This window comes from Podarcis pityusensis, assembly GCF_964106645.2.
Source record: "Podarcis pityusensis genome assembly, chromosome: 8".
Classification (NCBI taxonomy): domain Eukaryota; kingdom Metazoa; phylum Chordata; class Lepidosauria; order Squamata; family Lacertidae; genus Podarcis; species Podarcis pityusensis.
The window spans coordinates 33,319,943-33,391,408 of record NC_138033.1 but is presented as its reverse complement, the minus strand read 5'-3'; the positions used below and the strand labels follow the sequence as shown (position 1 = coordinate 33,391,408).

The window sequence follows — 71,466 nt, the reverse complement described above, 5'->3', positions numbered from 1 at the left end:
TTTGTTCTGCCTGAACAAATACATGGGGAGAGGATAAAAGAGCCTTGCAAATTATAGGGGCAAAGGGGTTGTCTCCAGAACCACAGGTAGGGCAAGCCCACTGAAAGGCACCCTAGTGGCCGCTGCCACAGGGATGTGGTGGGACAAGAGAACATCTCTATCATTATGCTTAATTAGAGCAGAGGTATAATTAGGGGTGATGCATGTATTACAGGGAAAGACTCTCACAATGGACAATTAGCACTTTGGTGAGCCCCTGGGAGAAAGAACTGAGGGGGAATTGTTGTTTTTCCTTCTTTGTTTCAGAGGAGAGGTCAAAAGGTGTCATTTTGTGTGCTGGGAGGGCGGAGGAAAGTGGGTGGCCTTTCCCAACAGCCTTCCCCAACCTGGTGCCCTCCAGGTGTTTTTGATTCTCATCAGCCTCAGCCCAGCCATTTGATGCAGGGGCTGATTGGAATCATAACATCTATAGAGCAGCAAGTTGGGGAATGCTAGTCTCTATAGCCCATAATGTATGGCAGAGAGGATGTTGATGATGTGGGTTTTTATAGGAGAATGATGGTCCAGTTAACTGGTTGCTCAGTTAAATAGGAGCCAAAACTAACTCAGACTCCCAAACCTAATTGCAGCACCAGGACGAAGTTTCAGAGTAGTTAAAGTAACAAGGAATATTTACCCCAGGGCATATGCTGAGTGTGATTCCATCTCCACTAAGCAATCCACAGCCTGCCTGTCCCTTTCTGGGTGACCTGGTAAAAGGTTTATGCCTCTTTTTGAAATCCACCACAAGTTTTGCCAACAGCTCTCCCCCCCTCCACACACTCTCACACACGCAAAAATACATCCAGGAAGTGTCTTCCCAGACTGACTTCCTCCTCCAAATTAATCTGCTGCCAGCCAGATCGTCTTGACTTCTCCACCCATATTTGAAGAGGCATGGAGTAATTAGACAGGCTGCACTAGTCTAAGTGGCAGAGGACATCTAGGACTGGGCACACCCTCCTGCCACAGGCTCGTGAATCCTCGCCCAGCTCTGCCTGTGACTCCCTTAATGAGCAGCCTTGTCTGCTCCCGACAAATTTGGAAGGCTCTGTGAAAAGGCCTGGCTGCTCCTTCATCTCTGGACCGTGTGCGCAGCAGCAAAATGACTGCAGAATATTTTCTAATGGCTTCCCACTCGTAATGCCTTGTCTTTGGAGGGGTGCTGAGGGACTCTGGCACTAAGCTTCTGAGGCCGTGACCTTCCGAAATCCAGCTTACAGCTGAATTAACCAGCTTTGCTCAGATGGATGCCTGCAGAATTTCAGTGGGGTGCCTGCCCACAGCTGTGCAACAGGTGCAAAAACCCTGATGGAAATGAGGTGGCTGCTTTAGCTTGTGGAATCAGGTGAGGTGGGGGGGAGAGAAGCAATGCTATATTTTTTCCATCATGCCAATTGATCACCAAGGAGCCCAACATGATAGCAGATTGCCCAGAAATCAAAATAGTGTTGTGTTTACCTGGGGTAGGTTTGTATTCGTCTGGGGCAGGGAATAGGAGAGATGTCCCTGTCAAGTGGGGTTTGGTCCTTCGGACCTTTTCTACCTTGCACAAACCAGTTTAGAAATAACAACTGAGAGGATTTAAATGTTCTGTTCTGGACCGAGTCCCTCTTGCTTCATCTTTCCAGATGTTCCATCAATAATTCTGGAGGCATCTCCGTAAAAGGCGCACAAGTGTCTCTTGACTCCCAAAACTGCTAAAGAGAAAGGTGAGGGAAGTGGTCATGTACAAGATGCACATGCTATATCTATGTGGCATGTGGAGTTACTTTTAAAGCAGAAACAAATCAAATCAAATCAAATCCGTTTATTGTGAGGACCATGCCTGTACACAAACATCAACACAACAATAGTTAAAAAATATTAAAATTCATTACATACTACGCCAACAAAACCTTCATCCCACAAAATAGAAAGAGAGGGAAAACAAGCAACGAGTTAAACAGACGATGAAGGGGTCTTTACATTGTCATCCATAAATCTTTCCCTGGCTTTCATGGCCTTCATCACAAAAACCGCTACCACATGGGTAATACGTGGGTTTGCATCAACTAACAAAAATTTTACTCTATCTTCAGGATTGGTTATAGAGTTGGGTATAATTTGCAGCAATGCGTCTCTAAAGCCCGAGTAGATGGGGCAATAGAGGAGGTAATGTGTAAGATCCTCTTTAATTTTCATAAGGCAAGGGCATAAACGATGTTCTACTGGGGTTTTTGTGAATCTACCGGTCAGATATGCAGTTGGCAGTGTTTGAAACCGTGCCATAGTGAAAGCTCTCCGAAGGGTGGGATCAGTGATCTCCACCAAGTAGTTGGCACAGATTTTGACTGCTTTTACTCGGGGAAACCAGTAGGAAAACCCAGAGTTTTAAAGCAGAAACAAATTTTCACCAAAACCGAACAAAATGGTCGAAACTTGTATTTGAATGTCCAAATTTTGATTTCAACCAATATTTCCAAATTAATAATCAAAGTTAAATCAATAATGCTAAGTTCACTTCTTGATTTTAAAAGGGAAATAACCCAAGTGGTTATGTGGTACCAAATATCCATGATTATAAATGTTGCAAATAAAATAATATGAATTCACCATTTCAAATAAAAAATCAGGTTCGGGAGACCTACTTTTTCCAGACATACCTTCAGGTCAAATTTCACCTTAAATTGTCATAGGGATGAACCCTCTAGTCTTCAGATGTGTGAACAGGCAATAACATCAGACATTCCACACACCCCACTACCCACTGAGCTGCCGTCAGGCCCCCACAATTTTGCTGCCTTAAAAGGAAGGAAGGAAGGAAAGGAAGCTGAGTTCCCTTTTAGGAGGGGAAAGGGAGATGGGCATCTGTTCTAATGTCCTCCCCTCCCCAATTTCCTTCTCCCAACACTCTCTGTGAGATAGTCCAGGTCAGGCTGTAACTCTCAGCTGCAATCACAAGCACAAAGGCACAAGCTATTACTGTCTAATCACAGTGATAAACCACCAGCCAGAATGAGTGCAATAGGGGAGAGAATCGAAAAAGCTACTTTCTCCACTTTGTACCTGAGAAAGCAATCTTTCTGCCAATCAAAAACCCACGAGGCTCTCTGGCTGCCCACAGTACGGTTGTTGCATCTTCTTCCTCTTCTCCTACCTGGGTGGCAGCCATTTTCCATTTTCTTCAGGGCTTAAGACTCAGGGTCCTTCTCAGATCATCTGTTTGTTTGCAAATGTACACATTGAGCAGGTATTGTGTGGGACCAATGACAGGAAGTCAGAGCTAGTCCCAGTTCTGCAGCAATATCTGCCATAACAAGATTGTGGCTTGAGGCTCAGGTGGTCTCACTGGCTCAGAGAGCCTTCCATCAGCTTCAGCTGGTGGCCCAGCTGCACCCCTATCTGGGATAGCCTAACTTCTGCCATCTAGGCTCTGGTAATCTCTACGTTAAATTATTGTGATGCACTCAATATAGGGCTGCCTCTGAAGACAGTTCAGAAACTTCAGCTGGTGCAGAATTCGGCAGCCAGGTTGCTTGCTCACTGGGACAAGACAGTTTGAGCATATTACACCAATCCTGGTCCAACTGCACTGGCTGCCACTTAGTTTCCAGGCCCAAGTCAAAGTGCTGGTTTTGACCTATAAAGCCTTAAATGTCTTAGGACCACAATACCTCAAGGGCCATTTCTCTGTGATCTTCATCTGAGGCCCTTCCTCGTGGGAGGTAAAGAGAGCGGAAACACAAGAATGGGCTTTTTCTGAGGTGGTTCCCCATTTGTGGAATGCTCTCCTCAGGAAAGCTCACCTAGTAACTTCATTACATATCTTTAGGCACCAGGTGAAAACTTTTCTTTATAAGCAGGCCTTTGGCTGATTAACATTCCATGGCCTTTTAAATGTGTTAGTGGGAGCGGGGTTATTGGTTTGTTTTTCTTCTTATTCTGTTTTATTGTGTATTTTGTGCTCTCTTTTCGTATTTTGTGTTGTGAACCGCCCTGTGATCTTCAGATGAAGGACGGTATACAATTTTTAAAAGAATAATAATAATAATAGATTCTCTTTTTCTTTCTTTTTTTAAAATATTTTTTATTTGATTTTACAAGTGTAGAGTTATAACAATTACATATCCATATGTAATTACATATCCATATTTAGAGATTTCTCTGAATCTCTAGACTTCCCACCTTCCCACCTCCATGGGGCCTATTATAAACCTTTTCAACTGCATATTATTTCATCATCCAAATTTTATGTCTCTCCATTTTGTCCATAATATCTTCTACATTACAAGTGTTATTGCAATCCTGCTAATGTTTTCATCTGCTTATAGTGGTCTCTTAAGTAAATTATAAATTTTTCCCATTCTTTATTGAAGTTTTGATCTTCTTTTTTCCTGCGCTCTCTGGTCAGTTTTGCCATTTTGGCATAATCCAACAGCTTAGTTGCCATTCTTCTCTGGTAGGGACTTTGTCTTCTTTCCATCTCTGGGCTAGTAACATCCGCGCGGCTAATAATCATAATAGATTCTCTCCTTGGCTCAGTGAACAAGGAGCAGAAAGCCAAGGCCATGAGTGAGCCCAAGCCATGCGGAAGCAAAGGGGCATCTTATCAAGGTGGGTTGAATGGAGCTGTCCAGCATCTGCCATTTGCTGAACACACACTGCCTTTTCAGCTCAGTGCAAATGGATGTTCACCTCTGCTTATAGGGGTCATTGTTTCCAGCAATGAAGACACTTGCTTCTGTTGCTTCTCATTTCCCATGGCTGAGCCCTTGCATCATGAGCAGTTTCTGCGGCTCACTGCCCAGTGGCCCCCTGTCTCATAATAAGCTACACTGGTGCTTTCCAGGCTAGTGAGCCTCTTCATGCCCCTGCCTTTTCCCACAAAATCTTCAAAACGGCAGAACATGCTTGTGCCTTTCCCTCCATGCCTGGTGGCTTGGGCCTTATCTAAGTTCCCAGAAAGAACCAGCTTTCCCCCGCCCCTGCCTTACACACCACTTTGCCCACCTGCCTCTCATCGCACAGCCCAGCTTTGAGTCTTTAGTCCTGTGGCCAACATCCTCTTTGTGCTGCACCCATGTGCCGCCTGCATTGAAGTTCCTGCCAAGAGGCTGTGCAAGGATGGAGATGCTTTTCAGCACACAACCACAGGCGCCTGCTGTGTGTAGCCACAGCCAAGTTCCCTTCAAGATGCCAACACACCAAAGGGATGGTCCACGCAGGGAGTTTTCTGGCTCTCAGGTGCCTTGCAGGCAGCTTCATTCAGCCAGAGACAATGGGAGCCCTTGCAAACAGTGCAGCCTGGATGGTGTGTGGGCAGTTGTTGACTTTTTTCGGTGCTTAGAAATACCACAATGTGACACTGGTCTTTTTATCGCTTTTTAGGATTTACTTGACTTTCAAAGGGCTTCCCATTTTATCTGCCACTTTAACTACATTTTTAAAAAGCTTTTCAGATAAATGTTATTTATTCATGACATTTTTATCTTACCTTCCCTCCAAGGAGCTAAGGATGCCATATATGGCTTCACATACCTGCATGTGAGGAAAGTTAAGCAGAGAAGAAATTACTGGCCCAAGATCGCCCAGTGAGCTTCATGGCTGAGCGAGGATTTGAATCTGGTTCTTCCCAGTCCTAATCTGACACTCTCCTAACCACCACACTCTGCTGGCCCTCAAATGCATCCTTTATGAACTTCTCCTGGCCTAGTCACAGGGAATTCAACAATATATTGAGGCCTGGTCAGTCTGCCTGTGGAGCAGCTCTGGGCTTTGTTGGAGCATGAGTCCCAGGACCATGGACAGATCTAACAACAGTCAACCTTGCCAAACTGAGCTCTTTCTTGGGCAATCACGCCAGGACAAATTGAGCTCCTTGCTTGCACTCCAGCCACACTTGGCAGGCCTTTGGGCATTTCTGAGTGGGTGGCCTCTGGAGCACATCCCCAGGGGTCTGTGGTTAACAGATTGGGCCAGGTAGGACATCCCCTCTCTCTCCCTTCCTTCCCCTTCTGTTCCTCCTGGACCTTGGTTCCTCTGGGCTATGAGGGTCTCCCATCTCTTCCTCAGGGGAGTTGGGGTCTGCTCTGGGAGCCCCGTTTTCAAGGCTGTTACCCAAAAATACAACTGGGTCGATCAGTCTGCAAATGGCTGCCTCTCCCTCCCACCCACTGCAGGAGGGAAACTTGCATTCTGAATACATCTGCAACTGCCGCTGGAGGAAATAGACGGGGAAGTGTAATTCATTAGAATCAATTTCATTGCAGAATTTGCCGCTATCTGGGTGTGATCCATCTTCTGCTGTTAATATCCAGAGCATAATCTGAACATACTTGAGCACTGGGAGTATTATAGGATGCCTGTGTGTGCCTGATTGGCCACCCACTTTCTGCACCTCCTGTTATTCAGATAGGCATGTTCCAGACTAAAATGGACTGGCCATTTCCCCATCCTGCTTAAAAAAAACCCCTTCTCAACAGCACACATATTCAGCTGCTAGAAGAGATCCATCAGGCATCCTCACTCTGTCAGCTCAAATTGCTTCCCAAGAGCTTTCTGCACCAGCTCTGAGCTCAGCTGAATTGTTTGCTCACTGAGGTTCGCCGGCACTTTACTGGCTATACTCTTAAGGTCACCCAGTGCTTCACATTCATTTTCCCCCAAGTTGGATCCGAACTTCAGAGTTTTAAGTAGCTGCCAAAGTCTCTCAGGGCTGTTCAGAGCTGCTGGGAACTTGGCAGAGGATGGAGGAGACCTGGGCTTTGCAAAGCAGAAGGCGCAGGCAGAAAGTCATGATCCAAGCACTCCAGCTGTCATTGAAGGGTATTCATGTCATGCACAGAAGAACAGTTTCCCTGCTGGGGTCAGGTATGAAATGAGGAGAGAATGACTTTCACGGTCCTGGAGGAAACTTTTCAAAGGAGAAACAGAGAAATCAGAGCACCCGCAGAACAAAACCAAAAAAAAAGTGGGGAAGGACCCCCACCCTGCAAAATACAGGCAATTGGGGAGCCATGTGAAGATCCAAATGGAACCTTTTTGCCGCAGGGAGGTCTGCAAAGGAGGACTCATTCCGACAGTGCAAAGAGGAGTGTCTCTACTGCTAAAAGAAAAAGGGCAAAGAGCACTTTTATTTTAAAAAAGGCAGAGAGTCTGCCTGAAATGGTGGGGAGAGCAGAGGCATTCAAATCATTGCTAGGCACCTCAGTACAGAGTGTTATGCAAGTGGAGCAGGAAGCTGGCCTGGGTGGGAGTGCACAGAGTGTCCTCCTCTTTGAAGGCACATCTGAACACAGCCTAAGGGCAAGCGATGGGACAGGAATTCAGTTCAGCTCACGTTTTAATGCCAACCTAATTAGCACCTTCTATAACGATACATGAACCAAAGCACAGCTGTCCAAGTTTTGGGATGAAGTTCACCAGCCAAAAAATGTGGTACAAAAGGGGGGGCTGTGCATAGAAATGCACTTAGCAGCGAGAATAACATAAAATGCATTATATTAGGAAGAGTTGCTTGCAGGTATGTGTATATTAGGAAAATTGTGTACCCAATTGAATATACTAGGAAAAATGAGCGCTAAAGTGCTGCTGTATTATATATTGGTGTGGAAATATGGCAACCCAAACTTGTCATTTGAATCTATTGTTTCAGTTCCTCCCCTCTGGAGCAACAATAAGCAAGCTTGCTCCATCTTCCGTGTGACAGCCCTTCAGATATTTGAAGAAACTGTAATATCACCTCTCAGTCTTTTCTTCTGCAGATAAACATACCCATCTCCCTCAACCATTCCTCATACGGCTTGGATTCTAGACCCTTGATCATCTTGGTTGCCCTCCTCTGTCCATCTTCCTGTTTCAACTGTGGTGCCCAGAGTTGGGCACAGGATTCCAGGTGGAATAGAGTGGCACTAGTACTTCCCTTGATCTGGACACTAGATTTCTGTGGATGCAGCCTAGAATAGCATCAGCTTTTTTCCTGTTTCTATAATATGCCCTTTTTATCCTGAGGCTGGCCTTGATGCTTTCCCAGTAACCAAATCCCAGAGTCCCCAGTTATGGCCTGCGGATTCCCACTGGTCAGCAATGGGTTCTCATGCCTCCCAACTCTCCAGTAGCATTCTGCCTGCCTCACTGATTCCTACCTCCTGGTATGGGCAAGGATTCTGTCTAATGAAGTAACACTTGTAGTGTTTCAGTCCCGACTCAGCTGAGAATCAGAAAGCAGCAAGTGCCTCTACATCACACTCTGGAAGTTTTCGGTGCCAGGGGAAATCCCCACTGGTACTTTCCCCTGCTTCCCCCCACCCTCCACAGCTATGAACTATATATTCAGTTTTCTGCAGATTATGTTTCCCTCTCAGGCAATGTTTCCCTGCTTTTCAACCCACACAAACGGGAAGATAATAGGGCCCAATTGAAATAGATACACATTAATCTTAACAGACTGAAGTGTTTTCCACAAGGTGTTCTCTTTGGTTGCAGCGAGCTGTTCCAGCTGGCCTTTATCTGTATCATTTCTTTGCTCTCCTTTAACAGGATTAAGCACATTCTCCACATGCCCCCCTCGTCCCTATAATAGCATCACACCGAATACACGATCTTCCCTTCAGATATAACAGCAGGCCAAATCTGGGAATCCTCTTTTCCATTTCTTTCCCTCCCCACGCACAAGCTAAATCCTGTACAGTTGCTGAAGCAGCAACATTGACGGTGGCAACAGCAGGAGGTCAGACATCTTGGGTTGTGAAAACGGACCCCAAAGTAATGGGCTATGAAGCATAATTCTTGAAGAAGTAAAACAAGCAGAGAGGAATTTATCTTCCCCATTTGTGGCACTGAGTTTCAGCTTTCCTCGTTCTCTATTTTGTCAGACAAGCTTTCAACGCCAGGTGGTGACCTATCAGGGGTGTTGCATCAGCAGGGGGTTGGACTAGATGTCCTCTGAGGTGCCCTTTCAAGTCTCTTCCAACTTTACAATTCTATATCTTCCCAGAGAAATAGGGGTCCTCAGGGCCCCCCCACTTACAATTCAACCAAAGGAGTGCTGAATTTTAGAAATGAGAGTTGATGTATCTTCAAAGCAGCTTTCATTAACTCACTAGAAAACCTCCTTCCTAATCCCAGAAGTGTGAAGGACACGCTTTCTGTTTCCAGTCATTCTTGGTGGCACAAATCTTTGGCCACCAGCGCTGGTCTGGGCCGTGGCATCATTTGCACATGCAGCTTTGAGCTGCAGCTGATCTGCCGGGGCTGCTGAGGACCCGTTTTCCTGCTTGCCAGCAACAGCCTCTTCTTTTGCCCCTGTTTCGGGGCCAAAGATGCCCCTTGAAAGCCCTGGCTGAGGCTGAGCACCATGTGCAGGCCCAGCCACTCTCCTTTGAACAGCTGAGAGGCTATAAATCAGCTGCCGAGACACCTAATCCATTTTGCCGACAGAACCGTGGCAGGCCCTACACCGCTGGTAACTGGATGCTAAGCACACTTATCACTGCTTCTATTGTTGCCCGACGAGGATGGTTTGTTGTCAGCAAATTCCAATTAATTTCACCAGAGTCTGCTGACAAGACAAATTAAGGAGTCTTCCCTTCATCCCAGCCTCTGCCAGGAGCTCACTGTGGAAGGCGCTGGCATTTTGGCCAGGCAGAGACAGGCACCCGCCTCTCTTTCTCATCGCTAGCATTATCCCTAGGACTGGTGATATATCTGCACAGGTCAATGGCTCATCCCAAAATGGTCTGTGAAGGTGGGGTTGTGGCAGATACCCTTTGTGGCATGCATTTTTCTGACAGGTGTCTGGGAAACACCATTCCTTCTATACCAGAATGAGGCTCAGATCTTTGGTATGCGTGACGGTATTATATAGTGGCTAGTCCTGGGAGACCAGGGTGTGAATCCCCCCTCAGCCACTGTGCGAGCTCTGGGCCAGTCACTGCCTCTCAGCCTAACCAACCTCCTCACAGGTTTGTTTTGGGGATTAAATGAGGAGGGTGGAGAACCACCTTGAGCTCCTTGAAGGGGGGAAACGAGATATAAATGCAGTTAATAACTAAATAACTTTTATGTCATAATAAATGCGTTCATTTAAATGTTCAGGATTAGACAGCGGAGAAACAGGTTTTTGAAGGCTCACAGTTTTTTGTGCATGTGATTCAGAGGTATTGAAGTACCACAGCTAACTGTGACAATAATCTACTTAAATCCCCTCCCCCCCAAAAATTATAATTTATAGGCAGCTTCAATTTGCCTTTCAAAAGCATATTTAGAACAGCTGCCATGCCCCACAAACGTCGCGGGGAAAGTGAGGCACAGCAGCCATTTTGGGTGCTGTGTTCTCACACAATTTCATGCTGAGATCTCACCCTTAAAAAGCACTTTCTTTGGGGTGGTGATCTCAAAGGGTGCCCCGAAATGCAGGTTTTTGGGTGCCATGTTCTTTGGGGGCTGGATCAACTCCCCCTCTCAGCTGTCCCTAGCCTGCCATATGAGGCTCATTGAGACTCATTGAGGCTAATGGATCAGCTGTCCCCAATCAGGGCCCAAGCCACCATAAATGGGCCTCCTACCCAATGGAAGCAAGAGACTCTGGCACACAAAACACGCATACCCAATGCAAGCTTAGAGGAAACCCCGTGGATCCTGCCTGTTTTTAGTTCCAGCAAGGGTTGGGAGTTATCACAGGGTGGTAGTCCACTGAGCATTACTCAGAGTAGACCTACTGAAGTTTATGAACATGACCAAGTTAGGTCCATTCCTTTCAGGGGGGTCTGCTTTGAGTAGAATTTAGCTGAATACCACCCAAGGAAACAAAAGGTGGTGGGTGTTATGTATTCAGTGGTCTGTGTCTGCCTGAGCTTGAGTCTGGACTAAGGATTCTGAGCCCCTGTGTTCTGATTCGATACATGATATCCAGTCACAGAACATTTCAGGATTTGGGCCACTGCCATTGGCCCTTAAACTCTGAGTTATGATTTGCAGCTTGGAAGTTTAGACAGCCAATCACATTGGGAGTGGGAGTGGCCCAAACCTTCAGAAATGTATATACAGTGGTACCTCGGGTTATGAACTTAATTAGTTCCGGAGGTCTGTTCTTAACCTGAAACCGTTCTTAACCTGAGGCACGCTTTCACTAATGGGGCCTCCGGCTGCCGCCGAGCCACTGGTGTGCAATTTCCGTTCTCATCCTGGGGCAAAGTTCTCAACCCAAGGTACTACTCCTGGGTTAGCGGAGTTTGTAACCCAAAGCGTTTGTAACCCAAAGTGTCTGTAACCCGAGGTAGCACTGTAAGCAGTTGCTTTGTCTCTGTTGTCCAGTTCTGTTAGGTCAATAAAGGTTCTTGCTGTTATCACTGTATCTTGCCTTGTGGGAACCCACCTACACTTCGGTGGTATTCCACACTAGCCCTACTCAAGACCCATTGAAGTTAATGGGTTTACTCTGAATAGGACTCAGCTGAACACAACCCAAACTTTCCTATCTTGGTCAGGGCTTTCTTTCAGACCTCGTCCTGACACACACATGAACGGCAGTCACCGGCCACTAGAGGGGGCAACACAGCTCCTCGGTTCTCACTAGATTGGGTCCTCTACGAGATGGGCTGGTGACAATCTGGATTTCCAATGTAGCCAAGACACAAAAATCTGGACAACCTTTTCATGTATATGATGAAGAAAGAACTGGCAAGCTTTGAAATATCATTCCTTACATCAAGGCTAACACTACATTCAGCAACTTGCCAGGCTGATATTTGGGTGGGTGGTGTTAAAAAAGGATGCTCTGGGCTTTCCCCCCTTTTGAAATTAAATCATTGCTTTCCTTCTGTCTCCCCTGCCCCCCTTTGCTGGGTTCAGTGGCCCAGGCCCCTGTGGAAGAGCTCTGGAGAAGCATCGCAAGCTTTGTTTCCACCAGCTGAGAGGCCTCGCTCTCACCAGGCAGACTATCAGCAATGCCACATGCGATCTGCGCTATTCATATGACATCTGCGTGCGTCCCCAAGATGGACAGCCGCCCCAGGAAGCCACTTTCCATAATCAAGTATCATAATAGCCAAGCCTCGCTCCCCTCGCCGTCTCCATCTCCCCTTCCTCGGGGGGCCAAATGGCTTTAATTTGACAGCAGGATGCTCATTAAGGTCAATTATGGGCCATTTTGTTATTATCTGAATTACCTTAGGGTGACATGTCTGAAGAAGGCAATTCATACTTCTTGTTTAGCAGCTTGGGAAGGGGAGGTGAGAAATTTCTACAGCCACTTTGTTTGGGCAGAGTCACTTTCCTGAAACATTGATAACAGAAAAGACACAAGGCGGGCAGCTGGCATTACACTTACCTATGGGCAAAGCAGGCTGTATTTCATAAGAAACAGAAGCAAATATTTTCAATTGTTTTAGAAATCACTTTTTTAAGTGTTCAAGATGCTTTGGTTTTCAGGTATGAATTCTTTCAAAAATGGATTTCCAGTACTTCTCGCTAAAAGTACTGCTGTGGGTTTGAAGGGTCAGTCTAGATGATGCCTTGAGATAAACAACTACCTGACATTTAGAAAACATCTTAAGGGGGTTTTTAATGTGTGACATTTTGATGTATTTTTAATCTTTTTTGGAAGCCGCCCAGAGTGACTGAGGAAACCCAGCCAGATGGGCAGGGTACAAATAATAAATTATTAATAATAAATTATTATTATTATTATTATTATTATTATTATTATTATTATTGAGTCCCATCCAGTTCTTGGGATCCTGTATTATTGGGGTAGAATGTATGAGAGCCAAACCAGTCCCTTTGTCTAGGTCAGGATTTGTCAAACTTGGGTCTCCAGCCGTTTTTGGACTACAACTCCCATCATCCCTAGCTAGCATAACCAGTGGTAAGAGATGATGGGGTTTGTAGTCCAAAAACAGCTAGAGACCCAAGTTTGGGAAACCCTGGTCTCGGTAATGGTACAGTCATACCTCGGGTTGAATGCGCTTCGGGTTGAGCGCTTACGAGTTGCGCTCCGCGGCAACCCGGAAGTAACGGAGCGCGTTACTTCCGGGTTTCGCCACTTGCGCATGCACAGACGCTCAAAATGATGTCACGTGCATGCGCAGAAGCGGCTGGAAGCGATGCACGCATCCGCAGACGTGCCATCGCTACTTACGTTTGCTTCTGGGTGCGAACGGGGCTCCGGAACGGATCCCATTCGTATCCAGAGGTACCACTGTATTGGCTACTATTTAAGCACCACAATTAACATAACCAAAGAAGTTATTCTGTTCCATAGAACAAATGAGTGGACCTTTGCTCCACCAAGGGCAGACCTTGGTAATCTGGCACCTTGTGTGAGGTGAAAATTTGACAGACACCCCCAGCCCTTGTGCTGCCTTCCCAGAGCCAGGTAAGAGAGGTGCTGGGCTTTAGGAAGGAGGTACAAGGACTCTAGCAGGGAGGCGGAAGGACTCTAGGACCTTGTCATAGCAGCTCACGCCTCCTTCCTGAAGCTGGGTCAAGCGCTTACTGGGCTTTGAGAAGGCACCCCCTCCACTCAGCACCCAGTGCAGGGAAACCAGTCAGGCTGCCCTAAATCTGCTTCTGCCTCCACCCTCACCTAGCTGCTAGGGAGGAGAACAATAGCCAGAGCAGTGTGAGAGAGCTGAGCTGGAAGCTGGATACACAGAGACTTGCTTGCTCTGTGCCAGATCAGAAGCTGTGACTAATGGAAAAGCAAGATCTGTTAATGCTGTGAGCCTCTCTCTCCTATGCTTGGGTTGTATACATGTGTAAATAGTACCATCTATCCTAAAGACGCTATCTCCGCTGGCCTTCATCCCAAGGGAACCAAACGCTGAGTAAGTGCAGGAAGCCTTGGGGTCTCTTACCACTCACAGATTGGACTGGCAAGTAGCAGTACTAAAAACATACTATATGTTTTGTCATTTCCAGAAGGTTCTCCCACTCCCAAGGTTTCCACAAGGTTTCCGTGAGAAAACGGCTTACAAAAGTTCTGCAATGCCAAGTAAGCGGGGAGGTTATGCCTCAGATTGCAGCTCCCAGCCCTGCAGGCATCTGCCAAACCCACAAATGTGGAAAGTGTGCATTGGCTAACTGACCTGCCTTCCCTCAGCTGGTTGCCACAGAGTCCCCCACAGAGCAGCAAGAGGAGAAGCCTGCATTGTGCAGAAAACGGGGAGGTTTTTGATCTTGAGACTCCAACATGCGGGTAAGTTTCCATCGTGCATCGGCCGCACAGATGGGCACCAGGAAATCTCCACCACAGGTCTGGCCCACTGGTCACCCTTTCTGCCCTGCAGGGTCACAGGTTGGTCACATGAGAGCCTACAGGTTAGAAACCTCACGCATCCTGCACTTGTGCCTTAACCTACAGTTCCTTCAGTCTCTGTGCACATGGCCTGGGTTACTGAAAAAGGGTTGACAAATGTCCATTCCTCATCCCAGCAAAACTCAAGCCCCCCACTTCCTGTTTCCCATCTCAACCCTCTTCCCCAGTGAGCTCTTGGGGAGATCAAAGAGTTGCTTCCTGTGTATGTGCAACTGCGGTTTCCATTCCCGCTTGCCGAAACACCTCCCTGCCCCACCGCATTGCTGCATCTTGTGCTAGCAAGTTCCACAGTTTAACTACGTGCTGTGAGAAGGCGGCCTTCCTTTTGTCCACCTTGGCTCTTTCAGTGTTCAGCTTCATTGGACAGCCCTGCTGGGCTCTAGAGAGGAAGGAAAACTTCCTCTACACCATGCCTTGGTGCAACTGTCAAATGAGCTGGAAGTTTTATCATGTTGTTCTGCCAATATAATGGTTCTACCCTGAAAATCTGTGCAGTAATAATAATTGCAACCATGTGCACAGTTCCTTTTTGAGCAAGTGCAAGTAACACTTCTGAGACTGAGAAGAGAGGAGGAATCGTGGGGCAAACAAAACCATAGCTGTCAACCTTCCCTTTTTTGCGGGAAATTCCCTTATTCCAGCGCCGTTTCCTGCTGCTATCCCAGATTGTTGAGATATCCCGTAGACTGTCCCCGGGGCAGGTGAGGCTGCTGATCCCTTATTTTCAAATCTGAAAGTTGACAGCTATGAACAAAACTACCTCATTTGGCACTCTCCTTTTTCTTTAAGTGAGTAGATGTGGTGTGGAAAATCTTTCCTTCCAGGTGGGGAGCAGAAGGAGAGACTTTGGAAGCTGCCGTGTTTGGGTAGTTGATTCCTCTTAATTAATGAATGGTCTGTCTCTGAGTAGATGCCTGCTTTTAACCTGAAAGCAGAACCCTGGCTTTGGGGTGCTGTAGACTTTTCTGGGCTATTGCCCTCTTCTGAGGATCATGTCTCCTTACCCCCTAAGCCCCCTTTTCCACCTCGCTCACCTGCCGCATCTCACACATTAGCCGGCCGCAATAATTCCCCAGGGAGCACAGGAAAGTGGGGCAGGGGAGAGACCTCCCTTTCCTTCCCCCACTGCTTATGCTTTGGAACTGGAGATTTCACAGCATGATTCAGTCCCCGCTATGAAAATCACAGCTATTTCGCTCTCTCCTGCTGGGTCAGAAAAGGAGGAGGAGGAGGAGGAGGCTGCCGCCACCGTGTGGCAAGAAAAAACACCTGAATGGGCAAGCCCCGAACATATATTTTTTTAGCTGTCCTTTTTATGTTGAGATTAGTAGAGACACCGTTGATCCTTTGCTGAAGAGGCTCGCCGATCTTTCAGACAAGTCTGAACTTAATTCTCTCCTCTTAGGCAAAGATTACAAGACGACCTCGCTGGTAGCCAGATTCTGCACCCAGATTGGTAGGCACAGATCATCCTCTAGAACAAAATAGCTTACTAGGGAAATGCTGAAGTCGCCCTTTGGGGAGCCTCAGGGTCAATTTTTTATGGTAGCCCAAATCTCAGCTGTACGGGTGTATGTACATATCTCAATTTTAACTCATGAGCTATTGCTGCAATCTGCTCCAATTGTATATTTTATCTTTATGAACGCTGATTTTATTGTGTTATGTTATGTGAGCTGCTCTTTGACCGTAATAAATCTATCACCAGAATGGGCATTGGAGGCGGTTTCACAAGAGAACATAAGAAAAGCCTGCCAGATCAGGGCAATGGCCCATCCAGTCCAGCATCCTGTTCCCACAGTGGCCGCCCAGATGCCTGTGGGAAACCTGCAAGTGGGACCTGAGCACAAAGGAGTCTCCCCTCCTGTGGTTTCCAGCAGTAGGATTGTGCCTCGCATGAGGACTGCATTCTGTGGGGGGGTGTAAAGGCAAAATCATGTAAAGTCTGAATGACCCCCTGGAACCATGTAAGCAATTTTACCTTCTGGTTTCAACGCAAGATCTCATGAAGGCCAGCAGAAACCACACATGACCTTCCCAGAGCCCAAAAATCAAGGCAGTGGGCTCTAAAATCCTTTCCATGGTGGGAAAACCCTGCACGGAAAGAGTTTTTCAAGCTCTCTGCCTTGCTTGCCTGGCTCTGGGAAATGCTGGCACAGGCTCTAGATGCTTGCAAGATCTCAGGCAGTCCCTTCTGATGCTTCCCACACAGACACACACTCCTTCCACCCCTTAAAAAAATGTCCAAGTGCATAAAACTACAATCATGTAAGTAAAATCCATTTAAGCTGTGATCCTACTGTATTCAGAAGCATTGCTGCCTCCACCTGTGGAGGTACAGCCTAGCTATCATAATTCATGAAGTCCAGGCATATAGGGGGCTGGTTGCCCATTACTTCCTGAATGGCCCCCTGCCATCCACATTGACTTAAGCCCAGCATGCCTCCTTTTTTAAATCATAAACTGCTGGAAAAGTGGCAGTGCAACTGTGCTCGCTTTGCAACCCCAGAGTGACACTTGCAGTAAGTTTGATGATTTCTCCCTGGTCCCCTTTTCCACTGAACTCTGGCTTTGATCAACGGACAAATTGAGTTACACTTAAACTAATAAGAGAGATGGCTGCTGAGGGACTTCGGCAGAGATCTGGGCAGTGTTGACAGTCCTCTCTCAATATATTTTGCACCGCGAATCCATGAAATCAGCAAACCTCACAGTAACGCGGTTGTCCTTGTGAACTTTTCAGAGCATTGACTGAAGCCTTGTGGCTGCAAGGCATCCTGCTAACGAGACATGGCTGGTCCAGGAAACCTTCCTTAACTGGATTTTTAAAAAAACCTTCCAGGCAGCTTCTTGTGCCGCTGGTTCAACTCTGTACAATCAGGAGAGAAGAAGCAGCGTGGGGAAGAGCCTGGTGATGGTACTATGGTGAATGCTAGGTCATAAGAATGTAAGAAAAGCCTGCTGAATCAGGCCAATAGTCCATCTTGTCCAGCATCCTGTTTTCACAGTGGCCAAACAGATGCCTCAGTGGGAAACCAGGAAGCAGGAATCAGGCACAAGAGCCCTCTCCCCTCCTGTGGTTTCAAGCAACCAGCATCCAGAAGCATGGCAGCAGAGCACAGCCATCATGACTGGTAGCCATTGATCGCTCACTCCTCCATGAACTTGTCTGATCCTTTTTAAAAACCATCCAGGTTGGTAGCCACCACTGCTTCCTGCAGGAGTGAGTTCCACAGTTTAACGATGTGCCTCGCAAGGAAGGACTTCCTTTTATCTGTTCTGAATCTTCCAACATTCGCCTTCAGTAGATGTCATGAGTTCTGGTGTTATGAGAGCCTTTCTCTAGCCGCTTTCTGCATTGCCATGCATTATTTTACATTTTCATGTCGCCTCTTCCTTGCCTTTAAACTAAAAAGTCCCATATGCTGCAACTATTCCTCACTGGGGAGCAGCTCCACCCCACTGATAATTTTGCTTGCCCTTTTCTGAACCTTTTCCAGCTCTACAATATCCTCTTTGAGGTGAGGTGAGCAGAACTGCACACAGGATTCCAAATGCAGCCGCGCCATAGATTTCTATAATGGCATTATGATATAGGTCAGGACGAGACGAGGCAGGCAGATGGCCCTAAACAGAGTCAATTGCTGGGTTTGAGGATGCTAGAGGGTAGGCACAAAGAAGGGGTGCTACTGGGTGCTGCCTCCAGTGCCCCATGGGTGCAGTTCAAGGGATATTTCAAGGTACAGTTGAACCAAGTTCCCCTGTTGGCTTGGAGCTTGCCTGCCTCTTACCTGAGTGGTCAGGAGATTCTGTCTGCTCTCATTTCAGTGCTGCCATTACCATGCTGTCCAATGTGGAGAAACTCCTTCTGAGCAAGTGCTAGGCGTGGGCTGGGGGGAAGAGAGAGATGTGGAATTCTCCACTCAGTTTCTGAGAGCAAAATTTTTTGACAAGAACCGGGAGCAGACTTTGTGGGATGAATAGCTTTCAAGATCTCGAACATCGGCAAATGTCTAACTGGCACGTGACTCCGGCATGTTTTATTCATCCTTTCCTAAATGGTTTCCAATGTTTTGTCAGGAACAATTCACCGTTTTACAAAGCATCGATTACAGCTGCCTTTGGGATTCCTGTTTGGTGTCACCACAGTGAAATATTTATAAAGACGTGCTCAGCAAAGGACAGAGAAGACTTGCCAAGAAGCTCCAGCTTTGGCTTGGATAGTAAGCAGGACGGTGCGACTTAGGCTGCCTGTACCAAAAGAAAGTCGCAAACCTGCAGCCAGATGTCCCTCTTCCTTATACAACAAAAGCGGGATTCTGCAATCTGTTTAAATTATACCAAGCAAGCACGTGTACACGGTTTATCTTGCTTTGCAAAAAATATTCTGCAGTATTTAATATTATTTCTCATAATCTCTTGCATTGCAGAGGGCCCTTCTACCTCTGCAATTCTATGATTCTATGGGAGGAGGTTCATTGCTCATCTACAGCCCTTTTCTGCCTCGACACCCCTCTTTGCCCCCTGGAAATGTTATTCAGTCACCCATTGGGGCTTAGATTTCACCAGATACTGCTCACACATTTTCAAGCAGGTCCTGTCAATCCTAAGAGGATCATAAGACCTAGAAACTTGCTTTCGTTTTGCTGATGTGAAAGCTCAGGCTCTTGGGAAGCACAATCTTGTGGCCAACAATACATTCTGCAGCATTTCTGGACTCTTGCGGAGTCACAGCCCTGATTATAGGCAAAAGTTCTGCAAGCAACCAGCCAGAGAAATAACCCCTTGTCTCAGCAAACAAAATCCCTCAGGTCCTGCCACAAACTCCCAGAGAGAACTTCACTATCTCTTGTTGTGCCTATGTGTGTGTATGCAAACATATTAATGGATATATATAAATATATTACCTCCGGTGTCAGTGATATTCCATTTGCAAGGAATTATGACCAGAAGAGTGCTATCGCACTTGGGTCCTCCTTATAGGTTTCCCACAACTATCTGGTTGGCCGCTGTGAGAGCAGACTGCTGGACCACTGCATTGCAGGGGGTTGGACTAGATGACCCTCAGGGTTCCTTCCAGTTCTACAGTCCTATGACAAAGGTCCGTATAGTTAAAGCTATGGTCTTCCCAGTAGTGATATATGGAAGTGAGAGCTGGACCATCAAGATGGCTGATCACCGAAGAATTGATGCTTTTGAATTATGGTGCTGGAGGAGACTCTTGAGAGTCCCATGGATTGCAAGAAGATCAAACCTATCCATTCTTAAGGAAATCAGCCCTGAGTGCTCACTGGAAGGACAGATCCTGAAGCTGAGGCTCCAGTACTTTGGCCACCTCATGAGAAGAGAAGACTCCCTGGAAAAGACCCTGATGTTGGGAAAGATGGAGGGCACAAGGAGAAGGGGACAACAGAGGACAAGATGGTTGGACAGTGTTCTCCAAGCTACCAGCATGAGTTTGACTAAACTGTGGGAGGCAGTGGAAGACAGGAGTGCCTGGCATGCTCTGGTCCATGGGATCACAAAGAGTCGGACACGACTAAATGACTAAACTGTTACCATAAAGCACCAATGCTGCAGCAAGCAAAGGCTTTAGCAGCTCAGCCAGCTGCTTGTGGCTGGAAAGCCAGACAGGATGTTTGTGACTGTTGCCATGGAAACAAAGGGGCAGTCCATTCTGTACTGAGCACCGGATGTTAGCTCAGTGTGTGTGTGTGTCATATGACCCGTACTGGATGTACTTGGGAGGAGTTTCTCCTTGCTGTTGTTGAGTGCAGACATGATTCTCTGTACTGATGTAAGAGGCAGAAATAAATGATGTAAATAGTTTTCTGTCTGCTTCTTTCCCCTCCCTGGGGACACCAAAGGGGAGAGAGGAAGAACGGTGTGTTCCTCTCATACATCTGAGAAGAATCGCCGGACCTCGCCTGCTTATCAGCGGAGGTTGGGAGACGCGGGGAGGTCGACAGGAATATCTGCCGGTGCCTACGTTGTGGCACATTCCTCTGACCCAGGCAGAATTCCAACATAAACAACAACAAATGAGTCTATGACTAGATGGAGCATTGGTCTGGTCCAGCACCCAGGTTCTTCTTATGTATCCATCCAAAGAGATGCCTACAAACTAAAACACGACATTCTGCCCACCCAAATAGCTGATTGTGTGTATTTAGAAGGCAAATGTGGCCAACTCAGAAACAGCAGAAGGGGCTGGGGCAAGGTGCCAACTGCCTCATGGTTTTGGTAAGAAAGGCAGGCAGTTCTAGCGACGCAGCCTGCAGCGGTCAGCTATCTCAAGGGGCGGTTGATGCCAAGTTCCCAGGGACAAAGTAACAAGGAAATGTGGGAGGAGGTAAAACTGCCAGTATCATAGTGCCATTATACAACTTTATGGTGAAAACACATTTGGAATCCTGTCTACTGTTCTGGTCGCCTCAGCTCAAAAAGGATACTGTAGAGTTGGAGAAGATTCAGAAAAGTGCAAGCAAAAATGATCAAGGGGTTGGAGCTACTGCCCTATGAAGAAAGGATGCAGCGTACGGGGCTTTTTAGTTTACAGAAAAGGCAAGGAAGAGGTGACATGATAAAACTTTGTAAAATTATGCATGGCATGGAGAGAGTGGGTAGAGAAAGGTTTTTCTCCCTTGCTCATAACACGAGAATTTGTGGACATCCAATGAAGCTGAACATTGGAAGATTCAAAACAGATAAAATAAAGTCCTTCTCCACACTGTACATAGTTAAACTATGGAACTCCCTCCCACAGGAGGCAGCAGTGGGCACCTAGACGGCTTTAAAAGAGGATTAGACAAATTCATGGAGGAGAGGACTCTCAAGGGCTGCTAGCCTTGGTGGCTTGGCTCTAATGCTTCTGAATATCAGTTGCTGGAAACCACAGGAGGTGAATGTGATCTTGTGCTCAGGTCCTGCTTGCAGTTTTTCTGGAAGAGGAATCTGATTGGTCACTGTGAGAAGAGGATGCTGAACTAGATGGACCATTGGGCTGATCCAGCCAGTTCTTTTTATGACCTCGTGCAAGGGAGGGAGGAATTGATGGCTCTCGACTCTGAACCTTTGCCAGGGACGCAATAGCTTTGAAAGGAGCTAACATTTGCCACAAATGCCAGCATTTATGTCTGTATCAGCTGGGTTAGGTTTCCTAGACTGGGGCCAGATATTATTAAAGGTCTGCAGGGGCTCTTTGCAGCATTGTGAAGGGAGGAGGCTTATTGGAGAAGGAAAATAACGTCTGCTCAAGCTTCCGGGAACATCTGCCTGCTGCTCTTTCAAAGCTAACAGGCCTCCTTTTGCAACTTCTGAATGTGAGTCAATAACCACCGGATATTTTCACCCAGCCCAGTAAACACTGCTGGCACTTTGCCATGTGTTTGAGGATGCTTCTTTGAACAGGATAAAAATAATTGCTCTCCTGGCACTTGTGGCCTAGTTTCCTCGAAAGGTTGACAACCTGCCAGGTGCAGATTAGAAGCAGAGTGGAAAACGGATGCCCCATTAGCAGTAGAAGGACCTGGACATAAAATGAGCAGCAATACCATACCAGGCAGCCCTCTCCCAAAGGTGTGGTGGTATGATGCTGTAGTTGGAAGGGCCAGGGCCCAGGGGCAGGACACCTGTTTTGCCCCAAGGAGGTTCCAGGTTCAATCCCGAGGTAGAGCAAGATATGCTTCCACCTGAGCTCTATAAGCAATACACAGAGTGATGGGTGTCTATCCTGGTTGGCTCACTTACTACCATAAACAACACAGGCCAAATGCCCTCTGGATGGAAAATGAGTATCATTTTCCTGATTTATAAAAACGGAGATAGGAAGGAGCCACAAAACTACTGGCCAATTAGTTTGTTAGGCATCTCCTCGAAGCTATATGCATGGCATTTCCCTCAAAAATTAACAGACTGTTTGCAAAGTAACATTATCCATGAACAAGCAAAATACAGAGGATGACACAGTACCAGTGATCAATGTTTGAACCTTAACTGTATTATAAGGAAATATACTAAGAATATTAAGAATAATTTTATTATTCTTATTCTTATTTGAGGTCCTGACTAGGCCTCAAAAATCTCTTGGAGGTTTCCAGCACTTACTGTAAACAGAAATGCATATCTATAAATTACTCTAAGACCAAGAGTGTGATTTTTGGCAACACAATCCTAGTTATAGGTGGATCAGCAGGCTATAGAACAAACTCACTCATTTAGATACCTGGGTTGCACAGTGCTTTTTTTCTTTAAAAAAATGTTTAGGGGTACTCTCATTTTCCTACTCATATTGAAATACTGCCCCTCAATGAGGCCAAACTTAGATTCACAAAATTTTTAGGGGTATGCGTACCCCTGCGTCCCCCCCAGAAAAAAGCACTTCCTGGGTATACTCTTAAATGAAAGCCTCTCTTGGAAGTGTTACTGTATATGGAGGCAGTCAAAGTCAAAGCACAGAAAACTATTGGGGCACTGACGAATTTATGTTATAATAAGGGAGGGCAGCTGATTGAACCTGCCCTAAAGGTATTTGGTAGTGAAGCATTTACTCAAATGTGGCATTGAAATCTGGGACTCTGATGCTAAGTCTGTTAAAGTTTTGGAAACTGTGCAGAATTTTTTTAAAAATCAGAAGCTATACTCTACCATCAGGAATATCAGCAGCTCTTCTTTGTACAGAATCCAGGTGGCCAACATTTAAGGCAAGAGCAGACTGCACTGAGTTAAAGTATATTTTTAAAAATCCAACTACAGTGGTTCCTTGGTTGTAGAACGACTTGGCTCCCAAACGCCGCAAACCCGGAAGTAAGTGTTCTGGTTTGCGAACTTTTTTGGAAGTCGAACTTCCAATGCAGCTTCTGCAGCTTCCGATTGAGTGCAGGAAGCTCCTGCAGCCAATCAGAAGCCACGCCTTTGTTTTCGAATGTTTTTGGAAGTCGAACAGATTCCCAAAACGGATTAAGTTTGACAACCAAGGTACCACTGTATGCCTATTGGGCATTTTCCTGCTTTTTGCTATACAGAAATGAATGACAACCAGCTCTGGAAAGCAGCTTGTCAAGATGTTTTAGACTACTATTATTTTCCAAGACTGAGCTCTGCTTTGACCTTGAATAAGTGTCAACTAAGAAACTGGCTCTTCTGGGTAGAATCTAGAAGGGACCTGCAATTAATTAGAAATATCACATTTCTAATGGCATCCATTCTTGAGAACAGAGCATTTTAGAGCTAGCTGCAGTGCTGGTGTGAAGGATTAGAACTCCCTCGCCCTGCGCACAGGTCACAATCTCAAATTGACCCTGCCTGTAACAGTGTGTGATCCAGGGGCAATCACAGATTTCTGGGGTTGCAACTTCCATTTGGCCCAAAGGGGACCTAGCAGGCAGCTCTTGAACAAATCCCAGGATTCTCTGGGGATGCCTAGACAGCTAAAGTTGTATTAAAATCATAAAATTGCAGAGCTGAGGATCATCTAATCCAACCCCCTGCAATGCAGGAATATGCAGCTGTCCCATATCAAACCTGCAACCTTGGTGTTGTCAGCACCAAACTCTAACCAACTTAGCTAATTGCAAAAAGTGTTTAAGCACAGCACAGATATGCTCTTTTTTTCCTTTCACATCTTGGAGACATCAAAGCAACATTTAGGCAACTTTTCCTGTTTACAGTGACCAGCTGGCAGAAGCCTACATCTCTTACCCCAGTGAGATGGCCCTCTGGCTCATTCATTCAGCATTCCCCAGGCTGATCCTTCCGAGGCTGCCCCACCGTCAGGGTAGTTCTCAGCCTCAGAAAATTTTGCAACCTGCTTTCAGCATGAGACAATATTAAAGGCTTTCTCACCCATAATCCTTTTGGCTTGGAAAACCCATTAGGGACCAGGAAGGATGCATTGTGGGAAGAGGGCAAGTACTGGGATACACAAGTACTGCTTCATGAGCTGCAAGGAAACGAGAGGGGGAAATCTGTGTTGCCTTTTTATAAAGCCATTATTTTCATTTTTGACAGGTGCATCTGTGGCTGGCTCAAGAAGCGGCTCTCGGCGCCAGGACTCAGCTTAGCGACATGTAAGCTGATAATGGAGAGTGTTGCTGAACATATGCAGAGTGCCTGTCCCTTACCACCAAGAAGGAACAGGTGGCCACATCGAGTCTGGGATTTGAAAGAACAACTAACAAGTCAGAGTGAGAGTTGACTGGCTGGAATTTGGTGCCAGGTGCAGCAAAACAAGAATTGTGGATTGAATCCTGGCAGTGAGCTTGCTTCCATCTGAGACAGATCAACATTTGCCAGCAATAAGTGCACTCACAAGGCCGTTGCTTGAATTTCCTGCGATGGCATCAAAAATGCCAGATGCCAAAGGGAAGGCTTGTGCAACATCTGTGGGAAAGGTATGTTTTGTTGGCAGGGGAAAGTCTAATCCATCAGGTTTCGGAAAGAGTGTGTGGTACAAGGTTACTACTACTTGAGGGAATTTGGAGTTGGGGATGTTTAGCCTGGAGAAGAGAAGTCTGGAGAAGGAGTGGTATCATATCCACCTTCCAATATCTGAAGGTCTGTCACATGGAAGATGGAGCAAACTTGTTTTCTCCAAAGAGTAGGACCCAAAGCAATGGATTCAAATGACAAGAAAGAAGATTCCGACTAAACATTAGGAAGAACCTTCAGACAGTAAGAGCCATTCCCCAGTGAAACAAACTACCTCTGAATATGATGAACTCTCCTTCCTTGGAGGTTTTTAAACAGAGGTTGGATGGCCATCTGCCAGGGATTCTTTCGCAGATTTGGAAAATAACCTTCTCAAACCAGCTTGGGAGAATGAAATAAGAGCCACGTCATTTGCATAATGAAGAAGCAGAAGTTGAGCCACGTACATGGAAAGGAAGAAGAGAATTCCTTCACTCAGATTCCTGCATTCCAGGAGGTTGGACTAGATGACCCCTGGGGTCCCCGGCCAACTCTACAATTCTATGATTCCTCCTCTGACAATACTAGAACACAGGATCATCCAATGAAACTGGCAGGCAGTATATTCTGGCTAAAACAAAGTGTATTCCCTGCACTTTGGCTTATGCATAATTGGCTTATATAATTTAGCTTATCTATTTAATGTATTTATAGCCCATCTTTCTCCCAAGTTGGTATTTTAAAAAGTTTACAGCATTTTTTAAAAAAATCATTATAAAATACAAAATGATAAAGACAAACTAGTTAAAAACAATAGCTCAAATACATCAGAACGCTTTTAGAATCAGCATTAAAATACCTATGGCTCTGGCAGAAGCCCCATGGTCAGCCTCATCTGTACCTAGATTTCAAAGGCCTGTCTCAACAGGAAGGTCTTAGCCTGCCAGCAGAGAGATAACAAGGAGGAATCCAGACTAACCTCTCTTAGGAAGGAATCCTACAGCTACAAAAATGATGTGGTGCTGAGGAGGGCCACACACAGGCTTAGAGGCGTGTGTGTATAATTTTATTGAATGTTAACAAACAAGACTAACAGAGTCTTCCAACAATTCAACGACTGAGCATGTGAGGGTGTTCTTACATTCCAAATGAGAACTCGCTTCAGAACCCCCCCCCCCCCCCGGGGGAGCAGGACGCAGAATAAGAGCCACCCAAGTGGTACCGAAGGGTTAAGCACACAGCATTTCAAGGCACAAAGTGCCCCCCTTGCTCTCTCCCGCCCTGCCCCCCAAATTCCCTGCCCTGCCTTTTTGCAATTTCTCATTTGTGGCAGCCTTGCCAAAGTGCCTGCCTCAGCAGCCTGCCAGCTCTCATTACCCAGCAGGTAGGAGAAATTGCTGGTGACACCTCACTTTAGACTGATAACAGGGGCGCACCTGGTACATTGTTCCTTTTCCTGCCATCAAAACACCGGCCAAGGCTTGACTTCGGCTTTCAGCCCTGAGCAGCTCTTTATTCCAGGTGGCAGAATAAGAAACAGCAAGGCCTCAAAAGACTGGTGCCTGAGGCAGGAAATCAAAAGGACGGACGTCATTCTCTCCCCTGCCTGCATCGGCTGATCACATCATGCACACATTAACACACGAGAGGCACCAATCTCCTGGGACGTTCTCCTGCACAGGCCTCCCTGAAAGGAACAGGAAAAAGCATGCAAGAGCCAAATACATGCATGAGCAACATGTAGCGACTCAGCATCAAAATAGGCATTTCTGCTCCTGTTTGACTCCACAGTAGGGGTGGGAGGAAGTAATACTTAACTGTGCCACTGGGGGGGCAGTTTATTTTAGACCAAAGTGGGTGGCAGCACCCCCTGCGGGGCGTTGGGATTACCTAGGGGGCAATAAGAAGCAAGAGGGTGGCAAAGGGGCATTGGGGGTGTAAACGACTGTCAGACTCTGAAAAGCAAGAACGACAGGTGCTCTGACGATTGTCAACAGAGTTGCGTCAGAGTGCTGAACCGGAAGGCACTTTGGTGCCACACTGCTAGCCAATGCCAGAGTGAGCATCTTTTGGTCTGGTGCTTGTACCAGAGTGCCTGCCTGACCGAAATACGGGACATTCCGGGATCTAAACAGGAATTTGGGCATTTGGGCATTCTTCCTTCCTATCTTCCTTCCTTTCCTTTCCTTCTTTCTTTAAATTATTTATTTGGTTGTTCAAATTAAAATTTTACAGTCACATTATCCAACTTACAACATAAAAACAAGACTCCAAGGAATCTCTTGGACTTCCCTTCTGCCCTTTGTGAGTCCTATTGTTAATCACTTCCTCCTGCATCTTTTATGATAATCCAAATCGTTTACCACTCCATTGTGTCCAAAATTCACTGTTAGACTATTAGTGATATTCCAATCCTACTAACAATTTTAACTGTTTACAATGGTTTTTAAGATAAATTATAAATGTTCCCCATTCCTTATTAAAATCTTTCTTTCTTTCTTTCTTTCCTTCTTTCTTTCCATCTATCTAAACTTCTTTCCCTTGCACTGGATAATTAAAAAAAAAAACCACCAAAACCCACCAATTAGCATCATGTTTGTTTTTATCAGATTAAGTCGACCTTCTCCAACCTGATGCCCTGTAGATACTTTAGACTACAGCTCCCATAAGCCTGGCTGAGGCTGATGGGAGTTGTAGACCAAAACATCTACAGCGCACTTGGTTGGAGAAGGCTGAATTAGGCACACAGACACAGGAACACAGACCAGCCACCTCTCGTGCAATGCCATTTTGCACAGCCCAGGTTGGGGAATTCCTTGTTAGGTGACAAACATCTGCTTCCCGCCTTACTATGCAAAACCTCTGGCATAAGAGGAATGGAAGGCTGCAAGCGCAACAGCACATTCTCCCAATCCTACTTGGTACACACTTCCTAGGACTGCCTGGTGTAGACTGCAGCGCCTCCTTGAAAGAGTGGGGGACCACTGCCATCTAGTGAACAAGTCCAGGAAGGACAGGCAAGAGTGAGCTATCTAAGGTAGAGATGTCCTGGGCCATGCCTGCTCTTGCATCTCAGCTGGAGACACATGTAAAGGTGGCTTCTCTTCTAAGGTGAGGGCAAAGAAGAAGGAAGAGGAAGAGGTCAACAACCCTCAGCAACTGTGGTAAGCTCAACACAGGTTAGGTCAGAAATGACAGTTGAGGAAACATAGAAGTAGCTGTCTACCAGCTCCATCTGGTACGTAGGCTGAGACCCTACCTGCCTGCAGACTGTTGCCAGAGTGGTGCATGCTCTGGCTATCTCCCGCTTGGACTACTGCCATGTGCTCTATGTGGGGCTACCTTTGAAGGTGACTCGGAAACGACAGCTAATCCAGAATGCGGCAGCTAGACGGCTGATTGGGAGTGGCCGCCGAGACCATATAACACCAGTCCTGAAAGACCTTCATTGGCTCCTAGTACATTTCTGAGCACACTTCAAAGTGTTGGTACTGACCTTTAAAGCCCCGAATGGCCTCGGCCCAGTATACCTGAAGGAGCATCTCCATCCCCACCGTTCAGCCTGAACACTGAGGTCTAGCGCCAGGGGCCTTCTGGCGGTTCCCTCACTGCAAGAAGTGAGGTTACACGGAACCAGGCAGAGGGTCTTCTCAGTAGTGGTGCCCACCCTTTGGAATGCCCTCCCATCAGATGTCAAGGAAATAAGCAACTATCTGACTTTTAGAAGACATCTGAAGGCAGCCCTGTTTCAGGAAGTTTTTAATGTTTGATGTTTTATCGTGTTTTTAATATTCTATTGGGAGCTGCCCAGAGTGGCTGGGGAAACCCAGAAGATGGGTGGGGTATAAATAATAAATTATTATTACTGTTATTATTAGTCCATCTGTCATCTCTTTCACATGCAGACTCTCTTTCACATCAGCCTCCAGTGCAAGCTGCATTGCATCCCAACTCTTCCAGCACAATAGGCTAATGGTGAACAGTGCCAGAGGTCAACATGAGTGGAACAACCACTGTAAATATTACCTTTGTACAGTCACATTTGACCTCAAAAGAGGAAGCCTCCACAAAATGAGGAGATTGGTAAAAATGAAGTTAAAAGGAAAAACCAAGAGGGTCAGTCATTCCAAGATGCTTGAAAGTTGTTTAAAAACACAATATTAGAAACTCAACTGTATATCGCAGATCAAGAAAGATACCATGAAGACACTGGCATGGTTAACAAGCAAATAAGCTATTAGAGGAAAGAAGGCTTCCTTTTGAAAATGGAAGTCTTTTGCAGATAAAGAGAACTAAATGAAACACAAACTTTGGCAAAAACACAAACTTTGGCAGGCAGACAGTAAAGGATGCTTAAAAAAGAATCGGAGGAACACATTGCTAACAGCAACAACTTCTTTAAATATATTAGTAGCAGGAGACTGTCTAGGCAGGCAGTTGGATTCTTAGATGACAAGGGATTCAAAGGTGTGCTAAAGGAGAATAAAGAGATTGCTGAGAAGCTGAATGATTTCTTTCCACCTGTCTTCTCAATGGAAGAGATGGGGCAGATCCCAGTGTCTGAGTTACCGGTAACTTTTGGAGGCGAATCTGAGAAACTAAGACAGATAGTGGTGGTGAGAGATGAAGTTCTAGACCTAGTGGTCAAAGTAAAAACTGACAAATCACCAGGTCCAGATAGCACCAACCTGAAAGTTCTCAAATAACCCAAATGTGAAATTGCTGATCTTCTAATAAAAATGTGTAACTTGTCCCTCAGATCAGCCTCCATACCTGAGAACTGAAAAGTAGTAAGTGTAACACCAATTTTTAACAGGGGTTCACGTACTGTCCAACTTTTTCAGGTCAAAACCTGGAACGGGCTTCTTCCAGGACACGCTCCCAGGCAAGTCACATGACCTGCACCATGCTCTCAACCTCCCCCTAAAAAGTGTTTTGTTTTTTTTCAGGATTGTGATCTCATGTGTTTTGGGACACCACAAGATTGCAGCCCCCTAAAAGCACTTTTGGGGGGCTGAGACCATAGCACAAGAATGGCCACCATGATCTCATGTGAAAAAACAGGATGTCCCATTTTTTCCAGAACACATGGCAGGGATGGATTCATGGGGGATCCTGGAAATCACAGGCTGGTTAGCTGTCCCAAGAAAACTGGTGAAAAGTATTGTTAAAGTTAAAATAACCAAGTATATAGAAGGACAAGCCAGCATGGCTTCCGTAAGGGAAAGTCCTGTCTTTCAGCCCTTTTAGAGTTCTTTGAGAGTGTCAACAAGCATATAGAGGTGATCCAGTTGACATAGTATACTTGGACTTGGAAAAAACTTTCAGCAAAGTACCTCACCAAAGACTCCTGAGTAAGCTTAACAGTCATGGAATAAGGGGAGGGGTCCTCCTATGGACGATTAATTAGTTAAGTTGCAGGAAGCAGGATGTAGAAAATGGAGTCCCCAAAGGATTGGTCTTGGGACCTGTGATTTTTAACTTGCTCCTAAACAATCTAGAAATAGGAGTGAGTAGTGACTTGTTCGGGGTCATTAAAACAAAAAGGGATTGTGAAGAGCTCCCATAGGACCCCTCCAAACTGAACAAATGGGTGGTAAAATGGCAAATGCAATTCAGTGTAAACAAGTGATGCGTGTCAGGGCAAAATAAATCTTAACTTCACATATAAACTCATGAGGTCTGAATGGGTGGTGACTGACCAGGAATGAGACCTTGAGGTCATAGAGGACAGTTCAATGTAGATGCCCACCCAGTGTGCAGCAACTGTGAAAAAGAAATTGAAAATAAAACTGCTGGTATCATAATACCATTATACAAATCTATTGTACAAGTGGATAGAGAAAGATTTTTTCTCCTTCTCTCCTAACGCTAGGACTCATGGACATCCAATGAAGCTGGAAGATTTGGGACAGGACTTCTTCACACAGCACACAGTTAAACTTAGGAACTCACTGCCACAGGAGGTTGTGACGGCCACCAACGTGGATGGCTTTAGAAAAGGATTAGGCAAGTTAGGCTATCAATGGCTTTGATCTGCCTCCACAGTCAGAGGCAGCAATACTGGGAAACCACAGAAAGTCCTCTTGTGCTTGGTTCGGCTTACAGGTTTCCCACAGGCATCTGATTGGCCACTGTGAGAACAAGATGCTGGTCTAGATGAGCCATTGGCCTGATCCATCAGGCTCAGTTTGGAAAAGTCCTCAAAGGGCTGCCCGGTTTAAGGGAGAAGGGAGAGCTGGGGAAGGAGCTTGAAGTTTCCTGTAAGCATCTGGTGAATAGACTGAACATGGGTCACCAGGTCCCCCTATGGTGAGAGGCATTCTATTTCTATGTACATTACAGTAATCATTTCTAAATTTGTGCCTATGCTTATAAATGAGGATACGTGAGTTCTATGCAAATATTTGTCCTCTGTTTGTGATGCATTTCATTGTTTCTGGCGAGGCACTGCTGTCCCCACTAAGCTTGGCAGATGATTCATCCACATCTGACTTGCTACCAGAAGCCACGTAGACTTTTACTCTGCTGCAGTGATGGGAAAGCCTCACTTCTTCTTTGGAGGTTCCCACTTGCATTTATGATAAAAAGAAACCTCGCATCTCAGCTAAGCCTTCCCAGCCAACAAACACCTCTATGTCGTCATCCTACTTGTTTCACAAACAAAGGAGGGCTGGCCTGATTCCTTGCTGCCAAGCCAGAAATCCCCCTGCAAAGGTCTAACGGGATCTGCCCTATATCTTCCATTGATCTGGGAATATAAACCACTTGTTACCTGACTGTGAATGCACTGGAACGCATTGTGTGGATTCTAGTAGCCAGTGCAACAGGTGCACAACCGGCATTATGTGTTCCAGTTTCAAGCCCTCATCAACAGAGGAGCATCCATTTTTTGCACCAACTGAAGTTTCTGAGCCATCTTCAAAAATAGCCGTACATGAAGCACATTACAGTAGTTGAACTTGGTTAGCACTAGTGAATGAGTAATTGAAGTCAGGTCCAGCCACTCTGGATACGGTCGTGCTTATGGCTCACAGCTAGCATAGCAGCACAAGTCAGTGAAAGTCGTCTCCCTGTCCCCATCCCAAAGCTGTGAACTTAGTCCTTCAGGGGGTATGTAACCTCATCAGCCAGCTCCCTAGCACACATTACCTCCCATCTCATCTGGTTTAAATTTCAGCTTGCTCATCCTTGTGCACTTCCAAACAGCCTCCATACACCTGTCCAAGAAAAGCACAGATCCTTGGGACAGGGGGTGGGGGTGGGAAAGGGAGGTTGAGTTGTACACCATTTGCATACCTGTGACTCAACACGGAGATCAAATCTCCAGATAACTTCTCCCAAATTTTAAAGAGCAGGTGGGAAGAAACTTCTCTGTGTGAATCACAAAATGCTCTGTCCAGACAATCAGTGAGCTGTCAGCTGGTTGTGCAGTGGCCTCGAAAAGGGCAAATGCCATGATAATGGATAATTAGGGATAGCGTTGAAAATAAAGCTGCTGCTATCATCATGCTGTGATACACATCTCAGGCGTGAACACATTTGGAATCCTGTGTACTGTTCTGGTCCCCTCACCTCGAAAAGGATGTTGTAGCATTGGAGAAGATTCAGAAAAGGGCAACCAGAATGATCAAGGGGATGTAGAGATTCCCCTATGAAGAAAGATTGCAGTGCATGGGACTTTGTGACTTAGATAAGATGCAAGTAAGAGGTGACACAGTAGAAGTTTATAATATTAGGCATGACACGCCGGCTCCCTCGGCCAATAAAGCGAGATGAGCGCCACAACCCCAGAGTCGTCCACAACTGGACCTAATGGTCAGGGGTCCCTTTACCTTTACCTTTAAGAAAGTGGAGAGAGAAAAGTTTTCCTCTCTCCCTCATAACACTAGAACTTGTGGATATCCAATGAAGCTGAATGTTTGAAGATTCAGGGAGGACAAAAGAAAGAGGACTTCTTCAGACAGTGCACAGTTGAACTATGGAACTTGCTCCCACAAGAGGTACTGACAGACCTGGATGGCTTTAAAAGATTATTGGACAAATTCATGTAGGAGAAGACGATCAATGGCTACTAGCCCTGTGGCTATGCTCTGCCTCCACGGGCGAAGCAGCAATGCTTCTGAAAATCAGTGGCTGGAAACCGGGGGGGGGGGGGCGGGCTGTTGTGCTCGGATCCTTCTTGTGGGTTTCCCACAGGCATCTGGTTGGCCACTGTGAGAAGAGGATGCTGAACTGGACGGGCCACTAGCCTGATCCAGCTGGCTTTGCTTATGTTCTTATGAGATGGTTCATTCCGCCCTTTTTCAATCTGTGTGTCTCTTCCTCCATTCGCCTTTCCCCAGCCACTCCATTGCATTCCCCTCCCTATTTGGTCCCCCCCCCCTTTTCTGGTTTTTCACCCTGATTTGTTGGCTCTGCTCCAAAAGACTGTGTTTGTCTCCATGGTCCACGATCAAGGAAGAGGAAGGAGCAAGCAATGTTTTCCGTCTGACACTTTTCTGCCGGCTGGTCCCTCGAAGCTTCTTCCCGCAGAGATGGGTGATGCACGTCACCATAGTTACAAAAGAAGCTTGTTTTTCCTGTAACAAGCTGTGAGAAATTGCATCACCTTTCCAGGCCAAGGTGGGTGGTTACAGCAGTGACTCATCTCTGCCCAGCCACTGGTGGATTATTTGATATTAACAAGGAGCGCTTGAGGAGCCCAGAAGGGAATAAGAGGATATGAGATCCAAGAGCTGGACTGATTTTTAATCCAGCTCCTGACATGCAGCCATATATAACTCCATTCCATCCAAATTAGGAGGGGATGTGGAGGTGTTGAACAGGTGTCTGGAAGCAGTAATAGACTGCATGGGGGCTAATAACTGAGGCTGAATGCTGATAAGATGGAAGTGCTGTGAGTGGGAGGTGTCCCAAGATGGATGTGCATGGGTGGGTGGTCCCCATGTCCAGGAATTATGTGTACAGCCAGAGGCACCAACTTGAGCAGAAGATTGGGGGAGCCGACGATGCACATATTGTGTGTTTGTGCGATGCAGGAACGCAGGGAGGCGCCAAGGGAAGGAGCCGAACGCAGCAGCGGTGCACCTTCAATGACTGGCGGGTCCTCCTCTATGGCGCTCAGCCTACTTCTCCTCCTACCACCACCACCAGCCCAGGGCTGCTTCCCCCCTCCCTCCCCTTAAAGGTAGTTCTTAGCTCTTGCTACCCACAGAAAGTAGCAGCTTCTCCCAGCCTCTCACCCTGGGAGACCAACATTTCCCAGTCTCTCACCAAACATCCCTCCATGAACCATCAACCATCTCCATGGTGTCTCTTGATTGTTCTGTCCGCATGTTATCAGTATACTATGCTATCAAACATAATGCTGCATGTTGTCTGTGGCATATCACTGAACATAAGGCAAACCCTCAAGCAGCCCCTATTTACAAGGCACAGTCCCAATGTTCTGGCATCAATGCCCCTGTTGTAAAATGTTCTTGTACATTCATTGCCATTCATCCATCCATTTATTTATTTATTTATTTATTTATTTCAAAGACCACCTTTCTCTCCAAAGTGGCATACATGGTTCACCCCACCCCACCTCCTCAATCCTGCAACAACAAGGTAGGCTAGGCTGAGAGCCAGTGACTGGGTCAACCAGTGAGCTTCATGGCTGAGTAGGGAGTTGAACCCTGGTCTCCAAGGTCCTAGTCCAGCACGCTAACCACTACACCACACTGGCTCTCCATTTTCAGCCTCCCCCCACCTCACCTGGACATCTAGCAGTTCAGTCTTGGAAGACATGGGGAGTGGGGGATCTTGTAATTGCAAAAATCTAGCCAAAATTTTGCACCAGCTTCCCTCCCATTCCTGTTCTTTAATATGCAATAGTAGGTAATCCTTAGTATGTATTTAACATAGCATGCAATGGTATATCATCCTTAATATATATTTGACATGCAATGGCGTGTACTCCTTAGTATCCAATGCTTGTCATGCTCAAAGTCGCTGCATAGATTCCAGTTGCAGCTATTCTAGAAGTACAGCCAGATCCATTGTGACATCAAACATTCTTTTCAAGAAAGAGGAACTGTTACGGTACAGGCAGTTTACTAAGACACTGTGCTCCGGAAGTCAGGATGGGACAGGCTGTTACAGAGTAAATGAATACAATGCAAAGCAGGCAGAGAAGAGATTGTGTAATGTGTGCAAGAGGGGAGAGTCAGGCAGTGATCCTTGATGGGTGAATAAGGGATGTTCCAGCTACGCCAGTGCTGAGTCCAAGAATCAAGGCAGAAGTAAATAACAAGGGCTTTGTTCTAAGATTAAAAAGTAACTGTCATTTGAAAACTCAATAAGTGTGCCCCAGCTTAGCGAGTCCCCATTGTTACTTCCCATCTCTTGTAATAGGCTGAATCCGTTCAGTTGGCTATTCCTTCCAGCTGCCTTAAAAGGAGACTTAGGGGGAAACTGCATGTTAAATCACCATATTTCTCCCTCTCCATACTCCCACAACCCAGCACTACAAAAGATAATCCTTAGTCCATGCAGGTAGTTATTTAGCTTGGTCAGGCCATCTCTCTGGTTCACTCTCTGTCCGAATGGTTGATGGAGTTGCTGATGTTTAGCCTGGAGAAGAGACGATGGAGAGGTGATATGATAGCCATCTTCAAATATCTGAAGGGCTCTCACATGGAAGATGGAGCGGGCCTCTTTTCTGCTGCTCCAGAGGGTAGGACTACAACTAATGGATTCAAATTGCAATGGAGGAGGTTATAGCTAAGCATTAGGAAGAACTTTCGGACAGTAAGAGCTGTTTGACAGTGGAACGGGCTCCCTTGGAAGGCGGTGGACTCTCCTTCCTTGGAGGTTTTTAAACAGAGTTTGGATGGCCATCTGTCAGGGATTCTTTAGCTGTGATACCTGCATTGCAGGGGATGAACTAAATGACCGTTGGGGTCACTTCCATCTCGACAATTATGTGATTCTATGATCCAAGGCAGGTTCTGGTGTCGTCTGTAGTGAGGATGACACAGTGAAATCATCCAGCACAGCACAGCTCACCTGCTTCACTTTCCTACTCTGATGGAGCCGAATAAGAAACATCCCACACACAGTCATCAGAAAGGTCATGAGTATAATGTTCTGTTCTTTCAACAAGCTTACAGAGAGATGTTAATCTGTATTCTCCCTTCCACAATATCCCAGTTTTTGGTTTTTTGAAAAATATGCTTTATTTATGCATTTTCAGAAGTAAATACAGTTAAAATGTCTAACTCGAAAGCACCCCCCATTTCCCCTCCCCCTCCTTCCCAGTCATCCCATATAATTCATATAATTCGCATAGAATTAAGGTGTTTAACAAATCATGTGTAAATATTGAGATCAATTGTAAATATTGGGTAATGTTCATTCTCCAAGCAGATTGCTCCAGAGAGTCAATGCCAGTGTCTTCGTCCTGTTGTTTCTGCCATGGGGGGAATGTACCATATGTCATCAAAATCTTAGATAGCTTTTCTATGAGTGCAACTCTTCCCATAGCATGCATCCCGTATAAAATTAGCAGCTGATTTCCAATTTTGAGCTAAAACCTGTCCAGCAGCCACCATAAAAAGGATTAATAGTTCTTTTTTTTTTTCTTTTTTTTAAAAAAGTCCTTTAAACCTTTAGCAAACAAGTTTGATAATGGTAGTCTGGGATCACAGGGAACTGTTCCACTTAACTTACTTCATCTATTCTTAGGCTATGAAAACCTTGAATCTTCTTGCAGCTCCACCACATGTGGCAATAAGGTCCCAAATCTTAGCAACCTCTCCAACCTCGTGGGTTTGCTTGTGAGCTTGTTTCATAGCATCTGAGAGGTGTGAAATGCCACCTATGTAGCATTTCTTTCTGTCCTGATATAGATATATATATATAAAGCTGATATAGACTTAAATGGTTTCCCCAAAAATTTATGTCACTCACTTGGCTCACTATTACAGATCAAATCTGATTCCTGCAGAGATTTTAAGGAACCTAGATTACCATGTGACAGTAATTTTTAGATGTGTAGTATTTAGGAGAAGCTGTTCTATGGGTTTGAGTGGTCTGATGGCTTGAGACATCCCTATAGGGTTGGAAGTAAAGTGTTTTACTTGAATAGCCAGCCAGTCTGTATCCTAGTTTTTCTGTTAGCTGAGTGCCTATCAACAGGGTGTTTATACAGGTCCCTAATGGTATTAAAAAATGTTTCCAGTCATTAAATTGTTGTTCCCTAGTTTTGCTATAAAACAAGGGATGGTGATAGCTATAAGAGGAAAGATGGCGGGAGCTAATCTTTTAATATAATCATAGAACTGTAGAGTTGGAAGAGATCCAAAGGGTCATCTACTCCAACTCCCTGCAATGCAAGAATCTTAGCTAAAGAATCCCTGACAGATGGCCATCCAACCTCCATTTAAAAACCTCCAAGTCCATCACATTTTGAGGGGGTTTGTTCCATTGCTGAATAGCTCTTACTCTTAGAAAATCTTCCTAATGTTGCGTTGGAATAGTTGGTCCATGTGGTTTGCAAATGCAGTTGGTTTTAATGCATCAGGAATGGAACAGCTGCTGCCTGTTTGCATTTGAAAGAATCTCATTCCAGTGAAATTCATGCACATTGCTGTGTTTCATCATTTAACATGTGCTACGTATATGGGATGTATTATGATCCCTTGTCAGAATATCCTAGGTTTCTTAACTCAAACAAAAAAGCTGCATTCAAATTGTTGTCCATTCGCACCCCAATGTTGCTCTGTTTACACTTCAGATTCCATTTGTTTTTCCCCAACTATTTCATTCATGAGAGATTCTGAAGATATGCCTGGTTTAGATTTTAAAACTCCAACAACATTCACTTCCGGAACGCAGGCTCCCCCTTCTTCCCTGAACTGAAGGTGACATCATCGGTGACTATGACAGAACAATAGGCCTAGGCCAGCCTTGGTCTGGATCTGAGGCGTGGAAGGCTCAGAAACCTGTCTTGCTCTCTGTGCTGAGTCCATAGAAAGCTGTGGCTTTCTATGTTCCCTCCTAGAAACCTAATGGGGGAGGAAGATATGCTCCATATGAATAGATGTGTAAATAAAAACAATATTGTGGGACTAAGTCAAAGAAGCTCGGTGATAAGAGCATCACACTTTGCATGCAGAAGGTCCCAGTTTCAGCTGCCAAGAAAAGCTTGGGAAGTCCCCCAACTAAGATTTTAATATTAGTTTTCTGATATATCCCCTCCCCACTGATCTTCCAGGATGAGAAGAGGTCTGAAGAGGGTGGAGCAGAGACAGCCATGTCAGCAGAGTTTCAGATTGCATGGGAAGGACCCACAGGAGGAGGAGATTTAGGCAGCTGTGGGAAGGCGGGGATCTTCAGCCTCCACAATGGCCTCATAGGTGCAAGACCTACTGAGAAGACTTGCTGTGCTCATTAGGCCTGACTCTCCTGAGCTGACCTGGTTTCTGCTAATAAAGAGTTAACATCACATACTGCGTGTGATTTATTGCTGGCTGGCTCCGACAGTTGAATGCCTGTGGGTAGTCCCAAAACAGAGTCTGTTTCAACAAAAATTAAGGAAAGAGTGAAGATGGTGAACGTAGTCATGAATTTAGCCCAGAGCAGCAGAGTGAAATTGACAGCTTAAAAATGGCTATCTGGGATCTTGAACATCCAGTGGAGAACAGGAGGATCAGCTTTGGGCGACTGGCATACGTGAGACCTGCCCCTGCTCTGGAGTTGCTTATTTCCTGTTGGTTTCGCTTGTTTGTTATATCGTACTTTGGGTTCAGTGTTTCCAGTTGCTGGAAATCACAGAGGGGACAGCGCCCTTGACACCCAGCCATAGTTTTTTTATTATGTTTAATGGTCTTCTTGTTATAAATTTGAGGATCCTTTGGGTGGGTTATAAATGAAATAAGGGTGTTCCAGAACCAGAGTTACTAAAAAACATCTGCAAACATCTGCTCCTCCAAGTTCAATTAGGAAATTTGTTTAAAAGCAGTTCCTTTCAAGCCCAAAGTCTTCCATGCAGCTCTTGGAGTACCCTTAAATCCTTTGTGAGCAAGAGACGTGTTGATTCAATTAAAATGTATAAAGGGAGCACGATGCTGACAAATTCAGTTGAATGATCAGCCTTGAGAGATAGGATGGAGTTATCTTCCAGGGGTTTGCTTTTTGTCACATGGCATCCCAATCTCCGCAAGTCGTGCAAGATTCTGGGAGTTCCAGGTCGTGTTCAGGGTTGTGTTTCCATTGCGAATTCGGGGCACAGTGGAGTCTGGAGCACTTTAAGATATATGGTTTATTTTACACCTATATATGCCTAAAGTCTTCCAAGAATGGGGTGCAGAACATTATACCCCAATAGTGTCTCTCCTTGCCCCTCTCATAGTTCAGCAGCTGAGGTTTAAAGCAGCTGCCAGACATGGCTGCTAGTCTCTCAGTGCAGTCTCCTCCAGCCAGAGCCAAGATGGTTTTGCCCTGCCCAGCAGCTCATGGAAGTCTGGGTTCTCCTTCTTCCTTCCAACACATCCTTCACCAAAAACCCAGCCCTCCTGCAAAACAACACTCCTTTTCAATCACCTCTCACACACTCATTGTCTTGGCAATATCTGTTTGGTACTAACCTGGGCAACTTCTTTGATGTTATGGGTACCTGACCATCATTTCATAATGGCCTACATTCAACCACCCCAGCCAGGCAAATTTGCACAAGCTAAACCCAGGAATTTCCATTGGCACTGTTCAGGAAAACTGCTGCAGCCTGTATTTATCCCTTCAGTGTCCCAAATATTAGCTATATTCAGACATTCATTTGTTTCTTGGGTTTAGCATACCCATCAACTGCCCTGGAAAACCTGGGACATCCCATTTTTTCTTATGAGACCACGGCGGCCATTTTTGGCGCCTTGCTGTCTCATGATTTTGGGCCGAGATCTTGCCCCAGAAAAAGTGGTTTTCCAGTTCCATGATCTCATGTGGCGCCCCAAAGGCAAGTGGAACATCCTCTCAGAGGACCATTTGGCCTATGTAAGCAGACTCACTCAGTGCCTGACTTCATCATCCTCATTTTCACCAGTGCTATATAGCAATATTGTTCTTACAGTCGCCAGCCTGGCTGCTGAGCTTGCTGGATCAGGGCAGAATACATTTGGGGGTTTGGGGAGGCAGTCCAGCAGCTTCTGAACTTTCATTAACATAAGCTCACTGATTTCTGTAGCAATATTGTTGCTAGATCAGAGCAAAATGCACTTGGGGGGGATTGGGGGCAGTCCAGCTTCTTCTGAAGGGTGATTACAATAAGTGCTGGTGGGCGTGAACTTTTGCTTTTTCACCGTAAATATAAATCTTGATTAAACCTCAAGTGTGGAATTGTTCAAACCTTTGGAGTTACAAAGCAACGTTTACTCCTTTAAGCATCAGGTACACCTGGCTATTTTATGCCTGGAAATCAGTAGAGAAACATGTTCCATCCCTTCAGCAGAAACAACTCAGTCGGGGATAATTTGATTGTCCTCTATTTTCTGGCTTTCTGACACTTCCCAATTGATTGTGTTTCCTTGGGCAGCGGTGTTTTAACTCTATGCCAGTTGGTTTATCTTGTTAACTAACACTTGCTTGGGGATCAGACTGTCCTCAGCAAATGCCGCCTTAAGACCTACCTGGTGAGTCATGCATCCTCTTGTCTCCTGCATGAACCCCAGTCCTTCCATCCTAAGCTCAGGTTGTATATATGGGTAAATAAAACCACATATCCTGAAGATACCACAGCCTCCATTGACCCGCATTCCAAAGTAAATGAAACCTGGTAGAAGCACATGGAACTCCCAGAGTTTCTCACCACATGGAGGTTAGGGTGGTGTGTAACAATGCATTGAGATGCAGTGTGGAGTAGTGGTTAGAGCACTGAACTAAGACCTGGGAGACCAGGGTTCAAATCCCCACTCAGCCATGAAGCTCACTGGCTGACCTTGGGCCAGTCACTGCCTCTCAGCCTAACCTACCTCCCTAGGTTGTTGTGGGGATTAAATGAGGAGGGAGGAGAACCATGTACACCACCTTAAATGCCTAGGAGAAAAAGGTGAGCTATAAATGCAATGAGATAAATAATAAATACATTGGGCTGTTGTGTAGAAAATTGGCAGACTAGTGACTGCAATGTGGCATTTTAATATTTTCCTTTATCTTTGTCCTCGTTGTTACCCACCCTGGGGTCTCGCAACAAACGGTGAGATATGTTTGTTGCTTTCTTTTTTAAGGTTTATTAAATTTTCTCAGAAATACAGTCATACCTTGGTTTTCGAACAGCTTAGTTCTCGAACGTTTTGGCTCCCGAATGGCGCAAACCCAGAAGTGACTGTTCCGGTTTGCAAACTATTTTTGGAAGCTGAACGTCCGACGGGGCTTCCGCGGCTTCTGATTGGCTGCAGGAGCTGAAAATCAGAAGCCGCACTTTGGTTTTCCCATGTTTTGGAATTCAAATGGACTTCTGGAATGGATTCCGTGTGACTTCCAAGGTACAACTATAGCAGTACAGTAGAACCTCAAGTTACAGACGCTTCAGGTTACAGACTCCACTAACCCAGAAATAGTACCTCAGGTTAAGAACTTTGCTTCAGGATGAGAACAGAAATTGTGTGGAGGCGGCGCGGCAGCAGCAAGAGGCCCAATTAGCTAAAGTGGTACCTCAGGTTAAGAACAGTTTCAGGTTAAGAACAGACCTCCAGAACAAATTAAGTTCTTAACCCAAAGTACCACTGTATAAAAATGAAATAAACCATGTAGAAAACAACCAGAAACTGTGTTACAATTATGGTAATGCAAGTAGGCAGATCCAGACTTGATTTTGCACATTTTAGTCAAAGGAAGGGACCAATAACCAGAGTGTCTAATACAGCCATAGAAGCAGGAGATCGCAACCATACAGCCTCACCAGGCATGTGTTGCTGGTGGTGGAGGGTTTGCAGTGCACGATTCTTGCTTATGAAACATATGAAAGGCAGCCATGTAACACTGAAGTGGCCGTGTTTCATTACCCCTTCAGCATCCTCTGTGGATGGGTTAAGTGGACAACGCAATATCCCACACTTTCTTAAGCCACCTTTCACAAGATGAACAGATAGGAGACTTCTGGAATCTGGAATCCCTTTTCTTTTGCTTTCCTTTGACACGTTTATTTAGTTTTCAAAAACTACAGTGTACAAATGAGACAAACAATAAAGAAACAAAGAACGATGACTGTGTGGAGCACATAGTTTCAGTTGGAATGAACAGAAGGCTTACAGTTGCATCCTAAAACAATAGATGCTGGGGGGGAAGTCTTGGATGCTACAAAGGTAGACTCTTATTCACCAGGGTTTTTTAAACAGAAGTTGGATTCTTTAGCTGTGTTTCATGCATTTGCAGAGGGTTAGACTAGACGATTCTTGGGATCCCTTCCAGCCCTATGATTATATGATGTTATGATTCTATGAAGGGGCATTTTAGAAGTCAGGGTAACATATCAATAAGACAGCCTCACCACACAGAGCCACTTGTTGTTGGGGGCCTAAGCTGTCAGTGCTCTTTGCATTTATAAAGCATCTAATCGGAAACCATGCATCCTCAAAATGGTCTCATTCCCTAACCCCTCTTAGAACCCTCCTCTGTTGGGTTAAACACTCAGACAAGGCCATGTCCTGCACCTTCTCAAACCAATAGGGACGCCATGCAGACTCCCAGCATTGGGAGATTTTGAATCTGGCTGCAGGCGGCAGCAAAGCAAGTGACTCCTTATTTTATATGGGTGGAATTTGAGACACTTGCCATGTGACTAGGAGTGCCAAGTCTGGATCAGGAGTGAAGGTTTGGTTTGTTATTGTGGAGAGATCCGCAAATATAGATCACCAATAAGATGTTAGTTTTTTACACCCTCTCCCTGCCCCCCGCATATGGGAAAAGGTGCCCTTATGGCCACAAGCTCTCCAACATAGTGGCATGAGATAAATTGTTTTTTAATAAACAGGCAATAAAAGAAGAAATATCAGCTTGCAAAGCAGGGAGGGGAAATCAGCTCTACAATCAGGTGTGGTGAAGATAACCATGAGGACTAGCTTCCAGAAGCCCAACCTAGTGGAAATATTCTCTGCCTTCAGTAGGCACATGACAGGACATCATTCCGTAACAAACAACTCCTTTGTGCAGGAAGTGACACCATCCTAATGTGTCAAAAAAGTGGTGTGGAATTGTGCAATTTGCCTGTTTTTCACAATCACACTCCGCTCCAATGAAGTAAACATAGAGCTCAGTTGCCTCTTTGTGGAGCCCTGAAAAGGAGTGGAAGCTGGCAAGACCTGAGCCCATTTCAGATGAGAGGTGTGTAGCTATCAGTGGAGAAGAAAACTCAAGCCCCCCTCCCTTCCAACCCCACCCCAACCCTCGCCATCCAAGTGTCCCTTCTAAAGCTGGGAAGAGAGTCTGCAGACCTGGAAGCCGTTCTCCCACTTCCACCTTCCAAGCGTGGATATCTCCGCTTATGTCATCAAAACACTCCTTAAATATAGTACTTGGGTCAAATCGATCCCCAACAATATGACCTGTTCAGGCAATTCCAAGTCTTGAAAAAAATAAGAAGAGCCTGCTGGATCCAGCCAATGGCCCATCCAGCCCAGCACTCTGTTTTCCCAGTGGCCAACCAGATGCCACAATAGGAAACCTGCAAGCAGGATTTGAACACAAGAGCCCTCTTCCCCCCCGTGGTTTCCAGCATCTGGCATTCAGAGGCATTTACCACCTCAAACAATGGAGTCATATCATATAATCATCATGGCTAGTAGCTATCAATAGCCATTTCCTCCATGAATTAGTCTACTTCATCCTCACATCCTTGTGGGAGGGAGGGTTATTGATTTGTTTCATCTTTGCTCTTGTTTTTATTATGTACTTTGTGGGGGGGGTAGTTTCTGTGAACTCTCCTGAGATCTGCCCCGACGGCAGTATACAATTTAATAAATCAATTTTAAAAATTAAAAAACATGGAATACTTTGGTGAAGGGAGGCAACTGGGTTTACTTTTATTTATTGAGAATTTTGTCCCCTTTTTTTGCACAACATATGTGGCAGGTTAAACAACATTGGCTTATTTATAAAACTAAATTCTGATTTGTTTGTAGGGAGGTTATACAACGTCTCATCAAGCATTTGGTATCCCACACTTCCCAGTGCATTTTCCTGTCACTTTCCGTATGGCAAACGCTTCAGGGGTTGTTGTTTTTTCATTTTTTGGAGCAGGGGAGCAAGTTAGCTGCCCAAGAGCACCAAATTAACTTTAATTGCACAACAAGAATTTGCCAGCATGTGATTGAAATAGTGACAGTGAAGCTTCCAAAGCCCCGTGCATGTAGAACCTACTAAGCTCCAAATTCCCTCCATTCTGACCACTGGAGCATCCTTGGATCTGAACTTTGAGCAGGTACCATTTTTGAGCTTTTAAGCTCTCCCCCTTGCTGGGGTGGGCAGCATGGCCTTCTCAATGTGCTTGCTCTGGAAGCCTAGGGATGCTCATGTGAGATTTCTCAGGAACTTGGATGGCTTTGCAAAATCTCAAGGGAGCATCCCAGAACCCATGCGCTGAGCACCCACTCCCCAGCAAGGCAGAGAGCTGAAAATGTCTTTCCATGCTGGGAAATAGCCTTCAGAAAGAGCTTTCAAGATTGTTTGCATTTAACTTGCGTATTTTCAACCAGCCAGCCTTCAATCACATAAGGTTGAAATCCCTCTAGTTAAAGGGATGTAAGGTGTTGTCATATTGTAATGAAGCCTAGATACTATTTTCTACTGCTCAGCTCAGTTCCTTTGAGCATGGTGCTGATAATGCCAAGGTCATGGGTTCGATCCCCATATGGGCCACCTGTATATTCCTGCATTGCAGGAGTTGGACTAGATGACTCTGGGAGTCTCTTCCAACTCTACAGTTCCATGATTCTATCATTTTAACAGAAATAAGTTAATCTTTGACCTGTTGCAAGCACTGAAGGATGCCAAAGACAGGGGCCCAGAATACGTTCCAACTTTCATCACCCCCCACCCCTCCCGGGACTCGTGGCTCTTTAAGAAGTCCTCCATGCCAAACTGATGTCCCTCTTGCTTTGGCAGAAGCTGCCCTGCTGTTCAGCATTCTGTGGCCGACTCCTTCCCCCACGCAAGTTGCAATTTGGGAGCTTTCTGGGGCAGCACAACAACAGCTCTGAGGCTAAGGAGAGCTTGCAGGGAGCCCAACACACAATTCCGAATCAATTTTATCAAGTGAGTCTCTTGACGATTTTTCATAATCATCTGCACACTTCAGTTTTATTTTATTTTATAAACTACTCCTGATCCCCCTTGCTAACAGAGCAGGGTCAGGGGGCAGTACCTCCCCCTTGGGGGCTGTGGGATTATCTGGGGGGAACACTAAGAGCCAAAAGAGTAGCAGGGGGCTCCTGGAGGTGTAAATGACTATCAGACTATCACTGGATCTGTTGACTGAATTAAACAAAATGGTTCTGATTTGATTTTGAATAAATGTGCAATTAATTGTGACGGCTTTGAATTTTATTGTGCTGTTATCTTCCTTTGTCGGTCATGCAAACTTTTATGAATTATGTTTTTTAATAGCATATGGTAAGGGGCACTGGGGATGAGTTTATGGAACCAAGAGGGAAGTGGCCCAAAAAAGTTTGGGGACCACTGGTCTAAATCCTAATAGATTTTGCTGGGATGCAGTCAGGCCCAGTCACACCTTTCTGCCCCCCACCTCCCGAAGATCACCCATGCGGCTGTCTCTGCTCTGAGAGTTTCTGAGCCGTCTCTGCCTGACAGCAAAGGTGATGGAGATTGCCACACCGCCTGCACATTGCAAAGCCCCTATAAAGCTGTGAAGGTTGGGGAAGTTGAGGCAGGGGCTGCCTCTCCCAGCCCTGCGTGGCATGTGTGTGTGAGTGTGCCAGCCACACAGTTCCTTCCTTCCTGAGAGACACTGTTGGGCAGATAACGCCTTTGGAGAAGCATTTTGCAATTACCTTGCTGAGAGGGCGAGAGAGAGGAGCGGAGTAACGGCAGTCCTTGAGCTGGGAAGCAGAATTTTGTGTGTTTCCCCCACTCTCTCTTTACAAACTTATTGAGGGGAGGCAGCACATTGGCAGGTGATTCAACTCCAATCTCCAGCGTCGCCATTTCCCAGAATGAACAGAGAGTCAGTGGAAAATAAGCAGAGGTAAGTTCTGGGGATCCCAGATATTTTTTATTTTTTAATTGCTTGCCACTCAATGCATGGGGCCATGTGCTCAGTTGTGTTGTCAGATTATGATTGTGTTTTGCCCTGTCCAGGGTCTGCTGTGTTAGAAAATGTCGTCCTAAATATGTTCTGGGGCTCACGGGGCATTATTACCCCTTCTTTCTCTGTTAGGTGGTAGTTGTGTGTGCCAGTTGTGGGTGGGAATGCCCAGCCAAAGAAGAATAGCCAGCTGGCATTTTGGTGCTGGGTAATGCTGACATGTAGAGCTAAACATTGTACCAGGAGATAGTTGGAACTCTGCTCCAGATATGTGGGACACAGGACAGCTCTGCTTGTGATGGAAACGTCTCCAGAATGAAGTTGTGGGGTAGAGATCAGAAGAATGGTCTTGCTAGGTCACAGAACTGTCTAGTCCAGACTCCTCAGCACCCACAAGTAAGGCTTGAGGGGATGACCATTTCCCCCTTTGTCCCCATTGTCTGGCATTAAGGCAGAGTGCCCCAGCACATGGAGGTTCCATTTAGACTCCATGGCTAATAGGGAATAAAAGTGGGACCTCCAACCAAATGTTGGGGTGTACCTCCTTTACCCCCAAACAGGAGTTTGATTGCTGTTAAATCCTACGCTTGCATTATGTTGGGAACAGAGAGAGGCCAGTGCTGTATCTAGCGCTTGCTCGGGAACAGAAGAAGAGGAAAACACAACTAGGAAAGACAAAAATGGCAGGAAAGCAGCAGGCATGCCCTGGACAGATCACTTATTCCCACCAGTGAAGGATTTTGCCAATGGGATGAGGGAGGAATCTGATTCCGTTCTCACTTAAAGGCGAAGCTCCCTAATTCACCCTTTACGAAATGAAGCTGCCCTTTGAAATGGGCACTTCTCCGAATCTTGCAATGTCATTCTCCAGCCAAGTAATGTGTGCAAAAATGCATATTCTGGGATAAAATACATTGAAATGTATATATCAGTGAAAATAACAGACAGAAATGCATGCTATAATAAGGAGAAATTTTTGCAAGAATGTGTAGATTGGGGGAAACCATGTGCACATTAGGAGAAATTCACACTAAAGCACTGGCGTATTTCCACGAGGACATTTTGTATTAAAAAAAACCCAAATCGCAAGCTGATGCATGGAAAATTTAGAGAACTGAACTTAAGACTGGGAAAACAAGACACTGAGATGAACCGAAACTGACGGACTTGTCCCTCTGTAGATGCCACCCACCCATGAAGGGAGCCAATGACTGCTCACAACATCAGCCACCATTCCAGAAACCAGCCACTTGTCATGGTTGTGGGGTACCCAAGCAATTAGGCCAATCAGACCTGGCATTAAAGAATGAGTGGTGGCCTGTGGGTTTTGCCTCTTTTGAAGTATGCAAGAGTTGTTATTTAAGAGTGGTGATCCTAGCCTAACGACCCACAGAACTACTAAGTATAGGGCCCTAACCCACGCACCAAGTCACAACTCAAATTTCTATCAGCCTCCCCTAGCTGTGAGCTAGCCTTATGCCTGTGAAGTTGCCACAACCCTGTGCCTTATCCTTGGCATTCAGACATGCATCTGTTGCTGGAAGAACTAGCCATTCATTCTGATGGACCCATCACAGCAGCTGAGCTTGGGGCACTTTAGATTCTTCTTCTGAGTTCTATGACAGCATAATTTAGTTTTGCTACAAGCGTCAACACATACAGGTGTCGGGGATCTGACAATAGCAGGCTCAGAATGTGATGCAGGATTGGTGGGGTTGTTGTAGAAGTGTCCTTGGTTTTCTCCCAAAATGTTCAAACTACATATCTGCAAATAAACTAAATTGTGCAAAGCGCCTGATGCTCTCTATCATCTAAAGCTAATTAAATCCAGCAGCACAGTGCCTGGAACTTTTCTCCACTCAAAGAAGTGAGGAGCTCAGAGCAGTTGTTTTTCTGCTATAACTAATGTAAAAAAGATAAATGGAGCAGAGAGTTGTAGACTTGAGGCATAGCATGACAATCCCTAATTTGCCTGTCAGCTCACCAGGGGTGGCCTTCAGAACTATCCCAATATCAGTGATTCATCTCATTGTTTTTGTCTAGCCTTTTTTCCCCCTTAGTTCTCACCAAGAAGGTGAGCATGTGTCTGGCCTCCCTCACCACCCCAGAAACGTCATTGGGGACCCACATAATTAAATGCCACACACACAAAATTCTGCATATAGTAAACTAGCAGGTCAGGAAGAAGCCTAGGCCAGAAGCCCTTCTCTCTGACAGACGGGGGGTTACAAATCTACAAGGCCTGCTTCAACCAAAGGCATTAGTACCCTGCTTTCCATCCCAGGCTCAGCTTTGCAGCAGCAAGGGGGAATTCCTCTGAGAATGTGAAGAGTGCCTTTCCCTTGCTAACCAGACACAACCCTCCCACACCTGGGATTGAGAGACAAAGGTCACATCCATGCCATACATTTATAGCACACTTATACTACTTTCACAGTCATTACTTTCCCCATCCTCAAAGAAACCTGAGAGCGGAAGTATTTAATGGGGCTGGGAATTGTACCTCTGTAAGGGGCATAGCTGTCAACGTTTCCCTTTTTTAAGGGAAATTCCCTTATTCCGAATAGGATTCCTCATAAGAAAAGGGAAAAGTCGACAGCTATGGTAAGGGGTCAGCTAACAACTCTTAGCACCCTTAATAAATGGCATTTCCCAGGATTCTTTGGAGTAAGCCATGACTGTTAAAGTGGTATGAAGGTGCTATAAATGTGTGGTGCAGATGTGAATGTAAACTAGAGGCAATCTCCAAAAGAAAGCAAAAAGGGTAGTGAAGAACATTAGCTCCCCACCAGGAAGGTGTGTGTGTGTGTTGCATTGGTTATGTAACACCTGCCTTTGATTCAGCTGACCAACAGCGAATCAACACCTGCCCCTTCTTACACAACAGCTCTGCTCTGGTGCTGATGCCGACACCTGAACCGGACTTGCAAACTGCCTTTCAGATTCAGTATTGATATCAAGGGTGGCGTAAAACAAGGCTGCGTTTTAGCCCCACTCGTACTTAATCGCTACATAAATGACATCGTTCAGGAGCTCTCTTCTCCCTTTCCGCACACACAGCTCGATTTCTGCAGATGGTGTGGCTCCTGTTTCATTCCCCCAAGTAGGTGTGAGATTATTATTTTCCAAATCTGGAACTTATGGCAATCAGGGAGGTTAATTTGCTCATTATATTGACTAAATTGGTGGTGTGCATCAAAAGGCATACGCAGCATAAGCGGTTGTATAATTGAACAGTGTTGCCCACTTAAGTACTTTGGCTTTATCTTTGCGAAAACTCTCTGTGGCGCATTTATTTTGAGGTGGTTAAAAATTCACCTGCCTGGTCATTGCAGGGCTAGAAAGACACTTTATTATACTTCAGACCACCATTCATTTGAATCAATAACAGTTTCTGCTGCTCAAACTGTATCCTGCTTGTTGTATAGTACAGCTATCTGGGGGCAGCTCTAGCAGAGATTAATTGGATAGCATCCAAAATAAGGCTGTGTACAAATAATAATAAGAATAACAATAACAATAAGAATAATTTATTATCTATACCCCACCCATCTGATTGGGTTTTCCCAGCCACTCTGGGCGGCTTCCAACAAAGATTAAAAATACATTAAAATTAAAAATACATTAACATGACGTTAGCTGCAATCCCTGTTGTTACATGCCACCCCAATCTCCAAATAGTAAGAGGTTTTTATTGTCTGATTGACCTTCTGACAATTCTGGAAAGAAGATTCCTGCATTGGACTAGATTATCATCATGGTCCATTCTGATTTTATGTTGCTGTTGCTGCTGCTGCTGCTGCTGCTGCTGTTATTGTTGTTTTTAAAAAAGAGGGACTAAAGAAAGTGTAGATAAGCCCTGAGTCCTACTCAGAAGAGACCCACTGAAATCAATGCACCCACGTTCATAAATTTCAAAGGCTCTACTCAGGGTAGAACTGACATTGGTTACAACCCTCTGTCAGCATTTTAGTGCAAATTTATCCTGATATGCACATTTTTGTATGTAGTCTTGACTAATTTACACATTTGCAAGACTTTCTCCAAAAATAATGCAAGCTTATGCTGTTTTCACTAATGCAGGCATCTTTTTGCACACTTTCCCCTAATAAATGCATTTTGGTAAACATTGGCCAGTTGAAGAACTGCTTCACAAAATCTGGATAAGTGAAAATTTTGAAGTTTTCTCCTAAAATATGTATTTTTATACACATTGGCTAGAGAACTGCATCTATATTTATTTGCTTGTGGGGTGTTCATATGCCTTCTTGTTATTAATTTGTTCATCCAGGACTTTTCAATACACTTCCCTAACGACACATACACAAAAACCTGTTTGGCTATATCTGGCTCTCTTTAATTGTAAACTATTGATCATGAGACTTGCTAGCACACAGAAACAACAACTTTTCTAACACGGTTGGATAAATGTCACACTGCTTATGTCAATCTTAAGGATTAACAAAACTTTGCAACTGCATTGTCTCATCACAGCCTCTGCGTCTTCTGTTCTTCCTGTGTCCCAAAGATGGGACACAGAACTTCTAAAGCCAGGTCATGGATATTTTTGGCATGCCTGAAACCGAATGCAGAGGGCGCAGAGCAGCCCAGAACATTGCCTAGCAGGTGCTAATGCCTCATGATAATCCTCTTTGTGCAATGCAAAAGGTGGTGAAATTCTAACTGCGCACCTTCTTATTAGATGTGTCCCCTTCCTCCAAGGTAAATCCCACCTAGGTTTAGGACTGGCAGCATTTATTGCCAATCGCGTGAGGTGAAAACATCCCCCTCCCCCGCCATAGTGTCATGAAGGGATTTCGAAATGCTAAGTGCCTGAAAGTGTTTCTCTCTGGATTCCAGGTGATGCCAGAACGCTGAGCAACACCATGGCAAGCCCTAAGAAGCCCTGGTCCAGGGGGCAAATGATGCTGCTTCTGGGATGCTCTGCCTGCTTCTTTCTGCTCCCAGGAGGTAGGTTGCCATTCTGCTGTCTAGATGGGGCCAATCTGGGGCATAATTGAACAACAGGTGATGTGCAGCTGATTCCTTTTTCTTTTTCTTTTCATTTAATAGAATCATAGATTTTTTCTTACAGCAAAGTACAAAAAAAAAAGTTTAACTTTTTTTTAAAGGCCACAGGCTGCTTGACAACACAGCAATATAATAAACAATATACTGCATAAGCGCAGAATTATAAAATTGTAGAGTTGGAAGGGACCCCAAGTTCCTGTAATGCAGGAATCACACGTAAATATATAATCCAACCTCTCATTAAAAACCTCCAAGGCAAGAGAGTCCACCACTTTCCAAGGAAGTCGTACAAAAGATTAAAAAGGGGTACTTAAATAGAATTCATCATCATACTTAACAGTATAGAATAAACAGCTGTGTCAAAGTATTCACAATTGCATGTGCCACCAACCACAAACAGCTGTAGTAGTGCATTTTGCCACAGCTGCAGCAACAGGTGGATTTGTGAGGCCTCCTTCCCTGAGGTTTGGTGAGAGCCATGTGGCTCTCCCAAGCCTATGCGTTGCATAGTGGTTAGAGCGTCAGACTGGGACCTGGGAGATCAGGGTTCCAGTCCCCATTCGGCCATGAATCTTTCCTGGTGACCTTGTGCTGGTCACTGCCTCTCTCAGCCTAACCTACCTCACGGGGTTGTTGTGAGGATAAACCAGGGAGGAGAAGAACTACGTAAGCCGCCTTGAGATTCCTTGGAGGAAAGGTGGGATACAGATGGGATAAATCAATAAGTCTTTCTCTCCTTATCCCAGCAGGATCCTTGGCCTGCAGCAGCATCACCACAGACTCCCCAGTGGTTCTCTTCGGATCCACAGCAAGAGCTTCTTGCACCATCTGGAGAAGCTCCTGCCTCATCCGAGACGATGAAGAAATCCAGATGATGTGGAAACTGGACGAAGAGTTCCTGACAGGGACCCAGTACAGTTTACACGATGGGTTAGAGGTCTCCAACATCACCATCGGGCCCATCAATGAGACTGTGACCACTCTGAGCTGCTATGTAAAGAGGAAACAGAAGCCACAGATGATGAAGGTCATCCAGATTCGTGCAGGATGTAAGTGCACCCTGGTGCTGCAGAGCAAGGGACATGGGGCAGGAGGCATCTTTGATATACGTGGGCATTCATTTTAACAAAAGTATCAAGGTGGTTTACAATGATAAAAGCAGTAAAATCATGATCGGTGCAAAACTTCCAAAAAGCAACAGTAAAAGGAAATCCTCGTTAACAAGGGAATCCCGGAAAAGTCCACTGGGGTAAAACCTCTGCATTAAAAGGAAAACTACTTGAAAATGATTTACAGATGGTATTTAGCTCCAGGTAGGCTTGCTAAGATGTATAGGACTGAATCAGATGTGCTGGAGATGCAAAGACGTGGAGGGAACGTTCTTTCATATGTGGTGGGCTTGTAGAAGGGTAAAAGAGTGTTGGGAAATGATCCATAATAAATTGGAAAAAATGTGTAAAAGTACTTTCCCAAAAAAAAAACCAGAATCCTTCCTGTTGGGAATAATTCAGACTTAAATTCCCAGGTGTCATAAAAGGTTGTTTATGTATGCCACTCCTGCAGCCCGTGTTCTGTTAGCCCAAAAATGGAAAACAAGCGAGGTCCCAACCAAAAAAGAATGGCAACTTAAGTTGCCATAATATGCGTAGCTTGCAGACTTAACATGTAGAATAAGCAAACAAGAAGAACATATGTTTAGAGAAAATTGGAAAACGTTTATTGAATTTATGGGAAATAACTGTGTACAGCTGTAAACACTAGCAACATTAAGATAAATTCAACAGTGTAATTAAGTTTTGATGGATGTAATAATGGAATACTGAATGGTATAGTTTTTGTAAAATATGCAGGGATTTATGATATGTAGAATGAACCATGGAAAGAGAAGTCATTGATATCTTAAGGATGTAAAAATGAGTACCGGTACTTTAAATTGTCATAGGGACGCGGGTGGCGCTGTGGGTTAAACCACAAAGCCTAGGACTTGCCAATCAGAAGGTCGACAGTTCAAATCCCCGCGACGGGGTGAGCTCCTGTTGCTCAGTCCCTGCTCCTGCCAACCTAGCAGTTCAAAAGCACGCCAAAGTGCAAGTAGATAAATAGGTACCACTCCGGCGGGAAGGTAAGCAGCGTTTCTGTGCGCTGCTCTGGTTCGCCAGAAGCAGCTTAGTCCTGCTGGCCACATGACCCGGAAGCTGTACACCAGCTCCCTCGGCCAATAAAGCAAGATGAGAGCCGCAACCCCAGAGTCGGCCACGACTGGACCTAATGGTCAGGGGTCCCTTTACTTTACTTTAAATTGTAAAACAGAAAATTTAACAAAAATTATTTAAAAAGAAGCAATGGGGGCCAAGAGTACCTCTCTTAGGAAGCTGACCCTAGATTAGGAGCAGCACAACCCCCCAAAGAGCCTGCGTCTTCTCTGGTGGTGAGTCTTTTGAAGTAGAACTAAGTGTTCATTGTCAGGAGGTAGGGACATTTCTTGAGCTATTCTAGTCCCAGAGTATTTAAGATTTAAAAAGTCAAAACCAGCACCTTTAATTGAACCCAGAAGCCAATTGGTAACAAGCCCAGCCCTACCAAGAGGCAGAGTGAGGTGGCAAACCCTGGTGAGTGGACAGTGGCGGTGAGGCATCGGAGATTAAAGTGGTATGTGCCCCCACAGTTTGCTGTCCACAGGTGGGGTGGCAGGCATTGTCCCATTGCTAGTGTTGAAGGAAGACTTGGCTGCCTGTCAGGTCAGCTTCAACATGGGGATCAGGCCCCTTTGCCTCAGGCAGCAAAAGATCTTGGGCTGAGCCTGACTGGTAGCCTGTAAAGTTAGCAAAGGGTCTACTGTGATGTGATCCACTCTACCATCTCTCTAGTCAAAACTCTGGAAAGCAACCATATTCTTCTTGTGGAAACCATTGCAAATGAGACTGCAGCATATCCCAAGCAGATAGTTCCAGAGGATTTTAGTAAATGAGCCAAGCTGTATTCTTCAGGTGAAGGGAGAAATTACCAGGGTCCCTAACTGATCTGCCCTGGATGACAATTCCTTTCTGACAGAACCAGAATGAATATTTTAAAAATGGGGAACATTTCTTATCTTTTACCAGCCAAGTTTTGCATTTTATTTTTCCCCATAGCATTCCAGTGCTTTAGATTTATTGGCATCTGTTGATTGCTATGTTTTTGGTAGGTATCAAATATGTAATTTTATAAACTGCCTCATCTCAAGTGCTGCTACTGGGAAAAGAAGTGTTTGTCTGAAATTCCATTGTATGTCCACTGTGAAATATCAGAGACAAATCTCAAACACAGAATTCAAATTTCATTGGGTGGCAGATGCAGATCTCAGTTCAGCCCCACTGAATGCAGGGATGCAATTCATCTCCTTCTCTTCTTCCGTCCCCCTTTCCCGTCATTCAGATCCTCCAGCACAACCCCAAAACCTCACCTGCGTTATGAATGTCACCACAAAGAACCTCACGTGCCGGTGGGACCCTGGGCAAGACAGCTTCCTCCCAGTCAGTGTGGCCCTGAAGGGATACCGGTAAGGAAATATAATTTTTTTAATAGTGTGGAGTGGGGGCAGTGGGGGAACTTTGTCTCCCACATTCTGACCCTGGCTTTGAACCTCTAGGCCAGTTGACAGATCATCTTATGGGAAATGCCAATAGTTTGAGCTGGTGGCCAGACAATGAGAATGAAGATTGTAAAATCATACCCTCCAACATTTCTCTGATGAAAATAGGGACGTCTCATTCCATAATGATAATTTTACTATTTATACCTCACACATCTTATTGGGCTGCCCCAACCACTCTGGGCAGCTTCCAACATACAAGGTGTGACCAGAAAGTTTGGTGAATGGTCACAGAAATCGGACAGCGAGAAATACAGGCCTTCAGAGTAGACCCCCTCTGATACAATGCACTGTTGACAACATTCGTAGAACTGTTGGAAACTTCTGGAGAAGTCCTCTTTTTGTACTGCTTTCAGTTCCCTCGTCACAGCGACTTGGACATGTGAAATGTTGGAAAATCTGTGGCCTTTCAGTGCAGATTTCAGTTTCGCAAAAAGAAAGAAATCCAGTGGGGCCAGATCAGGAGAATATGGAGGGTGGGACAACTCAGTGACCTCAGTAACTATTTCACACGGAATATGCAATTCTTCCGGGACAAACACAGATCCCACATCAATAACTCACGAACTCTGTCAACATTTGCCGCCGTTCTGCTCGTCGATGGTCTGCCAGACGGAGCGTCATCTTCGATGGTTTGCCGCCCTTCACGAAAACACTTAAACCACTGTCTTTCGAGTTACAGCTTCATCGCCGTACACATTTGTAAGCATTTCATGGGTTTCCGATGCTGATTGTATGTTCGAATATTTCTCGCTGATTTCTGTGACCATTCACATGGTCAAACCTTGTATATAAAAACATAATAAAGCATTAAACTTTTTTTAAAAAATAAACCTTCCCTATACAGGATTGCCTTCAGACAGCTCAGGGGTCAAGTAACTCCATGCCCTCCAACATTTATCCAATGAAAATAGGGACATCCTAAGCAAAAGCAGGACATTCCGGGATCAAATCAGAAACCAGGGTGGCTTCTCTAAATCAGGGACATCCCTGGAAAATAGGGATACTTAGAGGGTCTGTAAAATTTGGCAGTTTTGTACCTCCTTGAACTGAGTCACCCAGCACGAGCACATTAAGGCACTGATTTGTGGAGTTCAGTGCCCCATTTCACCCACCCCTGCGCATGGTGGGACCACAGAGAAGTCAAAGGTACTTCCTCCTCTGGCAGCCACTGACTGACTGCTCTCTTGGTGTTCCAGGAACCAGGGTGTGTGTGAAGTCCCCACAGAGGCCGTCCCCGCAAGCTGCACCCCACTGCCTGGGCAGAACTCCTGCACCATCGGCCGAGAGAACCTCCTGCTCTACCACCCCATGATTTTCTGGCTGTCGGTGAACAACGCCCTGGGAGAAGTGGGCTCTGAGCCTCTGTGTGCAGACCCCATCGATTTAGGTGTGTGGAGGCAGAGGCAGCGGAGTCCGCCCTGACTTTGCATCTTTTTGCAGCGCTTCTGCCTGAGGTGGGGAGTTTGGAAATGAAAGATGCAAATGCTAGCTGAGGCTTGCCATAGAAGAAAAGCCTGGCTGGATCAGACCTTCAAGATCAGACTTTAACACACACACCACTGCCCTTGCCTTAGCTTTTTGCCCTGCACTTCTCATTTCAGCCAAGCTGGACCCCCCAACCATCCACGCCATGCAGTCCATCCCCGAGGAGACTGACTGCATATCTGTCATGTGGGAAGCAGGGAGAGACAGCGAGCACATGCACCAGTTATGTGACCTGAGCTACCAGGCAGAGGGCGACCAGGAGTGGAAGCTGGTGAGTATTGCTATGTATTCAGTGGTTTGTGTTTGCCTGAGCTTGAGTCTGGACTAAGGATTCTGAGCCCCTGTATTCTGATTCGATACATGATGTCCAGTCACAGAACATTTCAGGATTTGGGCCTCTGCCATTGGCCCTTGAACTCTGAGTTGTGATTCACAGCTTGGAAGTTTGGACAGCCAATCACGTTGGGAGTGGGAGTGGCCCAGGCTTTCAGCAATGTATATAAGCAGTTGCTTTGCCCCTGTTTCCTAGTTATGTAGTTCAGTAAAGGTTCTTGCTGTTATTGCTGTGTCTTGCCTCATGGGAACCCACCTATACTTCAAGTATCTCTTCCGAACAGGGAGCCTGGAGATCAAAGCAGGCCTCCACCTGTTGCACACACACCCAGTTCCATTGCTGAAGGGGTTTCCTAGCTCTCATTCAAGGGCTGAAGGAGGTTCCTATCTCTCATTCAAGAGCAGCTTTTTGATGCAAGAGAAAGCACACCCCCAACCCCCAGGACGTGCTTGGCTTTGCTGTTAACCCCTTGATGACTGTTTTATTTACTCATTTATTCCCATATTTACCAACCCGAAAGTGCAATAACAGGGTATTACTTCATACTGTATGCTAAGCAAACAAACCATAAATAATCAGAGAAGAAATGCTGGCACATCAATATAAATCAAGGCATATTTCCCAAGCTGACGTGGATGGTGGATGCTGAGCTTCTAAGAAGCATAGGAAATAAAGTCCCACCAGGTGACACAGAAGCGTTCTGAATCCTTCAGCCTCCTGGAAACATGCAAATATATGAAGTCCATAAGTTCTTATACCAAAAAGACAAATGTAGATTTCTCAGGGTTTTCCACTGCTGGGCGCTTAGATCCTAGCTGCTGGTAGCATCCATGTCAAAAGTTCTTTGTGCAGCATGTTTTCATGTTGTCCCTCCACATATTCAATAATGATAGTTGTGGGGAGACCTGAACAGATGATTTAATAATTTTAGGTATTTCTTGATATGCTTGAGACCAGAATAATGACAAGATGGAAGAATATCTGTTCTCCTTCACTCCTGTCCTGTGTCACATCCATCATCCCTAAAACACACACACAGCACCTGGTCCCTTATCTTCACACTTCTTTCCCAGGCTGTTCCCTGGCAACCGGCAAGCCAGGGGCTCATCAGCCTCATGTTGGCTCTGCCAGCTTCTATTGCTGCTTTTTCTTTTGCTCCAGTGGTAGCCCTGCTGTTCAAATAAGCAAATGTGCAACTGAGCTATTTTTCCTCCAGATCAGCTCACCCACAATTAGCTACGATTGGTCAACCTCTCCAAGCACAGCCTGGTTTGGGGCTTGCAGTGGTCCAGTTCCCCTGTTACTGGAGCATCAAGGGTGCAAGTCACTCCTCTTTGCTGGTGCTCTCTCACCATACCTTACCAGTGATGTCTGAGGCAGCCTTTGCCAATCAGATGCCCTCCAGATGTTCCAGACTACAACTCTCATCAACACTAGCCAAGGCAGCCATTCTGGACTGCAACCATCACCAGCCCAAGCCAATGGAGCCATTATGGACTATAATTCGCATCAGCCCAGCCAGCATGGCTCTGCTGGCCAAGGGCAAAGAGTTGGTGAAGGCTGGGCTCTGAACACAGGGGTCAAGGAGAAGTTCTATTTCATTCACATTGAAAGCCAAATCTATTAAATTTCCACTTTTTGAAACAATATAAGAACTTTGAAAATTGCACATATCCGGATTTGGTGATGCAGTTCTCCGATTGACCATTGTTTACCAAAATGCATTTATTTGGGGAAAGTGTTAATTACAAAGAATATATTAGTGAAAACAACAAAGAAAAATGCTTTATTTTAGGGGAAAGTGCTTACAAAATATGTACATTACTCAAAACTGCAGACAGAAAGTGTGTTTAGTAGGATAAATTTCCACTCTAACATAAGGTTACCAGATTTTTTTCAATGAATCCAGGGACACTTTTCAACTTCAGTTGAAAGGGATGGATTTTGTCAGGGTACTGATTTGTAAATCTGGGGACTGTCCCTGGGAAACGGGGACATCTGGTAACCTTCCTCTAACACTTAAGGGTTTCCAAAAAGGATTTTTGTTAAGGCACAGATTGCTGGAGAGCTGCAGATTGGGAAAATGAGAAAGGGAGAGAAGTGAACCTGGCAGATCCTTCCATCCCTACACCCAAGGGGCCAATGGCACAGCAGCCTTGGACGATTGGCTGTTATTCTTTGTAGAACTGTAGAGGTGGAAGGGGCCCACCCAGTCCAAGCCCCTGCAATACAGGAATCACAGCTCATTCTCACTCTCGCTTTTCGCCCCCCAGGTCCACAATATCACCAACCCCACCTGGGAAAGGCAGGAAGTGTGGCGTGTGTGGCACTGCGGCTTCCTCTTTGGGACCCTCTACCACTTCCAGATGCGCTGCCAGAGATTTGGTGGAGCCGGCTACTGGAGTGACTGGAGTCCAATGATGAACTTCACCACCCACGAGAAAGGTGGGCGGAACGGAGGGGCAGTTTCTTCCGAAATCCTGTGGCCCTGTTGTCAAGGGGGAAGCAGGGCAGGGGGCTAGTCCAGAGCCCCTCCTAAGCTCTCAACTGAAAAGCTCATCCAAATAAGAAACCAGGGGTTCCTCCGTTCCCTGTGCTGTTAAAGGGTTTTGAGTGAGCCAGGAGGAGTTGCTGGGAGGCAGCCTCAGAACCGATCCAGCCTCAAACCATGCAGGATGAGGAGGGAATGAGTTTATCTGCCAACACTTTTGTACAGCTGTTTTGTTCAAGAGCATTTTCAAAAATAAAAGGACCGCCAAGGTACCTCCAGCAACAACCATTGAAAAACAACAGGCTACCTTCTTTCCTTTGGGCTGACAGAAACAAAATGGAAGTCAGGGGTGTCGTGAAAGGCAGCACCCAGGAAAGGATCACTTTCCACCACACATGTAAAAAAAAAAAAACCCAGCCACCCACACAAGGCAGTTCAGTGTACCCACAGTCAGGTAACTTGCAATTTTGTATTATTATTATTAATAATAATAATAATAATCTCCTTTTTTCAGATCAGTACTCAAGGCACAAATTAAAACAACACAGATAAAATACGGAAGGCTAAAAACATACAAAAGATAAGACTTTAATTACTTTCGAACAATTATTTTCCGTATGTTTTTAGACTTCTGTATTTTATGTGTGTTGTTTTAATTTGTGCCTTGAGTACTGATCTGACAAAAGGGCAGGATGTTATTATTAATAATAACAATAATTAATAGAATTAATACAATATAAAAAAAACCAGCTCTGTTAAAATTCAGATAATAAAACAGCACAGCAGTATTAAAAGCTATTGAAAAAGAGTCAGTTCCCAAGGCCTATTAGAATAAAAAGGTATTTAGCTGCCGGTAGAAGGACTACAAGAAGCCAGTCTAGCATCTCTAGGGAAGGAGTTTGAGAGTCTAGGAGCAGCCACCAAGAAGCCCCTCTCCCACATCCCCACCAAGTATGCCTATGATGGTGTTGGGACTAAGAGAAAGGTCTCCCCCAAAGATCTCAGAACCCAGGGAAGGTTTGTATGGGAGAATATGGTCCTTCAGACAGCCTGGGCCTATACTGAATTTTCTTCCTATGGATAGAAAAGTCCAAATTTAGCGGTGGTGGGAGTGTGGGCTGTCACTTTAATGAGGATACGGTGTGGACCCTACCACAACAAAAACAAGAGAGACACAAGCAACTTCAAATTCACATTAAACTCCATTGTAGATGACCCAAAGCCTCTTTTTCTCTTCCAGCACCTTCAGGAGAGCTTGATGCCTGGTGGAAAGTGAAGACCAGGGAGGCAGAGGCAAGAACTGAAGTGCAGCTGTTGTGGAAGGTGAGGGGTGGGGGACTACATTGCAGACCTCAAGGCCAACCATTCTCCTGCAACCTGGTGCCTTCCAGGATTTTTGGGCTACAACTCGCATCGGCTACAATCTGACCATTCCAAAACATCTGGAGGGCACCAGCTTGTGCTAGGCAAGAAGCCCTCCTGAGATCTGTGTCTTGCAGTCTTAGGAGGCATCATCATAAGGTGCAAGAGGCTAATCCAGGGTCTTCTGCTCCCACCCATGTTGGATATAATGTGCACTTTTGGTTCATTCATTAAGCAAGCAACCCCTTACAGTAAAGTGGGCAACAAGAGGCTGTCTTTATCAAGAAATGTTGGGAGATTCAGGTCAGATAAATGAAAGGACTTCGTCATGCAGCTAAACATAGTTAAACTATGCAACTCACTGCCACCGGATGCAGTGATAGCCACCAAATTTAATTAGACTAATTCATGGAGAGGGCTGCCGATGACTATTAGCCATGATGACTCTGCTCTGCCTCCACAGTTGGAGGCAGCAATGCTTCTGAATACTGGAAACCACAGGAGGGGAGAGGGCTCTTGTGCTTGAATCCTGCTTGCGGGTTTCCCACTGGGGCATCTGGCTGGCCACTGTGAGAAAAAGATTCTGGACTAGATGGGCCATGGGCCTGATCCAGCAGGCTCTTCTTATATTCTTCTGTTCTTATTGTGCAGCCAATGAAACCCAATGAGGCCCATGGGAAAATCTTGGGTTACATGGCCACCCTCAGCACCCGGCGGCACAGCGGGGAGCCATCGCCACTGTGCAACACCTCTGAGACGTGCTGCACTTTCTCACTTCCACTTGGAACCCAGAAGATTTATCTCATGGCCTACAACGCCAGAGGCTCATCTCAGCCCACTGAAGTCTACTTGTCTGAGAAGAAAGGTAGGAGCCTCCTCAATCTGGGGACAGCTCTCCTGCAAAGAGTCACTTTTACACACCTCTTGCAATGTATTCACTTTCTCAAGAGTAGGAGCATATTCACTGCCAGCTGCAGGATTTTGGGGTTTCCCTCTACACAAGTCTTGGGGCTTGGTTTTTCTGTGTGCCACAGGTTTCTGGGGTTTTTTCCATCCTGGATATTCATCTCTGTTCTACTGCTTGCCATCCACACTAATGGATGCAACTTGACCAATGGTATCAGGGCGGGTGCGCAAGCCCCTCACCTCAATTACTCCTCTCTCTCTCCATTCGCTACCTTCTCTTTGGAGAACACACACAGGTATTTCTGTACCTATCCAAAGATTTTCCAAAGATAGGTACAGGATTGGAGAAATGGGCAAAGGGGGGTTGTGCTTTGGATTTTTAAAATTTTTAAAAAGCTTATACTGAGGTCTTGCATAGGTCTTCCACAACTAAGACACAGCAATGATAAAGAGGTCAATTGCCATCTCCAAGTACACATATGTACTGTGTGGAGATTGTATAGAATCATAGAACTGTAGAGTTGGAAGGGAGCCAAAGGGTCATTTGGTCTAACCTTCTGCAACGCAGGAGTCACTACTGACAGATAGCCGTCCAACCTCTGCGCAAAACCTCCAACAAAGGACAGTCTGCCGCCTTTCTGACCGTGAGAGCTGTTTGAAAGTGGAACAAACTAGAATCACAGAATCGTAGAATTGTAAAGTCAAATGGGATCTGATAATCATCTAGTCCAACCCCCTGCCATTTCAGGAATCACAGCTGAAGAATCTCTGACGTCCAACCTCTGCTTAAAATCCTCCAGTGAAGGAGAGTCCATCACCTTCCGAGGGAGTCTCCTTTCGCTGGAGGCTTTTAAGCAGAGGTTGGATGGCCATCTGTCAGAGGTTCTTAAGCTGTGATTCTGACATTGCGGAGGCTGGACTAATGACCCTTGGGGTCATTTTCATCTCTCTGATTCTATGATCCCCCCCATCACCAGTCAGCCTTCTTATGCTCTCTTGCCTATAATTCTAACCATCTCCCCTGCATCTTCTTGATACTGTCCGTAGGTCAACCCGTGCCCAAGTTCCAGGCCTCCCCTCACAACGAGACAAGCATCTGGGTGCACTGGGATCCCCCAGCGACACCAGCCAGGGGCTACATCATCGAGTGGCACAGCATGACCTCGGCGGAAGACTCATCTGATGGCAACCACGGTCACAACAACATGCGATGGACCAAAGTGCAGAGTGGCACCGTCACACGTGCTCTGATCCAAGGTGAGAGGGAGAGAGAGGGCTGGAGCCCTTTCATCCATTGGAAGAGCCACTTGGGACACAGAGGAGGGATGCCCGTTAGTGGGGTAGGACAGCTGAGAGTCCCTCCACACTCTTTTCTGTGAAATGGGTACATATCATCCCAGATTGTTCTTCAGGCCCAGTCACCAGCTCACCTTCTGATGTTCTGGCTCCCATTCTCACATTCACGGACAACCTTCCCCTTCTCTCTTTCAGAAAACGTGAAACCTTTTCAACGCTACAACATCTCCATCTACCCACTCTACAGGGACAGAGTGGGGATGCCCCAGTGTTTGGAAGTTTACACCAGGCAGAAAGGTATGGCCTCCCCCTGCTTCTTCTCAGCTGCCATCATCTGGGGATGCACAGTCTTATTTGGACGCATAAAACTATCTTCCTTCCAACAAAACTGTCTTCATTCGGCATCTTGGGAACCATCCAGACCGATGTGGGTGGTTGCAGGAGGGAGGTTCTTTTCTGCAGCTTGTAATTGATACAATAATAGTGCATTAGTGGTGGATTTATGTTGGGACCATCCACATGCCATTCTGCTTTATTAGTTGTGCTGCAGAGATTGACCAGTGTTATCATATTATTGCTGTCTGGAGGCAGAGGGGAACTGCCCCAAAGAGTATTGGAATCGCTTATAACTGCCCTGATACCATCATGAGAACACACAAATGCAGCATAGGAAAGACATCTCCGGAGGGTCCCCTTAGACTTGGAGGATTCCTCCCGTCCCCCAGATATTCACGCCCCACAACTTAATTTCCAAAATTACAAATTCCCATGCTATTATTTGAGTTAACCCTAAACCTTTTTGGATGCCACTTCCTCTGATTGGGTTAGGGAGTGCCTGTGGATGTACAGTGGTGCTGGAAAGATACTCTGCACATGTTCAGGCACTATCTTTCTGAAATGTAGAGCTAAGAGCAGCTTCCAGGGATGACTCCTAGCAAGCCTTGGTCCAGATTGCCTTTCTCAGGTTTGATTCACACCATGGGATTATAGCACACCCAATGTGCCTTTAAAGTGCCTAACTTCTCGCCCCAAAATCCTGGGAACTGTAGTCTTCCCCTCCCTCACAAAGCTGGGACTCAAACTACCATTCCCAGAATTCTTTGGGGAAAGCCATGTGCTTCAAAACTATGCTGTGGATCTGCCCTAATAAAACCCATCAGTCCCCCTGCAGCCTCCTGGTGACCCTGGTTTGCTGGTGGCAATAGTAATAACCCCCCTTTTTCCCCTCTGCAGCTCCATCTGACACCCCCAAACTCCACCCGGGGAGTATCAGTAAGTCCACAGCTCAGCTTCACTGGGAACCCATCCCGGTTGAAAAGCGGCATGGCTTCATCACCAACTACACCATTTTCTGGAACGGCACCAATGAGGACCTGAAAAGTGAGTCACACCCATACATTCAGCCCCTCCCAGTTGTGTCATTTCATATCCCCCCAGCAAAGGGTGAGAGGACCCTGAATTGCCCAGCCAGTGGACAAGAAGAGCTCAAGTTGGGCTGGAAGAAGGGATCTGCGTTGCTGCACAGATGGCTGGGTGTCTAACTTCACCTCTGGTCAACAGGCCTGGAGGTGCAGTGGATTTCTTCAACAGCCCCACCATTATGATGTTTAAGACAACTTTACCTGGGGTTTATCCACACTTACCTGTCCTCTAGGGGGACGCGGGTCTAAACCACAGAGCCTAGGGCTTGCCGATCAGAAGGTCAGCGATTCGAATCCCCACGATGTGGGTGAGCTCCTGTTGTTCGGTCTCAGCTCCTGCCCACCTAGCAGTTCGAAAGCACACCAGTGCAAGTAGATAAATAGGTACCGCTCAGGCGGGAAGGTAAACGGCATTTCTGTGCGCTGCTCTGGTTCGCCAGAAGCGGCTTAGTCATGCCGGCCACATGACCCGGAAGCTGTACGCCGGCTCCCTCAGCCAATAAAGCGAGATGAGCGCTGCAACCCCAGAGTCGGCCACGACTGGACCTAATGGTCAGGGGTACCTTTACTTTTACCTTTTTACCTGTCCTCTGCTCTTTCTAGGCATGCTCCGCATTTTAAAGCTCCATGTCCAAAGGTCCCTCTTTTTTATTTTTGCTCTGGAGCTACTATTGTTTGCTCTGATTGAGTGCTAAAGAGCAGGTTTTTGTGGGAAAGCTCTCGGGGCAGGGGATGCTCAGACACAGAACTTTTAAACACAGGCCTGTGCCTGGAATGAGTGGGGCAAGAGATAAGTGTGGATAATTCCTTGGTCATAGCAGCAGCCTCTGGGAAACCCACAGAACTGGAGTCCACCAGCCTATAAATCACCCAGGCTTATACCGAGGCTTTCCCTTAGCTTAGCTTTACGCATGCGTAGAAATTAAGTCACGTTGGGCTCATGCACACTTCTGTTTGTTTCTAGTCAGGTATTTGATAGGTTCTGTTTTTGTTTTGTTTTGTTGTCCTGCCACTTTCCTCAGAAAAGCCCACTGTTTACTGCTCAGTTGGAACAAATGTCGATTGGGTTTGCTGCAGATCATTCTGATTCAGCAATAAACAGCAGGTTTTCATGGGGAAAGCAGCACGACAACAAAAGAAACCTCTTGGACCCATGGCTAGAAATCTCCGGACAAATGGAAGAAATTGCGGGGAAACAGAAGTGTGGGTGAACCAGTTCTTGGAGGAAAAGTGTACCTGCATCATGAGAGCTGGATGTCTGATTCAGTGAAGAACAGGGTACCTACTTACTATCGGGCTACATACCTCAAGAGTGAGATTTTCCCGCACAATCTCGACACATTATACAGTCCGAGCAAGCAGATTCTCCTCACTACATCCTTTCACAATCTCTTCTATACCTTTCTATATCCCTTCACATGTAGGCTGCCTATCAAAGCATATACAGTGCTATAACTTCCACTGAATAGGGTTTTGTATAGTTTCTAAAACCTACTAGGCCAGAACAACATGAGTCGTGTTGGTAACATTTACGGTGACACCAGCTTTCATAGGCTAGACTAGAGGCCACATTGTCCGAAGCGTTGCCAGGTGGCCTTTTGTCAAATCTACCTACCCTCTGGCCTCAGAACCCCCTGCCTCAGCTACACTTTCACCCTGCGGGGGCTAAACATGGCTGCCTTTTGTCTAGGTGCTGTCGTGAACTCTTCAGTCGACACCTTCACCATCGTGGGTCTCTGGCCTTCCAGAATGTACAGGGTGCACATCATGGCCTCAACAGTGGGTGGGAGCACCAATGGTACCATCCTCACGTTCTATACCAAGGCGATTGGTAAGGAGAACCATAGGACGGAGGGTGGGGCTGGGTTCGTGGGGGCGGTGGGCTGTCTCCATGCTCTGCCTCCACACTTGGGGGTAGAAGTGCTTCTGAATATAGTTGCTGGAAACCCCAGGAGGGGAGAGGGCTCTTGTTAAGTTATTATGTTTTCAGCTGCATTTGGGGTGAGCAAACACCTCAGAAAGTTTGGGAGGTGGAAGCAGATGTCCAGGTAGGTGGGGCAAAGTAAGGGTTTCTTTTAAAACTTGCAGTTTTCTGGACTATCCTTTAAAAAAAAAAGGTTTGTCTTTTCTGCAGATAATGGCCTCCCCGTACAACAAGGAGGCCACTTCTACCATCATCACTACACACAGGCTCAGAGTGGGGCAGCAAATACCTCTGGAAATGATGGCCTGTGAAGGGACAGCCATCTTTCTTTCCACTTAGCTGTGATTCTTGCATTGCAAGGGGTTGGGCTAGATGACATTTGGGAACCTTCTCTCCAATGACAGTATCTGGTTCTATCATTTTATACTTTTTTTTGTAGGTAGTACAACAAAGGCTTAGGGGCAGACATATTTTGTTCTGTATCAGGTCCCGGGATGGTGAGCACACTGTCACATTCTGCTGCTATTCAGGGCATTTGCTGCCTCATTTTAAACATGTGTGTGCTGGTCAAGGCAGCAGCTTGGAGTGGATATTATCTCCAACCTACACCAAAAAAGTCATTTTTTTAAACGCAGACAGTGTGGTGTCGGGGTTAGAGTGTCAGGTTAGGACCTGGGAGACCAGGGTTCTCGTCCTACTTGGCTATGAAGCTATAGGCCAGCTCATGCTGGGGGAAGCTTACTTGTATTCTGCCATTCTCTCACCCAAGCCTACCTCACAGGGTTGTTGAGAGGATAAAATGGAGGGGAGGAGAACTATATATGCCACCTCAAGCTCAGAGGAAAGGTGGGATATAAATGTAATAAATAAACAAACAAACAAACAAACAAAATCCCACCTTTCTTCTCCTTCCCTTCCATTGTTCTCTGAGCTTCTCCAGTCTCCTAGTACGGGGACTGAATGGCTGGTCTGTCTCCTCCCCACTCCCAGAAGACACAGCCTCAGACTCTGGCTTATCTGCTGGTTGCCTGGCAATGCTCTGGGCACCTTCCAACTCTTCCTCTCCTTGGGAGCTAACAGCGTCTTCCCGGGGAAGGAGGGGGGCTGGACTGCCCTTTCTAGACTCTGACAGCCAGCTCTCATCAGCAGAGTCGGCCCCCTGCTCACTTAGCTCAATTTCTGAGGCTTACTCTTCTGCTGCACTCGGGGGGGGGGGAGCACATTCCTGACATGCATTGTGGCTCACATCGGCAAGGCATCCCCGCTTGAGGCTGCAGCCAGCAAATGATGCCCATGCAAGGCTAAACAAGTCCAAGTGCACCCCATCCCCCTCTCTCTCCTCCAGTCCCAAATGCGGAAGGTCCTCTTAACATGCCACCACTATCACCTGGGCTTACTCCTCTGTGATCTCTCTCTTCCAGATGACATGGACCTCCCCTTTGTCTACATGCTGATTGGGCTCCTCTTGCTGGCAATTATTGTCCTGGTCATCTGTTTCCAGAAGAGCAAAAGGTGAGTGTGGGGAGGAGTTGCAGAACTCATCCTGCTTGTCATCTCTGAGAGCAGATGAGGAAACACAGTGGTTGCCCAGAGGGCCTCAGATAGGAAGTGAGATATTTGCAGGAGGAGGAAAGGAAGAGACCAGGGCTTGGGATGTAAGTAGGGAAGAAGCAGTGAATGAGCATGAAAGCAAAGGACAAGGAGAAAGAATGAGTCGGGACTCAGAGTAGGGAGGGAAGGATCAGTCAATTTCAGTTATTTAGATTTCTCATTTTCCCAATCTTAAGTTCAGTTCTCCACATTTTGCAGCAATTTGCAATTTTAAAAAATCCTCATTAAAATTCATCAGCATTTTAATATGAATTTCTCCTAACAAACATATTTTATACACTGTACTCTTTTGACTGACGTACACATTTGTGCAAGAATATAATGCACTTGTGTATGTTAAGTTCACTAATATATTATTTTTTGTGTGAGCTTTTTACGCACTTTTGTGAACATTGTTTGAGTGGATAACTACATCACAAAATTCAGATAAGTGTGGATTTCAAAGGATGGAGATTTCCTATGCAATTGATGTTGCTCTCCTATTTGGATTTCAAAGCATATGAATATCAGGAGGGGAAAGTGTGGGACAACAGTAGTTGGAGGGGGTGGGACAATGGGGAATTAAAGGAGGAGCAATAAGCTGGGCTCTTAGTGGTTGAATGGGAATCAGGCTGACACAGCGAAAGCAATAACATCCTGCCTTTCGTGGGATGTCCATCCTGCCTCCTAGGATGTTGAGTCTCACCAGATCTCTCTCTCTCATGTGACCCACAGGATGAAAACCCAGTTCTGGCCCAGCGTCCCTGACCCAGCCAACAGCAGCCTCGGCAAATGGGCACCAGCCATTCTGCAAGAGGTAAATGTAGTGTGGGGGGTAGAGTCGCTTGGGCTTGGCCTGCTGCCCCTCCTATTCCTCCTCTACCTGTCCAGGCCTTTTGGAATACTGACCCACATTTTACACACATCTCAGCTGCAGTGTGAGTCATGGGCAGGTGGCACGGCTGGGAACATGGGCAGCCCCCCTGTCCTGACCCACCCCGAGTTCTGCACATCACGAGCCCCACATCGCATAGTAGCCACAGCAAGGTATCAGCACATACTGACCCCAAAGGTCAGCAGCCACAGGCCAGGGATGTTTAAGGACATGGGCCTCAGCTGTGCTTTGTTGGCTCAGGTCAGCCTTTGCCACCCTCCTGTCTTCAAGCCGAATTCGACCACAACTTCCATCAGCTGCAGCCAGCACTGGCACCAGCATCTTATGGCTATGCTGATGGTAGTGGAGGTCCAAAGTGTCCAGAGGGCACCAGGTTGGAGACAACTGGTCCAGATGAATACATGGATGAATCCAAGATTATTGGAGTTTTCTAGCTATGAGGACCAACACTGCAAAGCCTTCATGTTCAGAGACCATCTGATGCTGAGGCCTCACCGGGGATGGTTATTCCACCTCAAGGGATGATGGGCCTTTCCTCTCACCCAACAGCGGGGTGACCTGTACTGTGGCCATTAGCTGTTAACTTGACCTACTGCCTTCTTTCCCAGGAGATCCTCCAGGCTCCAAAGTCGTGCGAGCTCAGCCCTGTTGTTGTTTCGGCCATCTTGGTGATTGAAGCGGATGAAAAGAAATGCCTTTCCTGTGGGAAGGGGGAGCCTGCTAAGGCCCTGGAGGATGGGTCAATGACAGCCTCCTTGGAATCTTATATGGCTAATGCTGAGACCACTTTGCCAACCGGTGACCCAGCGCCAGCCTCTTATGTGAACAGCCCAGAGTCTGTCCAGTACGCAAAGGTGTTTGTGGACAACTACTGCAGCCAACAGAAGGCCTCGCCCAGTTTCTACATGCGCTCCAACTCCACGCAGCCCCTCCTAAGCGACAGGACGCCAAGCCCAAAGCCCTACGAGAACTTGTGGTTTCACAGCGACCATCCAAACAGAGAGCTCGACTACAGTTGTCAGGAGGATGCCGTTTTCCTGGACAGGGCCCTGTTAGATTTCCCGTTGCTCCAGGGCCTCAAAATCGATGGGGATGAAGACCTGAGCAACTTCCGAAAACTGTAGAACCTGATTGACGGGGGGAGCATCAAACTGGAGCTGCTTGTGGCTTCTTGCATTCTTCTTCTCCTCCTTCACTGGAGGAAGCACTGAATTATTCCAGCCGAACATCCAGCCACCTAGATTTTGTGTCACCCTAGAGAGACTAAGAAAGTGGAGCGGATGTTGGAGTGGTGTTCCCTGAGTGATGCCTTTTGCTCCCCTTTAGGGGAAGGGGTGTATCTCAGTGGAAGAACATCTGCTTTGCAGAACTGAACAGAACTGAAAGAAGCCCTGCCTTTTGGGTTCCTTCCACTTTCCATAACTGTGACCCCCTATTCAACCCCTGCTAATGACCTCGTGCTGCCCCCTGCTGCTGTGACCCTGGACCTGCATGGACAACCCACCTCCCACCTCACTTGCAAATGGAGACTCCCCTCTCTTCCCCATGTGGCATGGTCTCCGCTGCTCAGAAAAACAGGGGCAGCCCATACCTAAAGGCAAACTCCCTGGGCTGGCCACATTTCTGGGGACATCTGCCTCTGCTGTGCAAAGGTGTTGGGGATAGAAGGAGCAGCTGTGGAGAAGCTGCAGAAAGCACAGTGCCAGCTGGATGAGAGCCACAATCCAGAACCTCCCAAGGTGGGGAGGAGGAAAAGGAAGAGGCATGAGAAAAAGAGCAGCCCGAGAAACTCACAATCATTGTGAAGTTGCTCCTTTCTCATTTCATCAGTCAGCTTTGTTTGCTAAAAGCCATTGCAGTCGTCACAAAAATACAAAAGGTCAGACCAGGGTACATGCTAGCATAAAGTTGTGTTGTGCAAAGGAAATACTGTGTTGCTCCTTCTGTAGCAGGAAACAAGGGTGCCCACAAAATGTCAATTTTTGCCTGAAAGGGTTTGGAGGGGAAACCAAGGAGGAGCTTGGAGAATTGAGAAGGGGAAACGGGGTTTTCCCTGTTTAGCACAGCCTGAGCAGGAAATCAGAGGGGATGAATGTTCCCAGAAGTAGGGTTGGGAACGCCAGTTTTCTTCAACGTGTTTATACCCACTGCTGCTGTTTATTTATCATGTATATGGAACATTGCAAATTAAAAGTGCTCCACAATTCTCCTTGAGTTTGTCATCGTAATTCTTGCACTCTCCTCCTCCCGCAACACCCCTCATGCAGAGATTGCAGACAAGAATTGGCTGCAGCCCCTACCCCATCTTTTTTGTTGGGTGGAAAATCAGCACATGATCCCTAAAGAACTTCCTAGGAACTTTGGAAGATGCGGGTCTCATAGTTCTGTTGCAATCTGTGGTGGCGCACCAGGGGGTAGGGAGCAGGGGGAGCATCATCTATTATTTTCTAGCTTTTGCTTCATATTCTGTCAGTGCATCTGCAAACCAACCCAAGCAGTTGCTCAGGGGCAGTTGCATTTTTCAGGGCCCCAATGAAGAAGAGTGGAATCAAAGCATGCTCCACTTCAGGGCACTTTGCAAGGTCACAGAAGGTGCTGGCGGGAGAGTGTGAACCCTCTTACTCAGATCACATGCAAACCTTTAAGGCAGTTGCAGTCCTCCAGAAGGGATGGGGGAGAAATTTGGTTTGTGTTTAAAGGTGACACTGCCATATTTGCACTTCCTGAAACAACATGCAATTTGAAATACAGCTATCCTTCCGAATTCACACTTATCCAAATTTTTAAATGCAGTTCTCCAACCAAGCAAGGATTACAAAAGTGCATATATTAGGGGGAAATTGAGCATAAAAATCAATATATTAGTATTCAAAAAATTACTTTTAAAAGTGGTTGAAAACACAACAGCACAAAATAAATACAAAAAATGTAAGTCAAAATCCAGGATAGCTTGGCCAGACACATACATTTTAAAAGGCATTTAAAAGTCATTGGAGCTTTAATTAACATTAGAACTGAACTGTTGTTGTTTAGTCGTTTAGTCGTGTCTGACTC

The 71,466-nt window shown here is 46.0% G+C and overlaps 1 protein-coding gene and 1 long non-coding RNA gene across 4 annotated transcripts; both read left to right on the top strand.

Moving 5' to 3' along the window:
- The first annotated feature begins 34,808 nt into the window (after positions 1-34,808).
- LOC308483014 lies at positions 34,809-38,237 on the top strand. The gene is made up of 2 exons (XR_013989546.1): positions 34,809-35,031; positions 38,007-38,237. It is a non-coding gene; the product is annotated as an uncharacterized lncRNA (long non-coding RNA).
- A 6,698-nt stretch (positions 38,238-44,935) lies between these two features.
- CSF3R (colony stimulating factor 3 receptor) lies at positions 44,936-70,618 on the top strand. Of its 3 annotated transcripts, XM_081016631.1 has the most exons (17): positions 44,936-45,034; positions 45,893-45,983; positions 50,904-51,014; positions 51,821-52,123; positions 54,489-54,612; positions 55,905-56,095; positions 56,310-56,464; positions 58,801-58,972; positions 60,259-60,341; positions 61,032-61,245; positions 62,334-62,543; positions 62,778-62,879; positions 63,816-63,962; positions 65,694-65,834; positions 67,349-67,439; positions 68,253-68,334; positions 69,021-70,618. In XM_081016631.1, the coding sequence occupies exons 3-17, from the start codon at positions 50,930-50,932 to the stop codon at positions 69,534-69,536; spliced, it is 2,616 nt and encodes an 871-aa protein (XP_080872757.1). In that variant the 5' UTR covers positions 44,936-45,034; positions 45,893-45,983; positions 50,904-50,929; the 3' UTR covers positions 69,537-70,618. The 3 variants fall into 3 exon arrangements, with proteins under 3 accessions (XP_080872757.1, XP_080872759.1, XP_080872758.1); XM_081016633.1 differs by lacking the exon at positions 44,936-45,034 and having other exon boundaries at positions 45,486-45,983; positions 51,824-52,123; XM_081016632.1 differs by lacking the exons at positions 44,936-45,034; positions 45,893-45,983 and adding an exon at positions 48,948-49,146.
- Positions 70,619-71,466: the final 848 nt, after the last annotated feature.

Excerpts from the sequence above, each read along its gene's own strand:
- CSF3R (XM_081016631.1), top strand. The coding sequence starts at position 50,930 with ATGGCAAGCCCTAAGAAGCCCTGGTCCAGGGGGCAAATGATGCTGCTT. Across the intron at positions 56,096-56,309 it reads TGCAGACCCCATCGATTTAG|CCAAGCTGGACCCCCCAACC; the intron begins GTGTGTGGAGGC and ends TTCTCATTTCAG. Across the intron at positions 62,880-63,815 it reads AGTTTACACCAGGCAGAAAG|CTCCATCTGACACCCCCAAA; the intron begins GTATGGCCTCCC and ends TCCCCTCTGCAG.